At 40.4% G+C, this 72089-nt stretch overlaps 1 protein-coding gene across 1 annotated transcript; it reads right to left on the bottom strand.

The window, feature by feature from the left end:
• Positions 1-22955: 22955 nt before the first annotated feature.
• Positions 22956-62813, bottom strand: LOC107769843 (protein neprosin-like). Its single transcript, XM_075230230.1, has 7 exons — positions 62736-62813; positions 24781-24873; positions 24493-24684; positions 24347-24393; positions 23878-23923; positions 23710-23763; positions 22956-23330 (listed from the first exon to the last, which is right to left on the bottom strand). Exons 1-7 carry the CDS (start codon positions 62811-62813, stop codon positions 22956-22958), a joined length of 885 nt encoding a protein of 294 aa, XP_075086331.1.
• Between the last annotated feature and the right edge of the window lie 9276 nt (positions 62814-72089).

The raw sequence follows: 72089 nt of genomic DNA, 5'->3' as shown, positions 1-72089 counted from the left end.
GGACACGAGCTGCAGTTGCTGATGACATTACCCCCGGAGCAGATGTCGCTAGGGGTAGAGGCAGAGGCTGATGAGGAGAAGCAGTTGAGGAGCCGCCAGTAGTTCCAGTTGGGGGGGGGGGGAAGGTACCAGAGGCGCCTTCTGTTACCCCCGGACTTCAAAAGACCTTAGCACAGTTCTTGAGCATGTTTGGTACATTGGCTCAGGCGGTGTAGATTCTGGTTGCACCAGCTATTTCATAGACCGGGGGAGGAGCTCAGGCTCCCGCCGCCCACACTCCAGAGCAGTGAGTTCATGTTGGTCAGGTTACAGGTATCATGGCGGAATAACCTGTGGTCCCAGTTCAGTCCGTGGTTAGGGCATCAACATCTCAGGAAGAACAACTTAGACTTGAGAGATACGAGAAGTACCACCCTCCGACCTTCAGTGGATTGGTGACAGATGATGCTCAGGGTTTCCTGGAGGAGTGTCACTGCATGCTTCATACTATGGGTATTGTGGAGACGAGCGAGGTTGCTTTTGTTACGTTCCAGATCAGGGGAGCGGCTTATCAGTAGTGGCGGGCGTATGAGTTGGATAGCCAGACCGAGTCACCTTCACTTACATGGGTTCAATTTTCAAAGATGTTCCTGAGAGAGTTTGTACCTCAGTCCCTTTGAGATGCATGGCGCGCGGAGTTTGAGAAGTTGCGGCAGGGCACTATGTCAGTGTCAGAGTATGCCGTTAGATTCAGTAGATTGGCCAGACATGCACCTGCTTTGGTTGCTACAGTTAGAGAGCATGTCCGTAGATTCATTGAGGGGCTCAGGCATGATATTCGGTTCAGAATGGCTCGGGAGTTGGAGTTGGATGTTTCATTTCAGCACGTGGTAGGGATCGCTTGCCGGATAGAGGGCATGTGGGTTTAGGAGAGAAAGGACAGGCGAGGCCAGGATAGAGAGGGAAGGCGAGGTCAAGAGAGAGAGCACAGGGAGGCGAGGAGGCCTCGTAGACCGGAGAGATCTACTGGTCCTTATTTTGGAGGCACGGTATGACATGGTAGAGGTTTTGTGGGTCAGCCAGTTCAGTTTGCAATTCAGGCTTTGCATAGTGTTTCAGGTGCTCGTGGGTCTCAGAGTACCCGTACCGCATAGTTCCTATAGGCACGTCAGCAGAAAGGTTGCTTCGAGTGTGGAGATACCAGCCACAGGGTGAGAGATTGTCCTAGACTCCGGACAAATGTGTCACAGTAGAGTATTCAGGCGAGTAGAGGGCACCCAAGAAGGGAAGGCCCGACCCGTTGATGTGTTTCATATAGTAGGCTTGAGGCCACTATGCCAGATGATGTCATACATGTATGCTTTTGATTTGATACAGATGGGCACCATTCGTATTTTGATTCGGTTCTGCTTATCGGGGCGAGTTCCCCTTTTTGTTGTCCCACCTATGGTGAGTTCATGACCTAGTATTATGTTTATGTGTTTGCCCCTGTTGGGAGATTCTATGAGTGATAGCCGTGTCTATCATTGTTTTAATTCATTATTGAAAGTTATGAGACTAGAAGCGAATTCATGTTGTCTATTATGGCAGGTTTGATGTGATTCCTGAGTAATTTGGTTACGATTTGTGATTTGATACTCTACCGGGGTGAGAGTTCAGTATGTGTTGTGATTTTATTGGCAGAATTGAGTTAGTGGAAGATTTCAATTGGTATGATATGTATTCAGCTTGTGATTCAGAGTTGAGGGTGAGACCCTCGCGATTCCATGTGATTTGATATGTTTGAGCTGGGCAGCTATTGTGATCAGAAATGTTATTATGGGCCTATGTGTGGTGTGTCATGTTGGGTGTTCGTACTTTGTGGGTGTAGGCATGAGTTGTTACATCTGGTTGATACTGATACCGGGTATAGATTTAGAATCGGGTCTTTTGGAGAAGAATGAAAGGTGAGAATTTTGACTCTAAGGCTAATCGGTGTTGGTAGAAAGGGTGGATTATAGTCAAGATGGTATCGTCAGGTTTATGTGGATTGGGGTGACATGGGGTTACCCGCGGGTGTATGTTGTATATGTGCTTTCGGTGATTTGAAGTCTTCGAGACGATTCTTGGAATGTTTGAGGACAAACGTTTGTTTAAGAGGGGATGGATGTAACGACTCGGCCGATTGTTTTGCGAACTTAAGTACCGTTTGGTGGCATAAGTCCCTGAGCAGCTTCGTATTATGTGTATTGACTTGCGTGCATGGTTGAATTCAGTTACCGGATGATTCAGAGTGATTTGGGACACTTAGTCCCTAAAACGGAAGCTTAAACCTTAGGATTTTGAACATTGTTGGAACTGTGTGAAGACGACTCCGGAATGGAGTTTTGTTGGTTCCGTTAGATCCGTTGGGTGATTTTGGAATTAGGGGCGTGTTCGAATTGTGTTTTAGAGGTCTGTAGCTCATTTAGGCTTGAAATTGCGAAAGTCGAATATTTTTGGAGATTTTGACCGGTAGTGGACTTTTTGATATCGGGGTCGGAATCCAATTCTGGAAGTTGGAGTAGGTCCGTAATGTTGAATATGACTTATGTGCAAAATTTGGGGTTAATCAGACGTGGTTTGGTATGTTTCGGTGTCGGTTGTAGAAATTTAAAGTTTCAAGTTCATTAAGTTTGAATCGGAGGGTGATTCGTGTTTGTAGCATTGTTTGATGTGATTTGAGGGCTCGACTAAATCCGTATGGTGATTTAGGACTAGTTGGTATGTTTGGTTGAGGTCCCGGGGGCCTCGGGTGTGTTTCAGATGCTTAACGGATTGAGTTTTGGACTTATGCAATTGCTGAAGCTATCTAAGTTTTGGTGTTTTCTCACCTGCGGTGGGGAGACCGCAAGTGCGGTATCGTAAGTGCGGAGAGGCAAGCGCAGAAGCGGAGAGGAGAAGAGCTGCCTGGGGTCGCTGGTGCGAAGGACGTGCCGCATCTGTTATGCACGCAGAAGCGCTCAACGACCTGTAGGAGCAGAAGAATACCGCAGAAGCGGACATGGGTCCGCAGGTGCGACCCTTTTATAGCAGAAGCAGACGCTGAGTTTTTAAGGGGAATCAACACTTGTTATGGGAACTCCGCAGGTGCGATTCTTGGGCCGCAGGTGCAAAATCGCTGGGCATAAAAAGGGCTAAGTGCGAGGGTTTGATTTCATTCTCCATTTTTGGACCTAGAGAGCTCGGATTAAGGCGAAATTTTGAGGGATTTTCAAAGAAAGCTTGTAGGTAACGATTCTTAACTCTTTTATGGTTATATCTAATTAATCTATATTTGATTCCACCTTTTCATTAAGGATTTGAGTTGGAAATTTGGGTAAACATGGTCGGATTTGAGAAATGCTTGTATGGTTGGGCTCGCGAGTGAATCTGTGTTCGTATTTTGTGACTTTTACCCGATTCCGAGATGTGGGCCCGGGGAGACCTTTTGGGGCGATTTTCTAAATTCTTGTTTTTGCTTTTATTTCATTAATTAGATTAGTTTCTTATAGTTGTATTGATGGTATGTTATTGATTTTGGCTAGATTTGGGCCATACAGAGTCGGATATTTATGGAAAAGGCATCGCTACTGATTGTGTCACGACCCAATTCCATATCAAGCCGTGATGGCATCCAGCACCGTTGTTAAACAAGCCAACAATGAAAAACCTAATGAATTCCCATTTTAACGAATTTTCCCACGTAGTGATCTTTTCTTTAACTTAAAAGATTTAATGAAAACCGATATAAATTATTAAATGAAAACAGCGAGAAACATTTACAACCGTAAGAACAAAACCCAAAAAAAATCACAAGTCTACTAATACGTGCCAAGATCTAGTGTCACAAGTATATGGGCAACTTTGTAGAATTTACAAAAGATATCTATCCTACTCCCTGAAAGGAAATAGATAGAAACAAAATAAAAGAGGGACGCCGGCATGCTGCTGAACGGATCGGAAGGGCAGCTCACCGTGGAATCTCGAACCGAGATCAAGAATGCGCACCGGATGGATATCCAGATGCACCTGCCTCAGATCCTGCATAGTTAAGTGCAGAAGTGTAGTGTGAGTACATAAAATAACACGTAGCCAATAAGTATCCCGCCTAACCTTGAAGAAATAGTGACGAGGGGTCGACTTGACACTTACTAAGGCTAATGATAATGAATTTAAAATTATAACTGAGCATGGATTAAAATAAATATACTAAAACTCAATAGTAAGTGATGGAAAATACCCCTTTTCACAATTATAAATCCTAAATTTATCTTCCATTTAAACATTAGAGCAATATCAGTTATGAATATAAAATCCCAAAATATTCATGCGCAAATAATGTCGAGGACGTACGGCCCGAACCAACATAACGATATTTAAACTGTGCATTGCCGAGCGTCGAATGACATGAACCATAGATGTATCTATTTAATCAGTCGAGGCGCTCCACTAATAGAAAACACTTAAAGAAACACAAGTTTTTCAATACCAGTCAAGTGTTCGATTCATGCCCTCAAATAAGTGAAACTTATCCCTTTGGGATCCTCTTACAATTTGTGGAATTTATGATTTAAGCAATTCAATTGACAAGTAAAGGCGCAATTATTTCAAGTATGTCATGATGGGGGTCCTAGACTACCCGAACTTAGCATAAATAGTAGCCACGCATGGACTCTCGTCACTTCGTACGTATGTAGCCCCCCCACAAATAGTCACGTATATTAGTTAATTCGCCTATGGGGAAATTTCCCTCTTACAATGCTAGAAAGGAGACTTACCTCGTCTCAAAGCCCACTCCCCGATTCAAGGACGTGCTCAATCCTCCAAAATTGGTGCCAAACGACTCGAAACTAATCAAACATTATATAAATTAATCAATTTACGCTCAAAGGTTCATACCCCCATTATTAAAGCAATTACCCAACCCTAAATGCAAGATTCCTAAAATTCACCCCCGGGCCCACGTGCCCGGATTCCGGAAATATTTGAAGAAAGTTGTTACCCATAATCTTAGGAATATAAATATATGATTTTCACTAAGTTCCATAATTATTTTCGTGATAAAATCCTATTTTAATCAAAACCTAGGTTTTTCATCTAAACCCATGATTTCTTCAAATTTTCATGTTAAAACTCCCCATAATCTATGTATTAAACTCACGTTAAGTAGAAATTACTTACCTCACAAGGCTAGGTCGAAATCACCCCCTTAAATGCTCTCTAATCGCCCAAGAGTGAAATAAATGGCCCCAAAAATGCCTAAGTCCCAATTTTAAACTTACTGCCCAGCTGTCCTCTTTCATCGCGAACGTGGAAGGGACCTCGCATTCGCGAATGCAAACTGTTCGAGCCCCTGAGATGACTCATCGCGAACGCGAGTCACCTCAGGCGAACGCGAAAGTCACAGGCTAGACCTTCGCGAATGCGGACTAGCTATCGCAAACGCGTAGCACAGAATTCCCCAGCCCCCAATTCCTTCTACTTGAATGCAAGAGTCCTTCCGCGTTCGCGAAGAAGGAAACCAGAACTGGAATTTTCTGGTTTTTCACACTTAGCTCTGAGGGGTCCGAAACTCACCCGAGCCCCTCGGGACCCCATCCAAATGCACCAACTAAGAATCGCACCCCAAAACCAATTGAATCAAACTTAAGAACTTCAAGTTCTTCAATTTACTTCCAATGCGTCGAAATGTACATAAACTTCTCGGATTGACATCAAATTTTGTGTGCAAGTTTAAATGACATTATGGAACTATTCCTGGTCTCGGAATTCCATTTGGACCTCGATCACACCAAAACCCGCTCTAAACCAAATTTAAAGAACCTTTAAAACCTTCAAGAACCAACTTTCACTATTGGGCGCCGAAACGCTCCCGGATCATCCAAAACTCGATCCGAACATACGCCTAAGTCCGAAATTACCATATGAACCTATTGGAATGTCAAATCCCGATTCCGGGGACGTTTACTTAAAATATTGACCGAAGTCAAACTTGGTCTTTTAAGCCAACCTTAAGGAACTAAGTGTTCCGATTTCAACCCGAACCCTTCCTAATCCTGAACTAACCATTCCCGCAAGTCATAAAACAGTAAAAGCATGTACGAGAAGTCTTATTTATGGGAACGAGGTTCTAAAAAATAAAATGATCGGTCGGGTCGTTACATTCTCCACCTCTTAAACAAACGTTCGTCCTCGAATGGGTTTAGAATCATACCTGAAGTGCTGAATAAGTGTGGATATCTGCTCCGAATGTCCTCCTCAAACTCCAGGTCACCTCCTCTACTAGTTGCCCCCTCCATTGGACCTTTACCATGGAAATCCTCTTGGATCTCAACTGGTGATCCTGACTAGCAACAATGGCAACTGGCTCATCGTCATAACCTAAGCTCTAATATAGCTGAATAGTGATGTAGTCCAACACATGTGACAAGTCGGTGTGATACCTCCGGAGCATAGACACGTGAAAAACCGGATGAACCCCTGATAGGCTGAGAGGTAAGGCAAGCTCATAAAAAACCTCCCCAACCTGCCTCAACACCTCAAATGGGCCTATAAACCTTGTGCTCAACTTGCCCTTCTTCCCGAATCTCATAATACCCTTCATCGGCGAGACTTTCAAGGGAACCTTCTCGCCTACCATAAATGATACATCACGTGCCTTCTGTTTGGACAGTGCTGTGCGAAGTAACTCCTGAATCAAGTTTACCCTTTCCAAGGCATCCTTCACCAAATTAGTACCATATAACTTAGCCTCGCCGGGCTTAAATCACCCGATAGGAAAACGACATCGCAGACCATATAAAGCCTCAAATGGAGCCATCTCGATGCTGGACTGATAACTGTTGTTGTAAGCGAACTCGGCCAAAGGCAATAACTAATCCCACTGTCCCCCAAAGTCAATCACACATGTTCTGAGCATATCCTCCAAGATATGGACTATCCGCTCTGACTGCCCATCGGTCTGTGGATGAAATGCAGTGCTGAGCTCTACACGGGTCCCCAACTCACTATGTACGGCTCTCCAGAAATGCGAAGTGAACTGATGGCCTCTGTCTGATATGATGGAAATAGGCATACGGTGCAACCGAACTATCTCCCGAATATAAATCTGGACCAACCTCTCTGAAGTATATGTAGTTGCAACTGGAATGAAGTGTGCTGACTTGGTCAACCTGTCAACAAGACCCAAACTACATCGAACTTCCGCAAGGTCCGCGGCAACCCAACTACGAAGTCTATAGTAATGCGCTCCCATTTCCACTCTGGTATAGTCATATGCTGGAGTAAGCCTCCTGGCCTCTGGTGCTCATACTTAACCTACTGGCAATTTAGGCACCTAGCTACAGACTCAACTATGTCTTTCTTCATCCGCCGCCACCAATAATGCAGTCTCAGGTCCCGATACATCTTTGTAGCACCTGGATGAATGGAATATCGAGAACTGTGTGCCTCCTCTAGGATCCTCTCCCTCAAGCCATCAACATTAGAAACACATAGACGACCATGGAGTCGCAGGCACCATCCTCGCCAATAGAAACCTCCTTGGCAACACCCTGTAGTACCATCTCCCTAAGAACTACCAAGTGCGGATCATCAAACTGTTGAGCCTTGATCTGCTCCAATAGTGAAGAGTGGGCACCAACCCATGCAAGAACTCGGATGGGCTCTGAAATATCAACCTCACAAGTCTGTTGGCAAAGGACTGAATGTCCAAAGCTAGTGGCCTCTCCTCTGCTGAAATGAATGCCAAGCCACCCATGCTCTCTGCCTTCCTGCTCAAGGCATCCGCGACTACATTCGCCTTGCCTGGATGATAAAGAATAGTGATGTCATAGTACTTCAGTAACTCAAGCCATCTGCGCTACCTCAAATTGAGATCCCTTTGTTTGAACAAGTGTTGCAAACTGCGATGATCAGTGTAAACCTCACAAGACACCCCATAGAGATAATGCCTCCAGATCATAAGAGCATAAACTATCACGACCAACTCCAAATCATGCACAGGATAATTCTTCTCATGGAGCTTCATCTGACGTGAAGCATATGCAATAACTCGCCCCTCCTACATCAATACACAACCCAAGCCAACGCGTGAAGCGTCGCAATACACTGTATACATCCCCAAACCGGAAGGCAACACTAGAACTGGTGCTGTAGTCAAAGCTGTCTTGAGCTTCTGAAAGCTCGCCTCACAATCATCGGTCCAACGGAACGGAGCACCCTTTTGGGTCAATCTAGTCAAAGGTGCTGCAATGGATGAGAAGTCCTCCACAAATCGGCGATAATAACCTGCTAGCCCTAAGAAACTCCTAATCTCAGTTGCCGAAGTGGGACGAGGACAACTCTGAACTGCCTCAATCTTCTTGGGATCCACCTTAATACCCTCGCCTGATACCATATGCCCCAAGAATGCCACAGAATCTAACCAAAACTCACATTTGGAGAACTTAGCATATAACTTCTGTTCCCTCAAGGTCTGAAGCACCACTCTCAAATGCTGCTCATGCTCCTCCATGCTACGTGAGTAAATCAAGATGTCTTCAATGAAGACAATAATAATGGAATCGATATAAGGCCTGAACACCCTGTTCATCAAATCCATAAATGTTGGTAGGGCATTAGTCAGGCCGAAGGACATCACTAGAAACTCATAATGGACATATCTAGTACGGAAGGCAGTCTTCGAAACATCTAAGTCCCGAATCTTCAACTGATGGTATCCCGATCTCAAGTCGATCTTAGAAAACACCCTAGAACCCTGCAACTGATCAAACAGATCATCAATACACGGTAACTGGTACATGTTCTTAATGGTGACTTTGTTCAACTGGCGGTAATCAATGAACATCCGCAAAGTCCCATATTTCTACTTGACAAATAATACTGGTGCACCCCAAGGTGATACACTCGGCCTGACGAACCCCTTTGCTAGAAACTCCTCAAGCTGTTCCTTCAACTCCTTCAATTCTTTCGGAGCCATTCGGTACGGTGGGATAGATATAGGCTGAGTTCCTAGAGCCAAGTCAATACAGAAATCAATATCACAATCTGGTGGCATGCCAAGGAGGTCAGAAGGAAACACATCGCCAAACTCCCGAACTATTGGCACTGAATCAATCGTCAGAGACTCTGTGGTAGTATCCCGAACATAGGCTAGATAAGCCAAGCAAACTTTCTCGACCAGATGTACTAACAGATGAACCCTTCCACTCCAACCTCGGCAACTCTGGCATTGCTAAGGTAATAGTATTGGCATGGCAATCAAGGATGGCGTGATGTGGAGATAGCCAATCCATGCCTAGGATGACCTCAAAATCGGTCATATCAAGCAACAGAAGATCCGCTCTAGTCTCGTACCCACAGAATATAACCACACAGGTCAAATAGATCCGATCCACAACAACAGAATTGCCCACATGAGTGGACACATAAACAGGGGTACCTAAGGACTCACTAGGAATATCCAAAAAATGAGAAAACAGGGATGACACATATGAATAGGTAGATCCTGGATCAAATAGTACCGAGGCATTCCTACCGCAGACAAAAATAATACCTGTGATCATGACATCTGAGGCTACTTCATCTGGTCTGGTCGGAAAAGCATAGAACCGAGTTGGGGCACCGACTGGCTGGCCCCCACCTGCCTGGCCTCTACCTCTAGGACGACCCCTGCCCGCCTGTCCTCTGCCTCAGGGTGGCCAGACCGCTGGTGCTGTAATCATGGGCTACTGGCCCTGCTGTACTGCCTTGCCCCGGAGCCTGGGGAAAAATCTCCGAACATGACTAAGATCCCCAAACTCAAAACAACCTCTCGGTACGGTGATCTGCTACCCTGAAGTCTGACCCTGATGGCTTGAATAGCTGGTGGGCAATAAGAATTCTCCGGCATGGCACTGAAGTAAGCACTAGAAGAACCGTGATTACCGAGGTACACACTAGAAGGACCCTGAATAGCTGGCGGTCGGTAAGAACTCTCGACATAGCGCTGAAATAGGGTCGCACTGGAGCACCCCGTGGAGGCGGCGATACTGGATATGGGGGCCTACTGGGCTGCCCCTCCCAAAATGACCTCTGCCCCCAGCTGGGGCACCTCTGAACTTTCCAAAAAAATGGGACCTCTTGTCCCGCTGCATCTGCTCTCTACCCCTCTGACGGAAACCGTCAATCCTCTGAGCTATCTCTACCACTAGCTGATAAGAAGTCCCCATCTTAACCTCCCGGGCCATAGTGGAATACCTGAGTGCAACCCCGCAACAAACCTCCGCACTCACTCCGCCTCAGTAGGAAGTATCATAAGTGCATGGCGAGACAACTTAGAGAATCTCGCCTGATAATCGGTAACCGACATCTGACCCTGCTGGAGCTGTTCAAACTAAAACCGCACCTCTTCCCTCTGAGAAGGTGCAATATACCTGTCCAAGCATAGGCGTGTAAACTGGTCCCAAGTTATGGGAGGAGAACCTGCGGGCCTGCCAAGAAGATAGGACTGCCACCACCTACGGGCCCTGGCCTCAAACTGGAAAGTAGTGAAATCCACCCCGTGGGACTCCAATATCCTCATGTTATGCAGTCTGTCCCTGCACTAATCAATGAAGTCCTGGGGATCCTCATGTCGCTCACCTCCGAAGAAAGGAGGGTGTAGTCTAGTCCATCTATCCAATAGCTTCTGCGGATCACCGTCCGCAGTTGGTGTAGGCTCAGGTGCAGCTGCGACAACTGGTTTAGGAGCCTGATATACTGCAGCTGCATGCCCAGGAGCCTGAGCAATAGGGGTCTGTGCTCCCCCTCCTGCCTGTGATGTGGCTGGGTCTGCTGGAAGTAAACCAGGCTGGGTCATAGAATCTATGAACCGTAGCATACAGCCCATGACCTCCTGAAAGTCTGGTGCCATCATGACATCGACCGGGGCTGGCTCCGCTGGTGGTGCAACTAGGGAAACTCTGGGGCATTCTCGTCCACCACCTCGGGCCGGTGCCCTCCCTCGGCCTCTGTCTATGCCTCTAGCAACAGGGGGAGCAGCTCCTCCCGGGTCTGGAACATCTGCCGCGCGTGTTCTCACCATCTGTGAGAGAGTAAGAGAAGAAACTTAGTACACCATCAACTGCACGATAGGAAATGAATAAAGAGTAATTTCCTAACACCCTATAGCCTCTTAGAGATAAGTACGGACGTCTCCGTACCGATCCGCATGACCTTAATAGGTCTGCCCATAACTTGTGAGACCTATGTGAAGCTAGTGCTCTGATACCATGTTGTCACAACCCAATTCCATATCAGCCCGTGATGGCATCTAACACAGTTGCTAGACAAGCCAAAAATGAATAACCTAATGATTTCCCATTTTAAAGATTTTTCCTACGTAGTGATCTTTTCTTTTACTTAAAAGATTTAATGAAAACCGATTTAAATTATTAAATGAAAACAATGAGAAACATTAACAACCGCAAGAACAAAACCCAAAAAAATTCACAAGTCTACTAACACGTGCCAAGATCTAGTGTAACAAGTATATGGGCAACTTAGTAGAATTTACAAAAAAATATCTATCCTACTGCCTGAAAGGAAATAGACAGAAACAAAATAAAAGAGGGATTTTGGCATGCTGCTGAACGGCTCGGAAGGGCAGCTCACCCTGGAATCTTGAACCCATATCAAGAATGCACGCCGGATGGATATCCAGATGCACCTGCCTCAGATCCTGCACACTTAAGTGCAGGAGTGTAGTGTGAGTACATAAAATAACATGTACCCAGTAAGTATCCCGCCTAACCTCTAAGAAGTAGTGACGAGGGGTCGACTTGACACTTACTAAGGCTAATGATAATGAATTTAAAATTATAACTGAGCATGGATTACAATAAATATACTAAAACTCAATAGTAAGTGATGGAAAATACCCTTTTTCACAATTATAAATCCTAAATTTATCTTCCATTTAAACATTGGAGCAATATCAGTTATGAATATAAAATCCCAAAATATTCATGCACAAATAATGTCGAGGACGTACGACCCGAACCAACATAATGATATTTAAACTGTGCACTACTGAGGGTCGAACGACGCGAACCATAAATGCATCTATTCCACTCCACTAATAGAAAACACTTAAAGAAACATAAGTTTTTCAATAATAGTTAAGTGTTCGATTCATACCCTCAAATAAGTGAAACTTATCCCTTTGGGATCCTCTTACAATTTTTGGAATTTATGATTTAAGAAATTCAATTGACAAGTAATGGCGCAATTATTTCAAGTATGGCATGATGGGGGTCCTATACTGCCCGGACTTAGCATAAATAGTAGCCACGGACGGACTCTCATAACTTCGTAAGCACGTAGCCCCCCCACAAATAGTCATGTATATTAGTTAATTCGCCTATGAGGACATTTCCCTCTAACAAGGTTAGAAAGAAGACTTACCTCATCTCAAAGCCCACTCCCTGATTCAAGGACGTGCTCAATCCTCCAAATTTGTTGCCAAACGACTCGAAACTAGTCAATTGAATTAATTGCGCCTTTACTTGTCAATTGAATTGCTTAAATCATAAATTCCACAAATTGTAAGAGGATCCCAAAGGGATACGTTTCACTTATTTGAGGGTATGAATCGAACACTTGACTGTTATTGAAAAACGTGTGTTTCTTTAAGTGTTTTATATTAGTGGAGCGGGCCGAGCGTCTCGGCAGATTAAATAGATAAATCTATGGTTCGCGCCGTTCGACCCTCGGCAGTGCACATTTTAAATATCGTTATGTTGGTTTGGGCCGTACGTCCTCGACATTGTTTGCGCATGAATATTTTGGGATTTTATACTCATAACTGATATTGCTCCAATGTTTAAATGGAAGATAAATTTAGGATTTATAATTGTGAAAAAAGGTATTTGCCATCACTTATTGTTGAGTTTAAGTATATTTATTGTAATCCATGCTCAGTTATAATTTTAAATTCATTATCATTAGCCTTAATAAGTGTCAAGTCGACCCCTCGTCACTACTTCTTAGAGGTTAGGCAGGATACTTATTGGGTACATGTTGTTTTATGTACTCACACTACACTCCTGCACTTAAGTGTGCAGGATCTGAGGCAGGTGCATCTGGATATCCATCCGGCGTGCATTCTTGATATGGGTTCAAGATTCCAGGGTGAGCTGCCCTTCCGAGCCGTTCAGCAGCATGCCGAAATCCCTCTTTTATTTTGTTTCTGTCTATTTCCTTTCAGGCAGTAGGATAGAAATTTTTTGTAAATTCTACTAAGTTGCCCATATACTTGTTACACTAGATCTTGGCACGTGTTAGTAGACTTGTGAATTTTTTTGGGTTTTGTTCTTGCGGTTGTTAATGTTTCTCGTTGTTTTCATTTAATAATTTACGCTCAAAAGTTCATACCTTCATTATTAAAGCAATTACCCAACCTTAAATGTCAGATTCCTAAAATTCACCCTCGAGACCACGTGCCCGAATTCCGAAAATGTTCAATGAAAGTTGTTACCCATAACCTTAGGAACATAAATATATGATTTTCACTAAGTTCCATAATCATTTTAGTGGTAAAATCCCATTTTAATCAAAATCTAGGTTTTTCATCTAAACCCATGATTTCTACAAATTTTCATGTTAAAACTACCCATAATCTATGTATTAAACTCACGTTAAGTAGAAATTTCTCACCTCACAAGGCTAGGTCGAAATCCCCCCCTTAAATTCTCTCTAATCGTCCAAGAGTGAAATATATGTCCCGAAAAATGCCTAAGTCCCGATTCTAAACTTACTGCCCTGCTGCCCTCCTTCATTGCGAATGCGGAAGGGACCTTGCATTCGCGAAAGCAAACGGTTCAAGCCCCCTGAGATGACTCATCGCGAATGCGAGTCGCCTCATGCGAACGCGAAAGTCACAGGCCAGACCTTCGCGAACGTGGACTAGATATTGCGAACGCGAAGCATAGAATTCCCCAATTCCCAATTCCTTCTACACGAACGCGAGAGTCCTTCCGCGTTCGCGAAGAACAAATCCAGAACTTGAATTTTCTGGTTTTTCATACTTAGCTTCGAGGGGTCCGAAACTCACCCGAGCCCCTCGGGACCCCATCCAAAGGCACCAACATGTCTGAAACATGATACGGACTTTCTCAACTCTCGAAAAGTGAAAATCAACAACGGAACTAAGAATCACATCATAAAACCAATTGAATCAAACTTAAGAACTTCAAGTTCTTAAATTTACTTCCAATGGGCCGAAACATATTAAACTAATCGGATTGACACTAAATTTTGCGTGCAAGTCCTAAATGACATTATGGAACTGTTCCAGGTCTCAGAATTCCATTTGCGCCTCGATCACACCAAAACCCGCTCCAAACCAAATTTAAAGAACTTTTAAAACCTTCAAGAACCAACTTTCACTATTGGGCACCGAAACGCTCTCGGGTTCCAAAACCCGATCCGAACATACGCCCAAGTCCAAAATTACCATACGAACCTATTGGAACCATCAAATCCCAATTCCGTGGTCGTTTACTCAAAATGTTGACTGAAGTCAAACTTGGCCTTTTAAGCCAACCTTAATGAACCAAGTGTTCTGATTTCAACCCGAACCCTTCCAAATCTCGAACTAACCATTCCTGCAAGTCATAAAATAGTAAAAGCATGTACGAAAGTCTTATTTTGGGGAACGGGGTTCTAGAAAGCAAAACAACCGGTCGGGTCATTACAGATTGATTGAGCTTGGTTCGAGGTAAATATCTTGCCTAACTTCGTGTGAGGGAACTACCCCTTAGGATTTGAGTCTTCTATGCTAATTGTAGTCCATGTACGTGAGGTGATGAGTACGTGCTTGGACTTATTTGTGGAAAATTGGCCTTTTAGGATTCTTAGGCCCTTGTATTCACTGAATAAGCAGTTGTTCTTATTATGATTACATTTCTTAATTACTAGTTTCACCTCTACCTGCTTAATTAGAATTAATTGCTTCATGATTCACTCTTATTGCTTATACGATTCATATGTGCCTTAACTGAAATTGTTACCTTTCTATTTCCATGTTATCCTTTCCCTATCTGCTTATCTTTATTTGAAATTATTACTATCTCTTCTATAATTGTTTATCCCTAATTGAGGTTGTGGTTATCTTTCCGCTGCTTCTTCTTAGCTCAATTTGTTGTATCTCTTTCCTAATTTTCCAATATTAAAAGAAGTTAGATATCCTATATTTTAGTTGACTTGTCCTTATTTGGAATTATTCGACTTGTGTTAGCTCTCTCGTTGTCAAACTGTATATTGTGGACCGTTGTTACATAGTATTTCCTTTCTTGTTAAGCTATTCTTATTATGACTAGCATTCCAGATTGTGGCTACTCCTTGTGAGTTAGTTCCTCAATTTCTTTGAGTTCTGGAATCTCTGAGTTGACTTATTTATCGTACCCTTGTATTATTGTCATTGTTGGTGTTGTAGTTATTGTTGTGATGCACGAGATTTCTGCCGTGCGGTTGTTGTTATGGGGTTGCACGAGGTTTCTGCCATGCTATTGTTACTATTGATATTTGCACATGCGGCGTGACAAAGTGGGATATATATATGTGGGTTGCGCATGTGGCGAGAAAAGGTGGGAACATTATTATGCACGTGTGGCGAGACAAGGCGGGGCATTTACTTTACTATTATACACGTGGCGAGACAAGGTGGGCTATGTCAGGGATTGATTTGTGATGATTTGTGATGGCCTAGGGGCATTCTTGTTGTTGATACTTGTGTAATGGTACACTTACCTGTGTGAGCTTTATCTTGTGGAAAGTTGTGTGAAAACATTCTACGTGTTATCCATTTCTTTTCCTGTACTTACTAGCTGGTATGAACCATGTTAGGAAACTTGCACAACCATACACGTAGCTGAGCACTCTTATCGGTTAAGACATTTTTTTTGATATTGTTGAGTATAGATGAACACCCTTGTTTACTTACCTTCTACATGAGAATGGCTCTATTTGGCACGTGAGTCATCTGTACGGTTATGAAGTGTAATGAGGGCATAGGATACCAAGTGTTAGGGTTCAGGTATTGGGTGTTACACCCCATGTTTTAGTATGTGGAAGTACGCCATAAGTAAATTGATATAAGCTCGAAAATGAGATGTTACATCCCACATTTTCGGACGTTAAAGTTTCGTCGTAAGTTATTCGACGTAAGCTCGGGAATGAGATTATTTTTAAGGTTATAAGTTTTATGCTATTTCAAATAAGTGATAAGTAAATTCGTGAAGGAGATAGGGTAAGTGAATCGAAGAAAGTGAGTTTCGTCGAAGTTTGTCAATTTGGGATAAAATACGGTCCGAGCTAAAATACCCGGTATTTATGGACTAGTACCATACAAGATACCATATGGTCATGATAGTAAGGTGTATAAAGTGTATTAAAAGTGAGTAGTATTTTAAGTAAATTGAGATAATTCTTAGTTATGTGGGTAATTAGTTAATTATTGGATTTGTGGATAAATATTTAAGTAAAACTTGTTGGATAATTATAAGGGGGCAACTATACATGTGGGGGCATGTAAGTGTGGCAACAAATTGCCAACAATCTTATGCCTAAGGAGGTGGTGGCACTACTACATCCATATCTCATTTTGGGTGTAAAGATCTAATTAAGAAGGTATTTCTTAGTTCACAAAGTAAAAAAGGCATAATTCCAATCTTTGAAATTACAAAGATGCGGATGAAAGCTTCAGCAAAAGTCACAACAAGATTATGATCAAATTCATTTTTTAGGCAAGGAATATACAGAAAGGAAAAACAAGGAATATAGGCAAGGAAATTTTTGAAGTTCATATGAGACCTCATGCTACTATAGTGACGACAGTCTTAGATTTGCAAAGAAATTCATATGAAATTGCACCGCTTAATAACAACGGGATTTTGCAACTCTAGGGGAGTACGGTACAATCCTTCTCAAGAATATCATACAGAATTTTCCCTACTCCAAGTATGTTAAGGCTATCCCTTCTTTCTTTTGGCATGATCTATACGACACAAATGAATGAGCAAATGGACAAATTTCATAAATGACTCTATTCATAGAAATACTAGGGGTGTCTATATTCTTGATTCCGCATGTGAATTATTATTATATCTTATAACAACAGTCTCACAACAACATTGTATGCACTCCATAAGAAAGTGGCACCTACCGTGGCTAATGAACGGGAAGAAAAATCAGAAGTGATATTCAAGATCACATGGGTTGTATGGAATTCAATATGTGTTGGCTCTAAGGTAAGCTAAGTATGCACGCAACAAGGAGGCAGGAAGTCCAGGAAAAGTAATTGCTTACATTTAAAGAAAGCTGAGAAGGAACAGAAAGAATTATTCGATTGATAATCTAGAGTTAGTTACGTTATGAACGCACTTAAGAGTTCGGAGTCTTATACATGCAGCATGTATGTTGACAATCATATAGACATAGAAGACTCTGGTATAAGTTAAAGGAAGGAATTGAGCCCAGGGCATAGACAAAGGATTGAGTTGTTAGAAGATTGTATCATGGATATTCCATAACGCCAATGAAAGGATAAAGTAATAACTAATACCAGGACTCGCAGATCGGAAGATAGCTTAAGCCTACATAAAGGCTGATCAGAAGAAAGAGGAAACTAAAGAGTTACATCAACCAAGTAAATCAGGAGTCTGATTATTGGACCCAGAAAATTATAGAAATCGTGATGAGAACATGGCAGGATCACTCTTAATATCAGAGGTACAAGAGAGAAAGTACAACAATCATGTTCTATAACGGACCTACGGTAAAGCCAGTTGGAAAAGTGCCAGCCTCATAAGAAGTCAGTACGAAGCTCGCACCGGATTGTGTATACACCAGAGGTGCAAGTATTGTAATAGAGCTTCAAGTTATGGATGTGAATTACACCTATGTGGAAGGGAGGTCAAGAAAGAGATAGAAGATACGATGCAAGATTTTAAGGTAGTAAGGTAAATGTGAACAACTTACGAAATACCCAAATGCAGAAGGTTGTGAATAATCCATACTTGGATAAAAGGCTAGAAGCGCGGGGATTCAGTATCCAGGAATGATAGCGGCATTGTCAGTAGCATATCTTCCAGCCTATGGTTTCTACGTATCGAGAGGTCTAGTTAAGAGAGTAAAAGAAGAGTTTGAGATGATGTGATGTCTCACTTGATGTTCCAGAATAACATAAGGAAATCTATGGTGCAAGCAAGTTGAAGAAAAGTTGCAAGTAGTGTAAATGAATATGTGTAGGTCGCAAGCTGAACTATGGTAAAGAGATAAGGTTTTAGGAAAATAGGAGTAAGGATAAGAAGGGACGCGTGAGAAGGTGATCAGAATGGATAAGTCCTCAGGATTAAGCCCATGAAAACAAGAGAGCTGATGGTTCCTCTAATTTATTGAAAGCTCAGTATTGCCTGAATGAACTCAAAGGAGTCTCAGACTAGTAGCATTTAGAGGAGATAGAATGCTACCCCGGTAGTAGAATAAAGGTGTAATTAAGATAGATGAAGGATGACGTTTGGGCCTTCGATGTAGTAATGATTTCATGAATTGTACAAGATAAAAATACTCATGTAGGGATAAAAATACATTGGGGTGCTATGAAATACGATTATGGAAGTATAATGTCGTATCACCCCTAGGTGGATCAAGAAAATCACTTCAAATGTTTCACGATGAGACGTGAGCCCTAGCGGCAGAGTTACATAAGAGATCAAGTTATCAATGATAGAGGATAGATCAACATTAAGGTGAATCAACAATGGTTGGACAAAAGTCACAAACTATGAGGTGAGATTAGGCCGCTTTTCTTAAGATGAACTGTAATGAAGAAACATTAAAGGACATAGATTTATACATATAGGATAAGCCACGAGAGCCTGGAGTTTGGTAGCAGACCTCAGTAATGATAAATCAAAGTAAGAGTTATGGAAGTAAAGCCATACGGATGGATAAACAGATCTATGAAATAAGGTATAACAATATTCGTAAGTTCAATAAAGCACCGAGCGAAGAACTTCACGATACCTATAGATGCCCAGAGGGACATCTTGTCAAGCTTTGTATATGTTCACAAAGTGAGGCCTAAAAATTGGCCAAAAGTTGGAGGAAAAAGAGGAGAAGAGTCGCATAGGCACACTTACAAGGTCAAAGTCGTACATGTTACATGATAGAAAGGAACAACAGTTACGAGATTAGAAGGATTCCGACAATAAGTCATGGTATGAGAAAGAGTCCTAAAGAGGTGAATGCCCTAGCCTTAGAATATATTCAAAGAACAGTTGCCTAAATGGCAAAGAGAGTACTAAGGTATTTGCAAGAGCTATGGGTTATGAGAATGATAAGTGCGCCAGTCAACATTCGAAGACGAATGTTCCAAAGGGGGAAATGATGTTACACCCCATGTTTTAGTACGTGGAAGTACGCCATAAGTAAATTGATATAAGCTCAGAAATGAGATGTTACATCCCACATTTTCGGACGTTAAAGTTTCATCGTAAGTTATTCGACGTAAACTCGGGAATGAGATTATTTTTGAGGTTATAAGTATTATGCTATTTCAAAAAAGTAATAGGTAAATTTATGAAGGAGAGAGGGTAAGCGAATCAAAGAAAGTGAGTTTCGTCGAAGTTTGTCAATTTGGGATAAAATACGGTCCGAGCTAAAATATCCGGTATTTATGGACTAGTACCATACAAGGTACCACATGATCATGATAGTAAGGTGTATAAAGTGTATTAAAAGTGAGTAGTATTTTAAGTAAATTGAGATAATTTTTAATTATGTGGGTAATTGGTTAATTATTGAATTTGTGGATAAATATTTAAGTAAAACCTGTTGGATAATTATAAGGGGGCAACTATACACGTGGGGGTATGTAAGTGTGGCAACAAATTGCCAACAATCTTATGCCTAAGGAAGTGGTGGCACTACTACATCCATATCTCATTTTGGGTGTAAAGATCTAATTAAGAAGGCATTTCTTAGTTCACAAAGTAAAAAAGGCATAATTCCAATCTTTGAAATTACAAAGATACGGATGAAAGCTTCAGTAAAAGTCACAACAAGATTATGATCAAATTCATTTTTTTGGCAAGGAATATACAGAAAGGAAAAACAAGGAATATAGGTAAGGAAATGTTTGCAGTTCATATGAGACCTCATGCTACTATAGTGTCGGCAATCTTATATTTGCAAAGAAATTCATACGAAATTGCATTGCATAATAACAATGAGATTTTGTAACTCTAGGGGAGTACGGTACAATCATTTTCAAAAATACCATATGGATTTTTCCCTACTCCAGGTATCTTAAGGCTATCTATTCTTTCTTTTGGCATGATCTATACGATACAAATGAAACGAGAAAATGCACAACTTTCATAAATAACTCTATTCAAAGAAATACTAGGGGTATCTATATTCTTGATTCCCCATGTGATTTATTATTATATCTTTTGTTCATGGGTCTCAGAAAAATACGTATTTGATAATGTTTATCCGAAAGGCATATTGAAACTTTTATGACATTCCGAGAAATCTTATTAATGTAATTCATATGCATTTCATGCATTTATACATGCACATTGACCCATGATCAGATAGCGTTATATATATATATATATATATATATATATATATATATGTATATGTATATGGGATATGGGAAAAGGTTACGACGTTATATACGCACCACCACCTGATCAGCTAGTATACGTTGATGATTTGCCCACAGTGGCCGAGATGATATGATGGGAATGCCCTCAGAGGCTTGATGATGTTATGAACGCATATACCCATGCATGGTATGATATTTATATGCATATGCATGACATTATAATATTAAATGATTCACAGAGATATTCAGATATACATGTCGAGTCTTTTACTCCATGTCTCTCTCATGTCTACTATCTATTATTTACTAATTTTTATTCCTTACATACTCGGTACATTATTTGTACAGGCGTCCCTTTTGACTGAAGACGCTGTGTTTCATGCCCACAGGCCCCGATAGACAGGTCGAGAGTCCTCCTGGTAGGCTATCAGCTCAGCGGAAGATGTTGGTGCGCTCCATTTGCTCCAGAGTTGCTATTGGTCAGTATGATTAGGCATGTATTGATTGGTATGTCGGGGCCCTGTCCCGGGCTTATGACGTTTATGTACTCTTAGAGGCTTGTAGACATATGTCATGTATATGTAAGATTGTATGGCCTTGTCGGCCTATGTTCAGTGTACGAGTGATTATTTTGGCCTTATAAGCCCGTACGTCATATGTATATGTTTGGACTACATGTTGGGTCGACCAAGGTCAAGTATTTTACCCATGTTTTATTCTACTTATCTTACGACAGCCTCTCTGGCTCATTTACCTATGATAGTATGATACGAAAGATATGTTACGCAGGTACTCAGCTGAGTAAGGTACCGGGTGCCTGTTACGGCCCATCGGTTTGGGTCGTGACATTGGGAACCCTTGTGTTGTGAATAGTATGAGGTTCGATACCTCATGGAGTTTATTGACTAAAACCCAGTGTGAAAGCTAACGTATTGTTGAGTTGTTACTTGTTCTTTCTTTATCTGTGATTATCGGACTTAGGTTGTATCTCCGTTTATTCTTTTATGTCATTATTATGGTGTTCCGCCGATAATTGTCGTTTTCCTTCCTTATTGCAATTACCGTATTAATTGCCACTTCACGTAGTCTTTATGTAGATATCATACTCGATTGTTTCTATACGTATACTTGTTCAGGATATTTAGTCCAGTAGCTTTCTTGACTGTTCCTCGTCACTACTCCACTGAGGTTAGTGATGATACTTACTGGGTACCGCCGTTATGTACTCATACTATATTTCTGCACAATTTTGTGCAGATCCAGGTATTTCGAAGTTAGTTAATCATTAGTTAGCTGTGCGGACTGTTACTGTGGAGACTCAAGGTAAACCTGCTGCTGCTTTCGCAGGCTTCAGAGTTACCTTCTAATCTGATATTCATACTGTTACTTTATTTCAAACAGTTGTATTTAGAAAAATTGTAGCAAACTCTCTAGAGCTTATGACTTGTACTACCGATTTTGGGAATTATAAGTTTTATAGAGTTTTCCATTTCAAAAATTGTTAGATGTTGTTTAATTATTGTTGTTATTCAGTAAATGTTAGGCTTACCTAATTCCTAAGATTAGGTGCCATCACGATACCCAACGGAGAAACAATTGGGTCGTGACAGACGTCGTCACGGTTCCGGTGGGAGTTGGGTCGTGACACCCTGCATCACTATTTCTTTAACTAAAACAACGAATATATATTGGTTTTGGCCGATTCTATTTTAATCTTAGAGTTTCCAGACCTAAAGTTACACTTTTCACTTTTAATAGGAGCATATCATTAAAGTTGTTTAGTTGAAATATTTAATAAAAATGCTTGTTTTTAAAAAATCATTTACCCCATATGTATGAGATTTTGTCAATCTATTGTTTTTAAATTTTTCAAGGTTAAAATCATACGTATTCCTACTTTTTGCTATATATCATTCACTTTTCATAAAGAAAATTTATTTTGTTCTTTAGATTGTTAAGCTTTTCCTCTCTATAACTTCCCTTTTTCATGTTAAGTGTCAAGATTGACTTGTATCATAAACGCTTGAATTTATTTGCCATTAATATAATAATACATAACAAAATAAAAAAGGCTTTCTACGTTAAAAAGAAGGTAAAAAAAACAAGAGAACTATCCTGCAAAAGTTGTGAGCGAAGAAAAGAATAAAATACGAAATAATCGCGCAACAAAAATTATGATCAAGTATCAAAAGTAAGAGAATAAATATTGCACCGTTTCCTTATAGTATTGAAAGATATATTGAGATACATTTATGCATTATAATCTCAATAGTAAATTAAATTATAAAGATTGTTAATCCCTTATCAATTCAGTAGTATTTGACAAGACTTATTTAGGTTAGACCTCTGTACTTTCACTAGAGCCCCCATAAAAAACTGAATGCTTAAAACTAGATCCATCATTTGGAGCATCGACAACCTTGTATAGATCAGGATTGGTCATGTAAGGCATTAAGTTGCCAGTTTCTGTTTCTTGGCCATTGTCATCTATTGTCCCAATATTCCTACAATATGCATCGTAACGTGTGTCTCCTATTGGAAAAAAGCTTGAGCCCATTGGAGGTTCAAGTATCCCAGGTAGACTATATACTACTCTGCCCCAATCAATCGTTGATGCAAATTCATTCAATTCATCAAAAATCTGTTTTGGCCAAAAACCAATTTGTGTTTGATTTCGCGTGAGCAAATTCCACCAGTTCCCGTTGACAAGGTCCTTTAATTTTCAAAAAAGATAAAAAAGAAAAAATATTTTAGTGTTATACATTAACAGAGTATCAAATAACTCATGAATTACTGAAATATGTCTAATACTAATTTACCCGCATTATGTATATTTTATCTATCCACGCATCCTTACTTCCATATTGTGTAACAGGAGAGTATACATAATCTAAAGGTATATTTGTGTTTACAATAACAAATCCAGGTTATTATGTATTAAAACATTAATTTTTTCCCGCCTACAAAAGAAAAGCAACATATATTTTGTTACTGAGATGTCGTGAATATAGATTAATGGCAAGATATATAAGACATGCACATCTTATACAAAAGATAAGAATAATATTCCAAAAAAGTTATAAATAACTCACTTGAAAATATGTATATAGCTTACTTCGACCATCTCCATAAAGTGTAGGATCCACCTGCAATAACATTATACAAAAATAATACACAACTAAAGAGATGATAAAAGCATTTGTAAAGATAGAAAAAATATGCTTGTAGGTTGAGAATTAGAAAAACTTGTTGATACTCACCAACACATTAGAGGGATTATAAGTAATATAAGGAAACGATAATGAACTGTTAATAAAAATCAAGATACATACTCTCCATCCAACTTGTATATTTTCTGATCCTTTTTGTATTTTCAACTGACAAGCACTATGTTGCTGGCCTTTCACACGAGGAGTATAAATAGCAGTCACCATACCAGCTCCTCCAAACTTGTTGCTTGGATTATTTTCGGTTTGAACAATAGAAAGTTAAATAACAGAAAACATGAGGTCATAGAACGGCTAAAAACAATCCATCTGTTATCTTGAATTGCCCAACATTTTGTTAAGTTTTGCTTTTCTCTCTCTTTTATCTCTCATTGTCCCCATGATGCATCTAGTAAACTTGGTGTATTTGAGAAGAATGAATATTATCTTGTCCAATGAAGAAATAACCTTGAAATAGTAAATTCAAAGAAACACGACGCAATATTGATTCCTGGATACTTACCTTGTACCCTTTGGAAGGAAAGTTACTTTATTACTCAAGTTGTTTCCCTGCATACAGTAAGAATTTTATCATGAGATAAGTGTTGTTATAAGAAGGTATAATAGTTATCGTCATTAAGTTTAATATAGTTAAATTCATAATCTTACATAGGAAAACGAAGTGCTGAAAGAGACATCCTCTACGGGTGGCATAAGTTTTTGTCTGATAAGGTTATCATTAGTAGTTCTTCTTATGGAAACTGTTCCTTTTGGACAACCGTCTCCTTCTGATCTTCCCAAAGGCCAACCATTTATTGATTCGTCAGAATACTCTTTCATTATAGGCAATGTTGGTTTCATCTGTGTGCATGAAAACCTCAAAAAGTATTAATATTAATATATATTATAATATAATTAGTTTCAATTTGGACTTAAGAGAATAATGTAGAGACAAACCTGAGGGTGAAATGTGTGATTTTGCAACAATGGATGGTCAAATGCAGGTTGTTGGTAGAAATTCACACAATCGTATATATCACCATATTCCGTCTGTAGACCCAATAGTAAATATACTATGTCATTTATAAATTTTGCTTAGGAAGATGACCTGATTTCTAAGTCACATTTATATTCTAAATGCAATTGATTGCTTAGGAGTAGAATTATAACAACCCGGCCTGTCATTTTAAAAGTTGTAGCCTTGTTTCCCCATTTATCGCTCATTCTGTGCTCTATAACTGTTATGTGACTTGCCGAGGTAGTCGATTCAGGTCCGGAGAGATTTTACAATGAATTGGAATACTTAGTTTCAAAGTTTAAAACTTAAGTTGAAAAGGTTGGCTGGATGTCGACCTATGTGTAAACGACCCCGGAATAGAAATTTGATTATTCCAATAGCTCCGTATGGTGATTTTGGACTTAGGAGCGTGTTCAAAATTATATTTGGAAGTCCGTAGTTAATTAAGGCTTGAAATGGCTAAAATAGGAATTTAAGTTTGGAAGTTTGACCGGAGAGTTGACTTTTTGATATTGGGGTCGGAATTCAGTTCCAAAAATTTTCAAGCTCCGTTATATTATTTATGACTTGTGTTCAAAATTTGAGGTCAATCGGAATTGATTTGATAGGTTTCGGTATCGAATATAGAAGTTGGAATTTGTTAGTTTCCGTTAAGCTTGCATTGGGGTGTGATTCGTGTTTCTAGTGTTGTTTGATTTGATTTGAAGTTTTGACTAAGTTCGTATCATATTTTAGGACTTGTTAGTATATTTTGTTGAGGTCCCGGGGCCTCGAGTGAGTTCGGACAGTTAACGGACCGAATATTTGCACTTAGAGTTGCTGAAATCTGGTGTCTGGTTTCCTTCTATGCGACCGCGCGAGAAGGTCCGCAATCACGTAGACTTAATTGGGCAGCTAAAATATTTGTGCTATGTGATCATGTGGGCAAGTCCACGTTCGCGTATGTTTGGCAAGCTGTGCTATGCGAATGCGTGGCTAAGATCGCGTTCGCGAAGAGGAAACGAGGCAGAAGCTGGTCTACGCGCTTAACCCTTCGCGATCGCGTGGACGAGTCCGCGATCGCGTAGGTCTGGAAATGATGTATTTCGCGATTACGTGGAGTTATCCGCGATCGCACAGTGTCAATTTTGGGCAATGGAGATTTGTTCTTCGCGATCGCGTTATTTCATCCGCGATCGCATACGCATAATTTTGGGCAACCTTATTTTGGTCTTCGCGATCGCTTGCCTTTGTCCGCAATCGCATAGAAGAAAAAGCCTGGGCAGAGAGTTTAAGTTCTGAAAATGAGACTTCGTCCCATTTTCCATTTTTTACCAAATTGGAGCTCGAGAAGAGGCGATTTTCGGGAGAATTTCAAGGAAAACAATGGGGTAAGTGTTCTTAACTCAATATTGGTCAAATTACCTGAATCCATGGATGTTTTTTAACATTTAATTGGTGAATTAAGTTGGAAAAGTTTGAAAACCCTCTTGGATAAATTTGAGAATTTGAGGGCCAAATTATTATCGGAATTTAGTAATTTTGGTATGGTTAGACTCGTAGTTGAATGGGCATTCATATTTCGTAACTTTCGCTGGATTCCTAGACGTGGGCCCCATATGTGATTTTTGAGTTAATTTTGAATTTTATTGAAAAATATAGTATTTTCTTACAAAATTGATTCCTCTAATTGTTGTTGACTGTATCGAATTATTTTAGCTAGATTCGAGACATTCAGAGTTGGATAATCGAGGAAAAGTCCTATTAGTGGATTAAATTGAAGCAAGTCGAGGTAAGTGACTTGTCTAACCTTGTGTGGGGAAAATTTTCTTTAGGATTGGTATTGATATGAAAATGTTGATGTGTTGAAAGTCGTGTACACGAGGTGACGAGTGTGTACACGGGCTAAATGTGAAAGATTATATCTTTAAATTGTGTAGAGCATTGTTGCATATTAATTAAATTATTTATTTCTGTTATATTCATCACAATTAATATATTTTCGTATTTTAAATTTGTCTGACCTGTTCCTGCTAAGTGTTTTACCTGTTTAGTTGAAACTCTGCTTCTTTTGTTCCGTGCATTATTTGAAGGTGGGATTTCTTAATTTAAATATTATTAAAAATGAAGTATTTTACATTTAAAAATTTGATGTTAAGTCAAGATGTTAAATTTGTGAAATATTAATTTTGCTGAATAGTTTTTTGAGACTTTGTACTCATTGTGATTGAGTCGTGAGCTCCGTATTGTGGAAATAATGGATATTAAAATATTTGATTTATATTGGCAAATTGAAATATTTGAGCACTTGAGGTGCAGATTGTGATATATTGTGATATTGATACGCATGCGGTGGTATAAGGGCTTGGTGTTGAAAGGCATGCGGTGAGATAAGGGTGGCTTGATACGCGTATCTAGTAGGGGAACTATTAGAAGTCATGCGGTGTGATAAGGGTGGCTAAAACGCGGGATGCTATTTCTGGAAAAAAATATTTTCTTTAAAATTAAATGTGAAGGCTCCCGCGGTGATATAAGGAAATGAGATATTGTGAATTTATTTATTATTGGGACTATGGGGCGGTACCTCGGGAGTGCCCTTGTTGATGTTTCTTTATGGATGCATTGTCTTTGGTTATTTTTGGTATTTTCCTTAAAGTTGTAAATTTCTGTTTTTCTTCCGCGAGGTGTTAATTGCCCTTATTCTGTGTAGTTAAATTGTGACATACTACTTACTTGATTTATCCCCATTGTCATTATTGTTATTATGTTTTTAAAATTTTCTCCCTGTCTTTTATTATTCCAGTAGGGCCTGACCTGACCTCGTCACTACTCTACCGAGATTAGGCTTGGCACTTACTGGGTACCGCTGTGGTGTACTCATACTACACTTCTGCACATCTTTTTGTGCAGATCCAGGTACATCTTATCAGACCAGGCATCAGTGAATTATCCGTACGAGGAGACTTCGACGTATATCTTCCAGCGTCCGCAGACTACGGAGTCCCTTTCTATCTTATTATGTTGTCTTCCTTATTTCCTTTAGACTCTAATGTATAAAGACACTTATAATAAATTCTTAGAAGCTTATGACTTATTTCTACCGAGTTTTTGGAGTTGTGACTATTTGAATCGGGATTTGATTTATTTTATATGTTGAGATTTGAGTTTTAGTTTTGTATTCTGCATAATTGATAGGCTTACTTAGTCTTAGAGACTAGGCACCATCACGTCATCCTACGGAGAGAAATTGGGGTCGTGACAAGTTGGTATCAGAGCTCTAGGTTCATAGGTGTTATGAGTCACAAGCAGGTTTAGTAGAGTCTCGCGGATCAGTACAAAGACGTCTGTACTTATCTTCAGGAAGCTTTGGGACTGTTAGGAAAATATTCACTTCTTTCATTCCTTATCGGGCGACATTGATTTAGCTTGAAACATATATCTCATATTCCTTTGCATCCACTCGTGTATGACATTGCGCAGTCGATATCAGTTGTGTGTCGACGGTTCGTGATGCTGCAGATGGACTACGAGGGAGACAGAGATACTCAAACATTACCTCAATGTGTGGTTCCGACTGAAGATGCGGATGTATTGAGAGATCACCCAGTGGATCATGTGTGTGTGTGTGTGGGGGTTGGGGGGGTGCAACGGACCTTGGCATCTGGTTGATTTATATGAGCTGTGAAGGTAAATATTATGGACCATCGGACGTTGTGACCTATGACTTCGCGCCGAGTGGGGAGTCCACTATCAATGGATGGATTGCAGGGTCATGTGTTATATCAGTTTGGACCTGAAATATACATATGTTGTACTGAAAGGTTCCCCAAAATTTACACATGTTTAAGGCCTGAGATTTTGTAGATGATAAGGTTAGGACTTGTGGTATATCCGCCTCCTTAATAACCTTATACTTTAATACCAAAGGAGTTAGAAAAACAACTTTAAATTTACAGAAGGTCTACGCAGCATGGACGTCACGGTTGCAGATTTGGGGTGCTTCAGAGGAAGTACATTGGTTGACGAGATTCTGGACTATGTGGTTCGTGCCAAGATTTGTCTGTATGGAACTCTACTTTTGTGATCGTTGTGTATAATTAGGGGTAAGGGTTACCCCAAAGAAGAATCAAAGAGTATGTTAAGAAATGAGTCAGCTCAGCAGTGTTGAGTCAGCATAACAGAAGAAGAAATTGGCCTTGGGAGAGATAATTCACCACCGGTATTCGTGGCAAGCCTATGAAGGGTGCAGACCATACAATGCAACACCGCCCACGTGGCGCATAGGGTTTGAACGGTTGCGTCAGGTCACCATGACAGTGTCAGAATATGCCATAAGGTTCAATAAGTTAGCCCATCATAATCCTACTTTGGTTCCTACTGCTAGAGAGCGAGTCCACAAACTCATTAAAGGACTCAATTATGATCGTAAAATTTTGTACGACTCGGGAGCTACAGGCTGATACTTCATTTTCGCTAGTGGTATAAATTGCCAAGATATTAGAATGTGTTCGAGGTGAGGAAAAAAGAAAACTAAGGAGACCAATAGGTCTCGAGGTTCTGGAGGATTCAGTGGATTCTACTCTGGAAGTGTGAATCATTATGGCGGGGGCTCGGGTAGTCGGCCAGCCCAGTCCGCACATCGGATTACTGGGGGTGCTCCAGTAAGATCTTTTAATGCACCACCAATATGAGTTTCCTACAATGGTTATTCCCTTTATCTGGCATAGACTCAGTATGAGCAGCCAAACCTGCAAAGGGGTTGTTATGAATGCGGTGATACTAGGCACATCATGAGAAAATTGTCCCAGACTTGGGAGACATATTTCATCAAAGCACTCAGGTTACGTGCCCCATTGCAATTACTACACCACCTACATGACTAGTTATGGGTAGAGGGCGTCCTAGAGTTGGAGGCCCAACCGTTGATATATTTTTTTTATGGTATGGCTGAGGTCGCTACATTAGATGGTGTCGTTAGAGGTACGACCTCGATTTAATATAAAGGAATAATTTCCTTAACTTGATTCGGTTCTGAGTATCGAGACGAGTCCTCCTATTGTGCTCCACTTATGAGGAGCTTTGTAATTCCTAATTATATGTTTACTCATGTTGGGAGATTTTATGGAGATAACTACGCCTATCATTACGTGTTGGTCACTAATAAGAGCTGTGTGGCTAAAGGTGGCTTTCTGTTACTCATTTCGGTAAGTTTTGATGTAATTTCCGAATAATTAATTACAAATTGTGAATTATATGCCCTACCAGTGTGGGGTTCATTATGTGTTGTAATTTTGTTTAACGGAAATTATTTAAAAGGAGAAAATGGAAAGTTTCGATTGGTACGATGTGCATATTACTTGTGATTCAGAACTGAGGACGAGATCCTCACATTTTAATATAAATTGATATGTTTTAAACCGGGCTATGAGCTGCGGTGGAAGTTATATAAGGACGAGATCATTGTGATGAAAATTCTTATATGAAATTCTCTGTGCATACTTGCCAAATTCGTGTTGTAATTATTGAGTTTTAACCTACGAGGTAGGTGCCCGTCCAGGTGGTGTTAAATGTGACTCATTAATTCGGATAAATATTTATGAGGTCTTCATGCCTCGTATCTCATTATCAATATTGTGAAGGTTTGAAATGAGATTTTTGTTAACATGAAGTTAATTGATGATTCTGTAATTGATTATGAACAACTATTAAGACCAAATTAACCTAGAAGGGTGCTCCGTTCAAGTGGACTGAGGAATGTGAGGAGAGCTTTCAAAAGCTCAAGACAGCTTTGACTACAACCCCAGTATTGGTATTGCCTACAGGTTCAAGGTCTTATAATGTGTATTGTGATGCGTCGCGTATTGTTCTCGGTGCAGTATTGATGCAAGATGGTAGGGTGATTGCCTATGTGTCTAGATAATTAAATGTACATGAGAAGAATTATTCGGTCCACGACCTTGAGTTAACAGCTATTGTTCATGCCTTGAAGATTTGGCGGCAATATTTGTACAGTGTCCATTGTGAGGTTTATACCGACCACCGGATTCTACAACATCTGTTTAAACAGAGGGATCTTAATGTATGACAGCGGAGGTGGTTGGAGTTGCTTAGGGATTATGATATCACCATTCTCTATCATCCTAGAAAGGCCAATGTGGTGGCCGATGCCTTGAGTCGTAAGACGGAGAGTTTGGGTTGCTTAGCATCCTTACCAGTAGTAGAGAGGCCTTTAGACTCGGATGTTCAGGCCTTGGCCAACCAGTTTGTTAGATTGGATATTTTCGAGGTGAGCTGAGTTTTGGCTTGTGTGGTTTCTCACTCTTTTCTGTATGATCGTATCAGGGAGCGTCACTACAATGACCCCCATCTGCTTGTCCTTAAAGACATAGTTCAGCACAGTGATGCCAAAGAAGTCACTATTGGAGATCACAGTGTATTGCGAATGCAGGGCATGCTATGTGTGCCTAATGTAGATGGTTTGCGTGAGTTGATTCTCCAGGAGGCTCACAGTTCACAGTACTCCATTCATCCGGGTGCTACAAAGATGTATCAGGACTTGAGACAACACTATTGGTGGAGGCAGATGAAGAAAGATATAGTGGAATATGTAGCTCGGTGCCTAAATTATTAGCAGGTAAAATATGAGCATCAACGGCCAGGTGGATCACTTCAAAAGTTAGAGATTCCGGAATGGAAATGGGAGCGGATCACTATGGATTTCATTTTTGGGGTCCCATGGACTCAGAGAAAGTTCGATGCAGTTTGGGTGATTATGGATAGGTTGACCAAGTCAGTCCATTTCATTCCTATAGTTACTACTTACTCTTCGGAACAACTGGCTCAGGTCTATATTCGCAAGATTGTCAGACTTCATGGCGTACCAGTATCTATCATCTCTGACCGGGGTATGCAGTTTACATCACAGTTCTGGAGGGCTGTACAGTGAGAGTTGGGTACTCGTGTGGAGTTGAGTACAACCTTTTACCCTCAGAAGGACGGACAGTCCGAGCGCACTATCCAGATATTAGAGGATATGCTTCGTGCTTGTGTGATAGATTTTGGGGGAGCTTGGGATCAGTTCTTGCCACTTGCGGAGTTTGCTTACAATAACAGCTACCAGTCGAGCATTCAAATGTCTCCGTATGAGGCCTTGTATGGTAGGCGGTGCCGGTCTCCAGTGGGTTGGTTCGAGCCGGGCGAAGCTAGACTATTGGGTACGGACTTGGTTCAAGATGCTTTGGAAAAGGTTAAGTTGATTCAGGATCGACTCCGTACAACCCAATCTAGACAAAAGAGTTATGCAGATCGGAAGGTACATGATGTTTCATTCATGGTTGGTGAGCGGGTTTTGCTCCAGGTTTCGCCTTTGGAGGGTGTTATGAGGTTCGGAAAGAAGGGAAAGTTGAGCCCGAGGTATATCGAACGTTTTGCGATTCTTGAAAGAATTGGAGAGGTGGCTTATAGACTTTCACTACCACCTAATCTCTCTGCAGTTCATCCAGTGTTCCATGTTTCCATGCTCCGGAAGTATCACGATGATCCGTCTCATATGTTAGACTTCAGCTCAGTTTAGTTGGACAAGGATCTATCTTATGTTGAGGAACCAATGGCCATTTTGGATAGACAGGTTAGGAAGTTGAGATCAAAGAGCATTACTTCAGTAAAAGTACAGTGTAGGGTTCATCCGGTCGAGGAGGCGATTTGGGAGACCGAGCATGATATGCGCAACTGTTATCCTCATCTTTTCACCACTCCAGGTATAATTCTAAACCCGTTTGAGGACGAACGTTTGTTTAAGAGGGGGAGGAGGTAACGACCCGGCCAGTCATTTTAAAAGTTGTAGCCTCGTTTTCCAATTTACTGCTCATTCTGTGCTCTATAACTGTTATGTGACTTACCGGGGTAGTCAGTTTGTGTAACGACCCGACCGGTCATTTTGAGAATTTAAGTCCTATTCGGCGGCATAAGTCCCTGAGAAGCTTTCTATTATGTGTATTGACATGCGTGCGTGGTTGAATTCAGTTACCGGATGATTTAGAGTAATTTGGGACCCTTAGTTCCTAAAACGGAAGCTTAAACTTTCGGATTTTGACCGTAGTCGGAACTGTGTGAAAACGACTCCGGAATGGAGTTTCGTCGGTTTCGTTAGCTCCATTGGGTGATTTTGGACTTAAGGGCGTGTCCGTATTGTGTTTTGGAGGCCTGTAGCTCATTCAGGCTTGAAATGGCAAAAGTCAAAAATTTTGGAGATTTTGACCGATAGTGGACTTTTTGATATCGGGGTCAGAATCCGATTCCGAAAGTTGGAATAGGTCCATAATGTGGAATATGACTTGTGTGCAAAATTTGAGGTTAATCGGACGTGGTTTGATAGGTTTCGACATCAGTTGTAGAAATTTGAAGTTTCAAGTTCACTAAGTTTGAATTAGAGGGTGATTCGTATTTTTAACGTTGTTTGATGTGATTTGAGGGCTCGAATAAGTCAGTATGGTGATTTAGGACTAGTTGGTATGTTTGGTTGAGGTCCCGGGGGGCCTCGGGTATGTGTCAGATGCTTAACGGGTTGAGATTTGGACTTGTGTAGTTGCTGAAGCGTTCAAGCTTATGGTGTAATCACACCTGTGATGGGGTGGCCGTAGGTGCGGACTCGCACGTACGGAAGTGAACTCGCAGATACGGCCCTGTTCTGGGTAACCAGTGGCCGCAGGTGCGACAAAAGGGGCACAGAAGCAGAGCCGCACCTGCGGAGAAGGGATCGTAGAAGCGGAAGGCGAGCTGAGTGAGGATTCCGCTGAAGCGGACAAGAACCCGCAGGCGCGCACTCGCAGGTGTAGACTTATGCTCGCAGAAGCCGACAAGAGGACTTAAATCATTTTCACACCTGCGACGTTGCAAGACCGACTGGAAGCCCGCAAAAGCGGAAATCGCTGGGCAGAAAAGGGCTAAGTGCGAGGGTTGATTTAATTCTCCAATTTTGGACCTAGAGAGCTCGGATTGAGGCAAAATTTTGAGGGATTTCAGATTAGTCTATAGTTGAATTCATCATTTAATTAAGGAATTTGGTTGAGATTTTGGTATGAGGGAACTTGTGGTTGGTTGGGTGTTCGTATTTTGTGACTTTTACCTGTTTCCGAGACATGGGCCCGAGTCGACTTTTTGGGCTGAATTTTTGATTCCTTGCTAAAGTCGTAGATTTATTATTTAAATTAGTTTCTCATAATTTTATTCATGATGTGTAATTGTGTTTGGCTAGATTTGGGCCATTCAAAGTCGAATAATCGAAGAAATGGCATTCTTACTGATTGATTAAGCTTGGTTCGAGGTAAGTATCTTGCCTAACTTCGTGTGGGGGAAATACCCCTTAGGATTTGAGACTTCTATGCTAATTGTATTTCGTGTACACGAGGTGGCGAGTACGTGCTTGGACTTATTTGTGGAATGTTGGCCTTTTTGCCCCAAACTCGGGCTGAACTAGGACAATTAACTGCACTGGTATGACCTCTGGGACCTGGTCAATATGGACCCGCTGCTCTGGGGTGCGGGCTGCGGGAGTTTGTGCCCCTCCCCAGCCTGAGATATGGCTGATGCCAGTGGGATCAACCCTGCCTGAGCTAGAGTACCAAACATGCTCAAGAACTGGGCGAGAGTCTCTTGAAGTTAAGGGGTAGTAACAGGCGTCTCAGGTGCATGCCCTTCAACTGGAGCTACCGGTGGCTCCTCTGTCGTAGCTCGAGTAAGTGCTCTGGCTACACCACGTGTCCGTCCTCGGCCTCTCGCGGCTCTAGCAGGGGGCGCGGGTGTCTGATCGTCAGATCCAGCTGTGCGTGTCCTCACCATCTGTGAGAGAATAGAAACACAAATATTTAGAATTTCGAAGTAAACAAATTCGCACGATAAGGAATCAAAGAAGTGAAGCTTTTCCTAACAGTTTCATAGCCTCTCGAAGATAAGTACATATATCTCTGTACTGACCCATGAGACTCAACTAAACCTACTTGTGACTCATAACACCTATGAACCTAGATCTCTGATACTAACTTGTCACGACCCCAATTTCCCTCCGTAGGATGACGTGATGACACCTAATCTCTAAGAATAGGTAATCCTAACGTACATGCAGATTTTAACCGAGAAATAATAAAAACTTTCAAATAACTCAACAAGTATCATAAAAAGAACTTTGTAATTCAACAGAACACAACTCCCCAAAATCCGGTGATAACAAGTCATAATCTCTACAAGAAACTATTGATCATCCCTATACAATAGTGTTTATAAAATGGAAAGAAAATGAAGTAGACTAGATAGAGGGTGACTCTGAGGCCAGCGGATGCCGGCAGGTATACCTTGAAGTTTTCGAGTCTAAGCTCGACTCAATGGTGCCTGGGCTTGTAAGAGGTACCTGGATTCGCACAGAAGATGTGCAGAAGCATAGCATGAGTACACCATAAAGGTTCCCATTAAATGCCAAGCCTAACCTCGGTAAAGTAGTGACGAGGTCAGGTCAAGGCCCTACTGGAATAAATAAGAAATCGAGCAGGTATATAATAGTGTAATAATGATAAAGAATGGAAATGAATCAATGAAGAAATACACCAAGAATAGCTACACTGAACTAAGGAAAATAATGCATCACGGAACAAAACAAGGAATGATATGCCAAGGAAACAAAGCAACCATAATACAAGCGAAGTAATTTAAAAGTATCAACAAGAATCACTATCGAGGTACCATCTCGTAGTCTCAAATCACAAAATAAATCATAATCTTTCCATATATCACCGCGGGAGCCTTGCATTTAGTTTTGAAAATCATTTTTCCCGAAATAGCTTCCCGCATTTTAGCGCACCTTATCACACTGCGTGGCTTCAAGTAGTTCCCCTGCTAGCAACACGCGTATCAAGCCCACTTTATATCACCGCATGCGTTTCAACCCCAAATCCTTAGACCACCGTATGCCTATCAATATCACAATGTATCACAAATCGCACCTCACGCTCCCAATATAACAACTTGTCAAAGAAGTCAACAATAATGGTGTTTTCACAATAAATAACTCATGGCTCAACCATAATATGCACAAGAGTCTCAACAATAACAATCGGAAGTGAATAATTCAATAAGAATAGTATTTCACAACTTTACAACTTTGCCTCAATGTGAATCACGACCTTTATAACTCAATACCAACTTCAACAATAAGATATTCCAAGAAATAACAATTTCAAGTAAGGAACTCATCGGTTAAATAATGAATAATGAATAGAGAAAATAATAATTTCAACTAGGCATGTAAAGGTAATTAACAAGTAAGAGGTAAGACAAGTAAAGCATATGAAAGGAATCTACATAGCTAGAATCGATCAATTACCACATTTAGCCCGTGTACACACTCGTCACCTTGCATACACGGCTTCCATATTTCACAATTAACACAAAACAACACCAATCCTAAGGGGTAATTTTTCCACATAAAGTTAGGTAAGACACTTACCTTAAAACACACTAACTCAATCCACTTGTAAGCCTTTTCCTCAATTATCCAACTCTGAACACCTCGAATCTAGCCAAAACAACTCCATACCATAAATATAAACTATAGGAAGCTATTCTGAATAATAAAGTTGCAATCTTTTCGATAACGATTCCAACCAAACAAGAATTACTCAAATCCGACTGCATATCGTCTTTAAAATCCCCAAAATTTAGTCTAAAAAGTTTTCACAATCTTTTCCCAAATTTCCAATTTAAATCACAAATTAAATGATGAAAATAACAATGGATTCATGTAATATAGTCAAATCCGGGTTAGAATCACTTACCCCGATGATTTTCTTGAAAATCCCTGGAAATATCGCCACAAACCAAGCTCTCTAGGACCAAAAGATGAAAATAAAATGAAACCCTCAAATGCAACTTAACTGCCCAGCGATTTCCGCTTCCGCGACCAGGAGGTCCTTTTCTGCGGAACCGATCCAGCGTAAAATGGATCGCACCTGCGCATCCCACTCAAGACCAGCTCCTCCGCTTCTGCGGAAATAAGCCCGCACCTGCACACGTGCGCCTGCGGAGGAAATATCGCACCTGCGACCATGCCCGCTCCAGCGCTTCCCTTCATCGCAGAAGCGACTTCGCTGTTGCAGAGACCTTTATGCTTTTGCGGTCCCAGCGTCCCCTACTCACTTCTGCACCTGCACTCATAAGGTCGCACCTACGACCAATCCCCTCATAGGTGCGAACACACTAGAAGGTCCACAATCTTAGCAATGTTTCAAGTCCCATTTTTTATCCGTTAACCATCCAAAATCCACCCGAGGACCCCGGACCTCAACCAAACATACCAACAAGTCCTAAAGTACGTTACAAACTTAGTTGAGGCCTCAAATCACATCAAATAACTTCAAAAACACGAATCGCACCCCAATTCAAGCCTAATGAAACTAAGGAATTTCCAACTTCTACAATCGATGCCGAAACCATCAAACCAACTCCGATTGACCCCAAATTTGTACACAAATCATAAATAACGCGACAGACCTATTCCAACTTCTGAAATCAAAATCTGACCCCGGTATCAATAAAGTCAACTCCCGGTCAAGCTTCTCAACCTTCCAAACCTTAAATTTTCTAACTTTCGCTAATTCAAGCCAAAACGACTTACGGACCTCCAAATCAACATCCGGACATGCTCCTAAATCTAAAATCACCATACGTAGCTATTGGAACAGTCAAAACTTCATTCCAGAGTCGTTCACACAAAAGTCAAACTACTGTCAACTCTTCCAATTTAAGCCTTCGACTTAGGGACTATGTGTCCCAATTCACTCCGAAACTTACCCGAACCAAAACCAAACACCTCCGGCAAGTCACATAACCATAATACAACATAGATGAGGCAATAAATAGGGGATCAGGCCTAAAATACTCAAAACGACCGGCCGGATCGTTACAAATATTTATCATCCGCGTGCTTTCGTATAAATTATACTTCATATCCGTATACGTGTAATAGATTATAATAGAGTGTATGATTTTATTTCATGTATGATAATTTACACTTACATATATATATGACAAGCATTGATGATTTATTCTCAACTATTCATTACCTCGCTCGAATGCTTGATCGGTGAATAAATAAAAAAATAAATCTTGAAGTTTAAGTGACTAGATGCTCCGGTATAATGAGTGACTAGATGCTCCAAGATGTGTACAATCGACAGAGTTTTGAATGTTTTATTATCGATTACCTTATTAGTACTTTGCTCGGATACTTTATCAGTGGATCAATTGAAAATTCAATTATATTCGATTAAAACTTACTATAACACATTTAAAAATAAAATGTATAGTTCTATAAGATGAATTTAAATTATTGTTATTTATAATCTATATATATTTAACAATATAAATTGTATGTGCGCGCGCGCACACACACATAGAGTCTCGAATGTTTTATTCTCGATTACCTTACTAGTACTTTGCTCGGATATACTTCATCAGTGGATCAATTGAAAATTTAATTATATTCGATTAAAACTTACTATAACACATTTAAAAATAAAATATGTATTATTTTATTAGGCTCGATACTATTAAGAAGTAAAAATATGTATCAAGCAAGGTAGAAATTTTCTTTCATTTATGTTCGTAATATACAAAACGGTAAGCGCGTAAAAGCTCGTGTTATGGCTGAGGTGGTCTACGTGGGTAGGGTTTATTTGACCGTTTGGCCATTACAATAAATCCTAACCATCAAGCTGAGGCTATTCAAGCACAAAGTTTCCTCCCTTGCTAAAAATCTTAACCCGAGGGCGATGGCCCCCAGTATTCAAGGTCGATCTTCGAGAGAGCTTGGACACTGTTGATGCAACCATCGACTCCGATTTGAAATCGGTCTTCAATTCTAAGTTAGCAAGATCCATTGTTGCCTCGTTAAAACCCTTGACGGAAAACCTATTTGGGACAAAAATCAGTTCAAGGGAAAAAGAGTTCAGCGCGAGCTTTCAGACCTAACAGTTACATCCTCCTTTGGTTGTTGCCTGCAAGTGTTAGTCCAATTCGCAATATATAAAAAAAGAAAATGAATGAGGTCGTACCTTAGCAGTAGTATCATTTTAAGTGGGTCACGTTCTAGCTGTTCGGTAGTTGTACACTGTTCCCTGGTTCGAGTTTGTACAAACCTTTACCGGTAATATCGATGACTCGATATGGACCTTCCTAATTCGGTCCCAGCTTCCCTTCGTTCTGGTTTCAGGTATTCACTGTCACCTTTCTTAACACTAAATCCCCAATATTGAAGTGTCGGGGGTTGTCTATTCGATTGTAATATCTTTCTATCCACTGTTTCTAGGCGGCCAACCGGACTAGGGCGTCCTCGCACTTCTCATCCAATAGTTCCAGGCTTGTGTTCATGGCATCACCGTTTGATTCTTCGGTCACATATCGGAACCTGAGACTCGGTTCTCCCATCTCGATCGGTATTATTGCTTCGGCACCGTAGACCAATGAAAACACAGTGGCCCCGGTACTATATCTTGAGGTCGTACGATATGCCCACAAGACCTCAGGAATTTCCTTCCATTTGTTTTGGTATCGGACAACCTTTTCTTAAGCTTTTGGAGTAGATTCCGCATGTCCGTTCCCACTAGGGTGATAGGGTGTTGACAGGACCCTTTTGATTTTAAGGTCTTTAAAAAATTTACTTACCTTGTTGCCGATGAACTGCTTCCCGTTATCACACACGATCTCGACTGGTATCCCAAACCGACATATTATGTGGTCCCAAACAAAATCGATAACTTCTTTTTCTCGGACTTTCTCGAATGCCTGAGCTTTGACCCATTTAGAAAAATAGTCAGTCATAAATAGTATAAATTGAGCCTTATCGTATGCCCACGGCAGGGGACCGACAATGTCCATTCCCCATTTCATGAATGGACAAGGTGACAAGACCGAGTGTAGCAGCTCTCCGGGCTGGTGGATCATCGGTGCATGCCTTTGACAGCCATCACATCTTTGTACAAAGTCCCTTGCATCTTTCTCTATGTCGGTTCAGTAATATTCGGCCCTGATTATTTTCCTAACCAAATGACTCTACCCTCGAATGGTTCCCGCAGGTGCCCTCGTGAACTTCTATCAAGAAATATTCGGTGTCTACCGATCCCAATCATACGGCAAGTGGGCCATCGAGTGTTCTTCTGTACAAAGTGCCTTCTGACAAGCTAAACCTAGCCACCTTCGTGTGCAGAGCCCTTGATTCTTTAGGATCCGATGGAAACTTCCTGGTCTTAAAGTAATCTATATACTTATTTCTCCAGTCCCAAGTCAAACTTGTTGAGTTTATTTTGGCATGCCCTTCCTTCACTACAGATTTCATGTGTTGAACAACCGTTCCTTAGCTGAATTCATCGTCATCAACCGATGGCCCCAAGTTAGCTAGAGCATCGGCTTCGCTATTTTGATCCCAGGGTATGTGTTGTAGGGTCCATTCCTTGAATTGATGTAGTGTTACCTGTACTTCTGTCCAAGTACCTCCGCATTTGTTCTTCTTTTACTTCGAATGTCCCATTGACTTGATTTACCGCAAGGAGGGATTCACATATAGCTTCGACCACTTCGGCCCCCAGGCTTTTATCCAGTTTGAGACCTGCAATCATGACCTCATACTCGGCCTCATTGTTAGTCAATTTTACAGTTCTAATGGACTGCCTAACTACGTTACACGTAGGCTTCAATACGATGCCGAGTCCGTTCCCCTTTGCATTCGAGGCACCGTCAGTAAATAGGGTCCAGATTCCCAAGGAGGTCCCCGAGGTTATCAACAATTCCTTTTCGACTTCGGGTATTAAAGCCAGCGTGAATTCGGCCACGAAGTCTGCCAAAATTTGAGATTTGATGGAGGTATGGGGGTGATATTTGACATCGTACCCGCTAATTTCTATGGCCCATTTGACCAATCGGCCCGAGAGCTCGGGTTTGTGCATTATGTTCCTTAACGGGTAAGAAGTTACAACGCATATGGGGTGGCATTGAAAGTATGGTTTCAACTTCCTGGAGACTCTTAGCAAAGACAACACCAATTTTACTAGGTGAGGACATCTCGTTTCGACCTCGCCTAGAATCCTACTAACATAATAAATGAGAAATTGCGTACCTTCCTCTTCTCGGACTAAGACTCTGCTTACCGCTATCTAGGATACCGGTAAGTACAGTACAACTTCTCGTCTGTCTTCGGTGTATGGAGCAAAGATGGACTCGAAAGGTACCGTTTGAGTTCTTCCAAAGCCTGCTGGCACTCCGAGGTCCATGAAAAGTTATTCTTTTTCCTCAATAACGAGAAGAAACGATGACTCTTATCGGAGGATCTCGATATGAATCAGCCCAGGGAGGCTATGCGCCCGGTTAGCCTCTGAATGGCCTTGACATTATCCACCACGGTGATATCCTCTATAGCTTTGATTTTGTTGGTTGTATTCACTGAATATGCAGTTGTTATGTTATGAATACGTTTCTTAATTACTAGTTTCACCTCTACTTAATTTAATTAGAATTAATTGCTTCATGATCCGCCCTTGATGCTTATTTGAGTCATATGCGCCTTAACTGAAATTGCTATCTCTTCTATTGCCATGTTATCTTTCCCCTAACTGCTTATCTTTATTTGAAGTTATAATTATCTCTTTTGTAATTGTTCATCCTTAATTAAGGCTATGATTATCTTTCTGCTGCTTATCCCTACTTGAATTTGTTGTATCTCTTTCTTAATTGCCAACCTTAAAAGAAGTTAGATATCCTATATTTTAGTTGACTTGTCCTTATTTGGAATTATTCTCCTTGTGTTAGCTCCCTCATTGTCGAATTGTACATTGTGGACCGTTGTTACATAATATTTCATGTCTTGTTGAGCTGCTCTTATTATGACTAGCATTCTCAATTGTGGCCTCTCCTAGTGAAATAATTCCTCTGTTCCTTTGGGTTTTGGAATTTCTGAGTTGATTTATTTGTCGTACCTTTGTATTAGTGTTATTTTTGCTGTTGTACTTGTTGTTCTTGCGTATTTACTTTGGTACTACGAGGCAGTACCTCGGGAGATCCCCTGTTGAGCATTTACTTTTGGGACTACGAGACGGTATCTCGGAAGTGCCCTTTATTGACATCTCTTTGCTATTGGGTTGCACGAGGTTTCTGCCGTGCTATTGTTACTATTGATATTGGCACATGCATCGTGAGAAAGCCGAATATATATATGGGTTGCACATGTGGCGAGACAAGGTGGGAACATTATTATGCATGTGTGGCGAGACAAGGCGGGCATTTACTTTACTATTGCACATATGGCGAGACAAGGTGGGCTATGTCAGGGATTGATTTGTGATGACTTGTGATGGACTGAGGGCATTTTGTTGTTGATATTTGTGTAGTGGTACACTTACCTGTGTGAGCTTTATCTTGTGAAAGTTGTGAGAAAACATTCTACGTGTTGTCCGTTCTTTCCCTTATGCTCACTAGCTGATATGAACTATGTTAGGACACTTGCACAAGCATACACATAGTTAAGCACTCTTATCGGATAAGAGGTTTTCTTGATATTGTTGAGTATAGATGCACACACTTGCTTACTTTCCTTCTATGCGAGAATGGCTCTATTTGGCACGCTAGTCGTCATTGCGGTTATGAGGTTTAATGAGGGCTCAGGATGCCAAGTGTTAGGGTTCAGGTATTGAGACCCGTGAGTTGTGATTTGTCCGAGGTTCGATACCTCATGGAGTTTATTGACTAAAAACCGGTGTGAAAGCTGTCGTATTATTCAGTTGTTACTTGTCCTTTCTTTATCTGTGATTATCAGACTTAGGTTATGTTTCTGTTCATTCTTCTATCTCATTATTATGGTGTTCCACTGATAGTGGTTATTTTCCTTCCTTATTGCAATTACCGTATTAATTGCCACTTCACGTAGTCTTTATAGATATCATACTCTGTTGTTTCTATACTTATACTTGTTCAGGTTATTTAGTCCAGTAGGTGTCTTGACTGTTCCTCATCACTACTCCAGTGTGGTTAGTCTAGATACGTGTTGGGTACCGCCGTGGTGTACTCATTCTACACTTTAATCCAGGTATTTCGAAGTCAGTTGATCATTAGCTAGCTATGCGGACTGTTGTTGTGGAGACTCAAGGTAAACCTGTTGCTGTGTTCGCAGGCTTCGGAGTCACCTTCCTATTTTGTATTCACATTATTTTACCTATTTAGAAATTTGTAGCAAATCTCTGAAAAGCTTATGACTTGTATTACCGAATTTTGGGGATTGTAAACTTTATAGAGGAATCCATTTCAAAAGTTGTTAGATGTTATTTATTATTGTGGTTATTCTGTAAATGTTAGGCTTACCTAGTCCCTAAGACTAGGTGCCATCACGATACCCAATAGAGAGAAAAATTTGGGTCCTGACAAGTTGGTATCAGAGCTCTAGGTTCATAGGTGCTACGAGTCATAAGTGAGTTTAGTAGAGTCTTGCGGATCGGTACGGAGACGTTTGTACTTATCTTCGAATGGCTACAGAACTATTAGGACAATTTAACTTCCTTCATTCCTATCGTGTGAGTTAATTGATCTCGAAGTTTGAACTTTTATCAGTCCATTCTCTCACAGATGGTGAGGACACGAGCTGTAGTTACTGATGATGTTACCCCCGGAGCAGATGTCGCTAGGGGCAGAGGCCGACGAGGAGCACGTGCCGCAGCTAGGGCACCTACCAGAGTAGTAGGTGAGGATACGCCAGTAGTTCCAGTTTGGGAGCAGGTACCGGAGGCGCCTGATGTTACCCCCGGACTTCAGGAGACCTTAGCACAGTTCCTGGGCATGTTTGGTACATTGGCTCAGGCGAGGTTGATTCCGGTTGCACCAGCTACTTCATAGACCGAAGGAGGAGCCCAGACTCCCGCCGCCCACACTCCAGAGTAGCGAGTTCATGTTGGTCAGGTTCCAGGTGTCATGGCGACACAGCCTGTGGTCCCAGTTCAGCCCGTGGTTAGGGCAGCAACATCTGAGGAAGAACTGCTTAGACTCGAGAGGTACAAGAAGTACCACCCTCCTACCTTCAATGGATTGGAGACAAATGATGCCTAAAGTTTTATGGAGGAGTGTCACCGCATTCTCCATACTATAGGTATTATGGAGATGAGAGCGGGTTTGCTTTTACTATGTTCCAGCTCAAGGGAGTGGCTTATCAGTGGTGGCTGGTATACGAGTTAGGTAGCCCGGCCGAGTCAACTTCACTTACATGGGTTCAGTTTTCAGAGATGTTCCTGAGAGAGTTTGTACCTCAGTCCCTTCGAGATGCATGGCACGTGGAGTTTGAGCAGCTGCGCTAGGGCACTATGTCAGTGTTAGAGTATTCCATTAGATTCAGTGATTTGGCCAAACATGCACCTCCTTTGGTTGCTATAGTTAGAGAGCGTGTCTGTAGATTCATTGAGGGGCTCAGGTATGATATTCGGTTTATCATGGCTCGGGAGTTAGAGATGGATGTTTCATTTCAGCAGGTAGTAGGGATCGCTCGCCGAGTAGAGGGCATGTGGGATCAGGAGAGAGGAGGCAGGCAGGGCCATGAGAGAGAGGACATGCGAGGTCAGAAGAGAGAGGACGAGGAGGCGAGGAGGCCTCGTAGACCAGAGAGATCTACCGGTCCTTATTTTGGAGGCAGAGTACGACATGGTAGAGGTTTTGTGGGTCAGCCAGTTCAGTTTTCACTTTAGGCTTTGCATAGTGTTTCAAGTGCTCATGGGTCTCAGAGTACCCGTACCACACAGTTCCCACAGCCACGTCAACAGAGAGGTTGCTTCGAGTGTGGAGATACCAGCCATAGGGTGAGAGATTGTCTTAGACTCCAGACAGGTATGTCACAATAAAGTATTCAGGCGAGTAGAGTGTGCCCAAGAGGGGAAGTCCCGGCTCGTTGATGTGTTTCATATAGTAGGCTTGAGGCCACTGCGCCAGATGATGTCATATAGGTATGATTTTGATTTGTTATAGAGGGGCACCATTCATATTTTGATTCGGTTATGCTTATCGGGGCGAGTTCCCCTATTTGTTGTCCTACCTATGGGTGAGTTCATGACCTAGCATTATATTTATGTGTATGACCCTGTTGGGAGATTCTATGAGTGATAGCCAAGTCTATCATTGTTTTAATTAATTATTGAAAGTTACGAGACTAGAAGTGAATTCCTGTTGTCCATTATGGTAGGTTTGATACGATTCCTGAGTAATTTGGTTATGATTTATTATTTGATACTCTACCGGGGTGAGAGTTCAGTAAGTGTTGTGATTTTATTGGCAGAATTGAGTTAGTGGAAGATTTCAATTGGTATGATGTGTATTCGACTTGAAATTCAGAGTGAGGGCGAGACCCTCGTGATTCCATGTGATTTGATATGTTTGAGCCGAGTTGCGTGCCGTGGTGGAAGTTATATCAAGATGAGATCCTTGTGATTTGTTCATATACCTTATTCTTCCTTTTTAAATTGATTCGTAGTATGGTACTGATAGAGAGTTGTGCCTATCGGGGTTGTTTGATATTTCTCTTGTGTGTTTCTCTTTACATATTCAGTCATTTTCGTTCTGTGCTTCTTGAGTTTTAGCTTGCGGGGTGTGTGCCCGATGGTGTTAGTTGTGACTTGTTGATTCGGGTGTATAGTTAAGAGGCCTTCATGTTTCTTGCATCATTGTCAGTGTTGTGGAGGGTTGAAACAGGGTTCTAACGGATATGAGGCTAATTACCGGTGTTGGTTTTGATTACGGGAAAGTATTGTGATCAGAAATGTTATTATGGGCCTATGTGTGGCGTGACAGGTTGAGTGGTCATACCTTGTGGGTATAGGCAAGAGTTGTTGTAGCTGGTTGAGACTGATACCGGGTATGGATTTAGAATCGGGTCTTTTGGAGAAGAGCGAAAGGTGAGAATTTTGACTCTAAGGTTTATCGGTGTTGGTAGAGATGCTAAATTACAGTTGAGATGGTGTCATTAGGCTTATGTGGGTTGGGGTGATATGGGGTCACCCGCGGGTGTATGTTGGATATGTACTTTCAGTGATTTCAAGAATTTGAGATGATTCTTGGCACGTTCAAGGACGAATGTTTGTTTAAGAGGGGAAGGATGTAATGACCCGGCCGGTCGTTTTGAGTATTTAAGTCCCGTTCGACGGCATAAGGTCGTGAGCAGCTTTGTATTATGTGTATTGACTTGCGTGCGTGTTTGAATTTAGTTACCGTAAAATTCAGAGTGACTTGGAACACTTAGTCCCTAAAACGGAAGCTTAAACCTTAGGATTTTGACCGTAGTTGGAACTGTGTGAAGACGACTCCGGAATGGAGTTTCTTTGGTTTCATTAGCTCCGTTGGGTGATTTTGGACTTAGGGGCATGTCCTGATTATGTTTTGGAGGTCTGTAGCTCATTCGGACTTGAAATGGCGAAAGTCGAAATTTTTGAAGATTTTGACCGATAGTGGACATTTTGATATCGTGGTCGGAATCCGATTTCAGAAGTTGGAGTAGGTCTGTAATATTGAATATGACTTTTGTGCAAATTTTGGGGTCAATCAGACGTGGTTTGATAGGTTTCAGTATCGGTTGTAGAAATTTGAAGTTTCAAGTTCATTAAGTTTGAATTGGAGGATAATTCGTGTTTTTAGTGTTGTTTGATGTGATTTGAGGGCTCGACTAGGTACGTATGATGATTTAGGACTAGTTGGTATGTTTTGTTGAGGTATCGGGAGGCCTCGGGTGTGTTTCGGATGCTTAACGGATTGAAGTTTGGAGTTGTGTAGTTGCTGAAGCTTTCAAGCTTCTGGTGTAATCGCACATGCGGTGGGGCGGCCGCAGGTGCGGACTCGCACGTGCGGAAGGGAGCTCGAAGATGTGGCCCGGGTCTGGGTAACCAGTGGTTGCAGGTGCGACAAAAGGGGGCACAGAAGCGGAGCCGCTCCTGCGGAGAAGGGATCGCAGAAGCGGAAGGTGAGCTGAGTGAGGATTTCGTAGAAGTAGACAAGAATCCGTAGGCGCGCACTCGCAGGTGCGGCCTTATGATGGAAGAAGCAGACCAGAGGACTTAAGTCATTTCCGAACCTGCGATGGAATTTCCGCAGGTGCGGCATCGCAGGTGCGTCTGGAAGCCCGCAAAGGCGGAAATCGCTGGGCAGAAAGGGCTATGTGCAGGGTTGATTTCATTCTCCAATTTTGGACCTAGAGAGCTCGGATTAAGGAAAACTTTCGAGAGATTTTCAGACGAAGCTTATGGGTAACGATTCTGAACTCTTTTGTGGTTATATCTCATTAATCTATAGTTGAATTCATTATTTAATTAAGGAATTTGGTTGAGAAATTTGGGAAATAAGTTGGAATGTTCTTCAAATAAATTTTTGAGTTTTGATTTGGATTTTGATATCGGATTTGGATTATTTTGTGTACGAGTGAACTCATAGTTGATTGGGTGTTCGTATTTTGTGACTTTTACCCAATTCCGAGACGTGGACCCGGGTCGACCTTTTGGGTCGAATTTTTGATTCTTTGCTAAAGTCGTAGATTTATTATTTAAATTAGTTTCTCTTAATTTTATTCATGATGCGTAATTGTGTTTGGCTATATTTGGGCCATTCAGAGTTAGATAATCGAGGAAAGGGCATTCTTATTGATTGATTGAGCTTTGTTCAAGGTAAGTATCTTGCCTAACTTTGTGTGGTGGAACTACCCCTTAGGATTTGAGTCTTCTATGCTAATTGTAGTCCGTGTACGCGAGGTGACGAGTACGTGCTCGAACTTATTTGTGGAAAGTTGTCCTTTTAAGGTTCTTAGGTCCTTGTATTCACTGACTATGCAGTTGTTATGTTATGAATACGTCTCTTAATTACTAGTTTCACCTATACCTACTTTAATTAGAATTAATTTCTTCATGATCCGCCCTTGATGCTTATTTGAGTCATCTGTGCCTTAACTGAAATTGTTATCTCTTCTATTGCCATGTTATCTTTCCCCTAGCTGCTTATCTTTATTTGAAGTAATAATTATCTCTTTTATAATTGTTCATCCTTAATTGAGGCTATGATTATCTTTCTGCTGCTTATCTCTAATTGAATTTGTTGTATCCCTTTCTTAATTGCCAACCTTAAAAGAAGTTAGATATCCTATATTTTAGTTGACTTGTCCTTATTTTGAATTATTCGCCTTGTGTTAACTCCCTCGTTGTCGAACTGTACATTGTGGACCGTTGTTACATAATATTTCCTTTCTTGTTGAGCTGTTCTTATTATGACTAGCATTCTCTATTGTGGCCACTCCTCGTGAATTAATTCCTCCATTCCTTTGAGTTTTGGAATTTTTGAGTTGATTTATTTGTCGTACCCTTGTATTAGTGTTATTTTTGTTGTTGTACTTATTGGTCTTGCGTATTTACTTTAGTACTACAAGGCGGTACCTCAGGAGATCCTCCTGTCTTGCATATTTACTTTTGGGACTACGAGGAGGTACCTCGGGTGATCCCCTGTTAAGCATTTACTTTTGGGACTACGAGACGGTATCTCGGGAGTTCCCTTTGTTGACATCTCTTTGCTATGGGGATTGCACGAGGTTTCTGCCGTGCTATTGTTATTATTGATATTTGCACATGCGGCGTGACAAGGCGGGATACATATATGTGGGTTGCACATGTGGCGAGACAAGGTGGGAACATTATTATGCACGTGTGGCGAGACAAGGCGGGCATTTACTTTACTATTGCACACGTGGCGAGACAAGGTGGGTTGTGTCAGGGGATTGATTTGTGATGGCCTGGGGGCTTGTTGTTGATATTTGTGTAGTGGTACACTTACCTGTGTGAGCTTTATCTTGTGAAAGTTGTGAGAAAACATTCTACGTGTTGTCCGTTCTTTCCCTTATGCTCACTAGCTGATATGAACTATGTTAGGACACTTGCACAAGCATACACATAGTTAAGCACTCTTATCGGATAAGAGGTTTTCTTGATATTGTTGAGTATAGATGCACACACTTGCTTACTTTCCTTCTATGCGAGAATGGCTCTATTTGGCACGCTAGTCGTCATTGCGGTTATGAGGTTTAATGAGGGCTCAGGATGCCAAGTGTTAGGGTTCAGGTATTGAGACCCATGAGTTGTGATTTGTCCGAGGTTCGATACCTCATGGAGTTTATTGACTAAAAACCGGTGTGAAAGCTGTCGTATTATTCAGTTGTTACTTGTCCTTTCTTTATCTGTGATTATCGGACTTAGGTTGTGTTTCTGTTCATTCTTCTATGTCATTATTATGGTGTTTCCGCTGATAGTGGTTATTTTCCTTCCTTATTGCAATTACCGTATTAATTGCCACTTCACGTAGTCTTTATAGATATCATACTCTGTTGTTTCTATACTTATACTTGTTCAGGTTATTTAGTCCAGTAGGTGTCTTGACTGTTCCTCATCACTACTCCAGTGTGGTTAGTCTAGATACGTGTTGGGTACCGCCGTGGTGTACTCATTCTACACTTTAATCCAGGTATTTCGAAGTCAGTTGATCATTAGCTAGCTATGCGGACTGTTGTTGTGGAGACTCAAGGTAAACCTGTTGCTGTGTTCGCAGGCTTCGGAGTCACCTTCCTATTTTGTATTCACATTATTTTACCTATTTCCAAACAGTTGTATTTAGAAATTTGTAGAAAATCTCTGAAAAGCTTATGACTTGTATTACCGAATTTTGGGGATTGTAAACTTTATAGAGGAATCCATTTCAAAAGTTGTTAGATGTTATTTATTATTGTGGTTATTCTGTAAATGTTAGGCTTACCTAGTCCCTAAGACTAGGTGCCATCACGATACCCAATAGAGAGAAAAATTTGGGTCCTGACAAGTTGGTATCAGAGCTCTAGGTTCATAGGTGCTACGAGTCATAAGTGAGTTTAGTAGAGTCTTGCGGATCGGTACGGAGACGTTTGTACTTATCTTCGAATGGCTACAGAACTATTAGGACAATTTAACTTCCTTCATTCCTATCGTGTGAGTTAATTGATCTCGAAGTTTGAACTTTTATCATTCCATTCTCTCACAGATGGTGAGGACACGAGCTGTAGTTACTGATGATGTTACCCCCGGAGCAGATGTCGCTAGGGGCAGAGGCCGACGAGGAGCATGTGCCGCAGCTAGGGCACCTACCAGAGCAGTACTTGTGTAGCCGCCATAGTTCCAGTTGGGGGGAAGGTACCGGAGGCGCCTGATGTTACCCCCGAACTTCAGGAGACCTTAGCACAGTTCCTGAGCATCTTTAATACATTGGCTCAGGCGGGGTTGATTCAGGTTGCACAAGCTATTTCACAGGCCGGGGGAGGAGCTCAGACTCCCGCCGCCCACACTCTAGAGCAACGGGTTCATATTGGTCAGGTTCCAAGTGTCATGGCGACACAGCCTGTCGTCCCAGTTCAGCCCGTGGTTAGGGCAGCAACATCTGAGGAAGAACTGCTTAGACTCGAGAGGTACAAGAAGTACCACCCTCCTACCTTCAATGGATTGGAGACAGATGATAGAAATTTAAGTTTGGAAGTTTGACCGGGGAATTGACTTTTTGATATCGGGGTCGGAATCCAGTTCCGAAAATTTTCGTAGCTCCGTTATGTCATTTATGACTTGTGTGTAAAATTTGAGGTCAATCGTTATTGATTTGTTATGTTTCGGCATAGAATATAGAAGTTTGAATTTGTTAGTTTCCGTTAATCTTGAATTGCTATGTGATTCGTGTTTCTAGCGTTATTTTATGTGATTTGAAGTTTTAACTAAGTTTGTATCATGTTTTAGGGCTTGTTGGTATATTTGGTTGAGGTCCTGAGGCCTCGGGTGAGTTTCAGACGGTTAACGGACCAAATATTTGCACTTAGAGTTGCTGAAATCTGGTGTCTTGTTTCCTTCTATGCGATTGCGTGAGAAGGTCCGCGATCACGTAGACTTAATTGGGCAGCTGGAAAATTTGTGTTATGCGATCGCGTGGGCAAGTCCATGATCACGTAGGTTTGGCAAGCTTTGCTATGCGAACGCGTGGATAAGACCGCGTTCGTGAAAAGGAAACGAGTCAGAAGCTGGTCCACGCGCTTATCCCTTCGCAGTCGCGTGGACGAGTCCACGATCGCCTAGGTCTGGGAATGTTGTGTTTCGCGATCGTGTGGAGTTATCCGTGATCACACAGTGTCAATTTAGGGCAGTGGAGATTTATTCTTTGTGATCGCGTTACTTCATCCGCGATCGCATAAGCTTAATTCTGGGCAACCTTATTTTGTTCTTCGCGATAGCGTGCCTTTGGTAGCGATCGCATAGAAGAAAAAGCCTGGGCAGAGAGTTTAAGTTCTGAAAATGGGACTTCATCCCATTTTCTATTTTTTACCAAATTGGAGCTCAGGAAGAGGCAATGTTTGGGAGACTTTCAAGGAGAACAACGGGGTAAATATTCTTAACTCAATATTGGTCAAAATATCCGAATCCATGGTTGTTTTTTAACATTTAATTGGTGAATTAAGTTGGAAAAGTTTGAAAACCCTCTTGGATAAATTTGAGGATTTGAGGGCGGAATGGTTATCGAAATTTAGTAATTTTGGTATGGTTAGACTCGTGGTTGAATATGCGTTCATATTTAGTAACTTTCGCTGGATTCTGAGACGTGGGCCCTACAGGCGATTTTTGAGTTAATTTCGGATTTTATTGAAAAATATAGTATTTTCTTATGAAATTGATTCCTATTATTTTTGTTGACTGTATCGAATTATTTTGGCTAGATTCGAGTCATTCAGAGTTGGATAATCGAGGAAAAGGCCTACTAGTGAATTAAATTGGAGCAAGTCGAGGTAAGTGATTTGTCTAACCTTGTGTGGGGAAAATTCCCCTTAGGATTGGTATTGATATGAAAATGCTGATGTGTTGAAAGCCGTGTACACGAGGTGACAAGTGTGTACACGGCCTAAATGTGGAAGATTATGTCTTTAAATTGTGTAGATCACTGTTTTATATTAATTAAATTATTTATTTCTGTTATATTCATCACCATTAATATATTTTCGTATTTTAAATTTGCCTGACCTGCTCCTGCTATGTGTTTTACCTGTTTAGTTGAAACTCTGCTTCTTTTGTTCCGTGCATTATTTGAAGGTTGGATTTTTTAATTTTAATATTATTAAAAATGAAGTATTTTACATTTAAAAATGTGATGTTAAGTCAAGAAGTTAAACTTGTGAAATATTATTTTTGCCGAATATTTTTGTGAGACTTTGTACTCATTGTGATTGAGTCGTGAGCTCCATATTATGGAAATAATGGATATTATTCTGCAGAATATTTTGTGAGACTTTGTACTCATTGTGATTTATCCCTGAGCTCCGTATTGTGGTAATAATAGATATTATTCTGCCAAATATTTTGTGAGATTTTGTACTCATTGTGATTGAGCCGTGAGCTCCGTAATGTGGAAATAATGGATATTAATCTGCCAAATATTTTGTGAGACTTTGTACTCATTGTGATTGAGCCGTGAGCTCCGTAATGTGGAAATAATGGATATTATTATGCCGAATATTTTCTGAGACTTTGTACTCATTGTGATTGAGCTGTGAGCTCCCTATTGTGGAATATATTGTTGTTGTTGAATTATTTTGGCAAATTAAAATATTTGAGCACTTGAGGTGCAAATTGTGATATATTGTGATATTGATACGCATGCGGTGGCATAGGGTCTGGGTGTTGAAACGCATGCGGTGAGATAAGGGTGGCTTGATACGCGTGGCTAGTAGGGGAACTACTAGAAGTCATGGGGTGTGATAAGGGTGGCTAAAACGCGGGATGCTACTTCGGAAAAAATATTTTCTTTAAAATTAAATGTGAAGGCTCTCACGGTGATATAAGAAAATGAGATATTGTGAATTTATTTATGATTTGGGACTGAGTGCCCTTGTCGATATTTCTTTATGGATGCATTGCCTTTGGTTATTTTTGGTGTTTTCCTTAAAGTTGTAAATTTCTATTTTCCTTCCGTGAGGTGTTAATTGCCCTTATTTTGTGTAGTTAAATTGTGACTTGAATTATCCCCATTGTCATTATTGTTATTATATTGTTAAACTTTTCTCCCTGTCTTTTATTATTTCAGTAGGGCCTGACCTCGTCACTACTCTACCGAGGTTAGGCTTAGTACTTACTGGGTACCGCTGTGGTGTACTCATACTACGCTTCTGCATATTTTTTTGTGCAGATCCAGGTATATCTTATTAGACCAGGCATCAGTGAATTGTCTGTACAAGGAGACTTTGAGGTATATCTGCCAGCGTCCGCAGATTCCGGAGTCCCCTTCTATCTTATTATGTTGTATTCCTTACTTCTTTTAGACTCTGATGTATAGAGACATTTAGAATAAATTCTTAGAAGCTTGTGACTTATTTCTACTGGTTTTTGGGAGTTGTGACTATTTGAATCGCGGTTTGATTTATTTTATATGTTGAGATTTGAGTTTCAGTTTTGTATTCCGCATAATTGATAGGCTTACCTAGTCTTAGAGATTAGGTGCCATCACGACATCCTACGGAGAGAAATTGGGGTCGTGACAACAGTTATATTTGACGCCTTTAATCATTCTATTACTATTGAACAAAATAACAAATAATAGTAACAAAGGTTTTCTTTATTTACAGCGCATACCAACAAAAAATACCTTGATGGATTTTACAGCTGGCTTGTTTAAAAGCTTTAACTGCTTTTTTAATTCTAAGTCTTCAAGGTAGGATAATTTTGTTCTTCCTTGGACCTCATTGCAGCTCAGAAAAAGAGATATGGCAAGTACTAATATATAACCTATTGCCCGCTGTTGTATCATCATTGTAAAAGCTGAAAAATCACATTATTTGAATCATGGCAATTAAATAAGATAATATTACAACGTCCATAAACCGAGTTATAAAGAAATATATTCATGTACCAGAATATAAGTTACTTTGAATACTTAAAGAAGCAAGGTAAAATTTGATTCCTTGCATACAACTAATAATATATTATTATTTGTTTCTTTGTAATTCCCACGTAGTGGCTATAATCTAAATCATGTATCTTACTTTGTCCCTCTTATGACTATATTCTCATCTTTTCTATTATATCACGAGAATAGAGGGTTGAAGTTCTCCAATTCTTTAACTTTGTGTTTGTGTGCTTATTTATCTCTTGCTAATTAAGTTTTTGAATAGTTATTTCAAAGTAAAAATGGGAAAAACAATGACAAAATAAGACCAAAAAAGATGAAAATAAAGTATCTGATGTGGTATTACAATTTCAATCTATTGATTGAGGTAAACAAGTTTCATATCACTTAATGCACTTCATAAGTCACTACAATCGGGTATGTTTCGTATAAAGGAAAATATTTTTCGGAAAATATTTTTCGATTTTTCCAAGTTTGGTTGGCTTAAATATTTTGGAAAATATTTTACTCATGAACTCATTTTTCTCTAATTGGAGGAAAATGTTTTTCCTACCAAGAGAAGGGAAAATATTTTCCAGAATTCTTTTTCAACCTTCCCCACTCTATTCCCCATCCCCACCAACCCACCCCTAATCCACTCTACCCCCACCCTCGCTCCCACCCCCACCCTAAATAAAAATGTTATTCATAGTACTTTCTTTTTGTAACGGCCCGACCGGTCGTTTTGAGTATCACAACCCCGTTCCCCCATTTGCTGCTCAATTTATGCCTTACAGTTGATTTATGACTTATCTGGTCAGTTGGTTCGGGTCCGGAAGATTTTCATAGTGAAATGAGACACTTAGTCTCATAATTGAAAACTTAAGTTGGAAAAGTTGACCGTATATTCACTTATGTGTAAGCGACATTGGAATTGAATTCTAATGATTCCAATAGCCCCGTATGGTTATTTTGGACTTAGGAGCGTGACTGGAATATTATTTGAATGTCCGTAGTAGAATTAGGCTTGAAATGGCAAAAGTTAAATTTTTATAAAGTTTGACCGGGGAGTTGACTTTTTGATATCGGGGTCAAAATCCGATTCCGGAAATTGAAATAGGTCTGTAATGTCATTTATGACTTGTGTGCAAAATTTAAGGTCAATCAGACTTGATTCGGTAGGTTTCGGCATCGAATGTAGAAGTTGGAAATTTCATAATAGACTAAAGTTTCAAGTGAGTTCGCACAAGACCCAACTTTGAACGAGAATATCTACATATATATATATATATATATGGAGTTATGTATATATGGAGTTTTGTGATGATATACTTATCAAATAAATGATCTTCGAGTCTAGTTTCTAACTCTTCAAACCGTTCGTCATTTGGACATTCTTACAAGAAGTTATGACCAAATTACCAAAGTCTGAAAAAATGCAATTCTGCGATCGCAGAAGTAGTTATGCGACCGCAAAATGGTCGCCGACCTGTCCAGTGAAGCCCGTTTATGGGCATCAATTTTGCGGTGTGTTTTCCGACCCGCATACCCATTTTGTGGTCCATTATGCGACTGTAGACCTGCTTTCGGAGGGTTAATTTTTCTATTTTCATAACCCGACCCTATTTTGATAAATAGGCTTTGGGACTCAATTTGGGGCAAAAATCTGACCTTTTTTTTAGAGAAAGGAGAGTGTTCTAAAGAGAGGAAGAAGCTTAAGTACTTTGTTCATCAAGATCTTGTTCAAGCTTTGAAATCCAACAAGGAAATATCACAAGATCTTCACCCAAGAGGTAAGGTTCTAACCCGTAGTCTTCAATTTCGAGTTTGGGTAAATATGGGTGATTAATAGTATGATTCTTGGGCGTAATAGTATCATTTATACATACCAATAAGGTTTGTGGAAAGATTGTTGAGTTCAAATGGGTAAAGATTGAGTTGAAAATGGTAGAAATCTTCAAAGACTTTAACTTAAGATTTGAGGGTTGAGTTGATGTCGGAATTTGGTGAAATTTATATGGTTGGACTCGTGGTTGGATGAGCGTTCCTATTTTGTAACTTTTATCGGGTTCCGAGACATGGGCTACATGGTAATTTTTTAAGTTAATTTCGGATTTTTATTGGAAGATTAGTATTTTCGTATAAAATTATTACAATAATTGCAATTGACTGAATCGAATTATTTATGGCTAGATTTGAGGCATTTGGAGGACAATTCACGAGGAATAGGCATACTGGAGTAAAGAATTATACAGTTTGAGGTAAGTAACACTTCTAAACTTGGTTCTGAGGGTATGAATCCCCAAATTTGGTATGATATGAATTGTTTGGAGGTGACACACACGATAGGTGACGAACATGTAGACGTGCACCACAGAAATTGTGTCTTGAATAAATCCTGTGAAGTAGTAAAATTAAAGAATCATGTTATTATCTGAACATGTAGCACGTGTTAGAGGAATTAAGCTGAGGCTAGTAATAAAGATCATGTTTAGGCTATGTGTCGATATTTTAGGACCCATGGGGTCGTGATGCTGTTGAATTAATTGTTCTAAAATATACATTTCACACTCAGTAATAATTGTCCATTGTGAGGATATTTATAGGATTGAGCTACGCAACGCAGCAAGCCATTTATCTTTATATATGTTATTAATAAATGGATCGGGATTGCCCGCCTGCAGCAGGCCAGCATGGCTTTATACATTATTATTGTTCTGGATCGGGGTTGCCCGCTTGCAGCATGCCTTATTGGCTTTACTATTTTATGGATCGGGGCTGCCCGCCTACAGCAGGCCTTATAGGCTTGTTATTATACGGATCAGGACTGCCCGCCTACAGTAGGCCATATAGGCTTTATATCACGCTTGGGCTGAAGGAGCCCCTACAGAGTCTGTACACCCCCAGTGAGCGTAGATGATTATATATATTCGGGATGGACTTCCCAGGGCATGGACTTGCCTTACTTACGATGATTATATAAATATTCGGGATGGATTTCCTAGGGCATGGGCTTGCCTTACCTATTTGTATTGTAATGAGTTTACCTGGACATGGATCTTGTCCGTATCAGCTATATTTGGGCATAAAATTATCCCAAGGGACTGGATTGGTCTTATACGGTACTGGGTGACTGACTGCCAGTCGATGTGTATTTATATACGGGTTGAAACACCATGGGCTGGATTGGCCATAAATATTAACGAGTGACCGGATAATTTATGACCAGTATTTACATGGGGCCCTTTTTACTGAGATGTCATATTCCTCATATCATGCAGTATTGATCTATTTCACTTGTACTGAGTTTAACTGTTAAATTTGAAAGCATGCCTATATTTCTGTACCATTATTTATACTGGACTGTACCTGCGGAGTTCATCATTTCTTTCAGCCCAGAGGTTAGTCTTGTTACTTATTGAGTTAGTTGTACTCATACTACACTCTGCACCTCGTGTGCAGATCCAGGGGCTCCCGGATACGACGACTATTAGAATTCGGAGTTCTTTCCGTTGGAGACTATCAAGGTAGCTGCTGGAAAACCGCAGACTTGATTTCCTTCATGTTTAGTTATTGTACTGTTCTATATTTCAGACAGTGAGTTTTACCAGTCAGACATTGTATTCATTTAGATGCTCATGTACTCAGTGACACCGAGTTTTGGGAGTGTTTAGATATGTATTTGTGAATTTTCTTCCACTGAATTTAATCACTTTGTTTTTAAACATAAAAGATATGTGAGTTTATTGAGATTGTCGGCTTGCCTAGTATGGAGATAGGCGCCATCACGATAGGTGGAATTTTGGGTCGTGACACTTTTAATGTTATAGATAGAATTATTTTTTATTTCAATAAATGAGTATTTTTTTTCATGATATAAAAAAGTATTTTTTTATTTTAACAAAAAAAATACTTTCTTTTCATGATGTAGAAAAGTATTTTCTTTCATTTCAAAAAAAGTATTTTCTTTTCATGATGTAGAAAAAGTATTTATTTTTTCATTTCAACAAAATGAGTATTTTCTTTTAATGATTGAAAAGGTATTTTCTTTTATTTCAATAAAATAATTACTTTGTTTTCGTGTTGTAGAAAGAGTACTTTCTTTTTCAACCAAGAAAGAGTATTTTCTTTATAGTTATGGAGTTTTTGTGTGAATTTTTAGAAGAATAATTAAAATTTTGAAGAAAATAGAGTCCTGAAAACGTTGGATTTTTGGGGAGGGGAGTGGGGTTGGGGGTGGGGGGGGGGGCAAGAAAACATGGGGACTTGGGGAAAGGGGATGAGGAGAGTAGCATAAAAAATATTTTCCTAAAAAAATATTTTTTACTCTCTAACGAAACACTTGAAAATATTTTTCGAAAAATTATTTTCACTCACCAACCAAACAAGAAAAAATAAGTGATAAAACTACTCATTTTCCATGGAAAACGTTTTCCATGGAATACATTTTCTTTCAAACCAAACACACCCAAATGTCAACTTCAACTTCAACTCAAGAATAAATAATAAAAGGAATACTCACATACCTGACAATTCTCCAAAAGACAAGAACTGCTTTTCTATACTTTATGTGATCTTTTCCTTCCTTATTTATGTTTATTTGATTATTTTCGATGTTTGGTGTCCTAATCTTTCACTATATAAACCCCTCCCCCAATTTCCTAAACACACCTAACTACTATTATTCTCTCACTCTCACTCATTCTATACTATTCTAAAACTCCTGATTATGGCCGATTGAAAACCAAGGCCACCGGAATCTGCTTTATTGACATTCCAGTGCAAGTATTGCTCGAGGCTCGTTTGAAGCTCCTATGAGCTTTTACGCACTAGGGGTTTGGGTCCTGTTGCTCTCGCTCTTTGCTACAGATACTAGAGTTGTTGTTGGCACTTGGTTTTCTCCTTTATTTGCTTGTTAAATCTGCAAACAAGTAAGTGTTCGGACCCTCGTAATTTTGTTTCTCCCTTGTTAGTCTTCATACTTCTGAACATCTGTGTTATGTGAACTCTTCTAAACCAATATGACACTGTGTCGACCTTTCTTTGAATTTCTTCCACAATCCATCATAAGAACTTGTATATGTTTACATATGTTTATTTAATGAAGTCAATTTGGACGATTTCAAGCTGGTATGCTTATTTGAGATTGGATTTATCTATGCTTGAATTCCGATATTGGCTGTCAAATATTGAATCCTTTCTTATGCCTTACCTTGAACTTTTTGTACTGAAACCCCTTAGGAAATATGTTCCTGCTTAGAATTGCTTTGATGAGTCTCTTCCTGCTAAATTCCTTTATGCATAATCTGCTATTTCTCTGCAAATTGACCCTTTACCATTACATGTGACAATACTATCTATATGTTTAGCCTAATATGCTCCCTTGCCATTGCTAAACTCTAATGTATGACTATTATATATGTTGAACCTGAATTATCTCTGACCATTATGTTTATGTATAGTGAAGTACTTATATCTGTTGCTTGTTATGAGCCCATGCCTTAGATTCTTGTGAGAAACTAATTTATGCCCAGAATTTGTTCAAATGAGTTATTTCCCGTTGAGTCCTTCATGTACAATATGCTACTTTCTTAGAGTCAGTTCATGAAGAATCTACATGCCAATACTATCCTAATTAGGTCTCTCTCCTGTTTGTAAACTCTAATGTTATGTTATCAGTATGTGCTCACTGATTGCTTAAAACTGCTGGGATGAATATATCTAGCGTATTCTTCCTATATGGTAAACTGGATAAGTCCTGATGCTTGTTTGACATGTTACTCTGAAGTTGATATGTTTCACCTACCACGAGTTCATATACTTTCTCTAAGACTTTGAATCTTTATGTTATGACTGATATCTGTCTGACACTCAATATATTACGTTTCTTATGTTCAAACTAAGTGATTACTTTCCCATGTCCACTACTCTGTCTGTTATTTTACTTGGCTGCAAGCTAGCTGGAATCATGTCTAAGGCTCTCATGTTTAAGGCTTTTTGGTATAACTGCTCTTTACTTGTGTTGCTAAATTTCCTTGTTAAGACTCTTAGGTCTAAAGTCTCCTTTAGGTTAATTCCTAACCATGCTTACTTGGAAATTCTGCTTAACTTTGGCTTGCTATCTCTTAACATGTTTTCTGGAGAGAATAATTTGTATCTATCATGTGTATGCTATGCCTGCTGAGAACTTGTGTAATCCTGCTTATGTTCCTTTGATCTGGAAACATCTGTTTCTCTTTTAGCTACAACCCTAAGTGCTAAGTGCGTAATTGACTTACCATATAACTTGTCACTTGAATGGTTAATTTGACGGGTAAGCAAGGAATTGGTTTTTGCCTTATTGTCAGGCCAGTTTGGTGCTGGGATTTGAGGCATATCTATAGCTATCCGGGGTATGAGCATGTTCATACACATGAGACCCCAAGTATGGCCGAAAGCCCAAAATAATCCTTGATTTAATTTGTATCTATGTAGGGCATATAGTTGTCCTAGCTAGGTCTATGGTCATTTATTTGTGTTTGTATTATTCTTATTTGGCCTGTAATAATATGTAATGACAAATAATGGGGAATTAGTGATAGTGGGGGCTGCGATACTTTAATTCTCGTAAGAAAGGGTAGAAAACATGCCTATAGGATCTAAATGCTTCATTCACTACTTGCTTAACATGCTCTATTTCTACGCGTTGTTAGACAACATTCCTATAGGATCTCGTTTGAGTAATCAAGAACTATTTACATTGATACCTCTTGCAATTATGTGGCTCACCCAGAAAGCATGGCTATAGGACTAATGAAACAAACTTGCGTTTCAAACAACTTCATTGCCCGAATCCGTTCATCTAGAAACCATGTCTATAGGACTTCAATGTGTTTAATTAAGATTGCTGCTACTGCTGTCCTCATCATACTGCTGCCTAGATAATATGCCTATAGGAATAAAGTAAAACAAGTTTCCATTCCTAATTACTTTGCTGCCTGGATATTACTGTCTAGATATAATTCCTATAGGGTTTCGCTGTTCATTTAGAAATCATATCTATTGGCTCCAAGACTAATAATTATGCACTTTCAATGACTCCATAGGCCAGTCATAAGTCACCTAGAGATCATTCCTACAGGGTTATAACGAACCATCTTTTAAATCAACACTTTTTATTATCTTATGTCAACTATTGAATCAATAAACCACATAGAAATCATGCCTATAAGTCTTGCGCCATTCAATAGTGCTCCAATTTCAGATATGCCTACCTATAGTCGTTCACTTCATAATCTGTAATGTCTGTAGCATAAACTCATGACTCTTTGCATGCATCTGTGCCTATGTGTGGAGGTCAATTTGAGCCTTTAATTGTTAACTATGTGCAGTCCTAATTGTTTTAATTATGCGCCTAGTTTTATCATTTTTGAACATCCTAAGTGAAGTCTAGAACTACCAAAGTAGTAGGTCCAAAGCCTCCTAGACCATAGGTATGGGACGGGTAAAGCACGCATAGGACGTGATTTAGAATTGAACTAGAACGCTTTAGGTAAACAACTTTAAAATAGTAATTGGGTAGTAGGAGATGATAGTTTGTGCCCGCTGAATAATATGAGCAACCCTTACCTTTAAGGGAGTTGAGAAGTATTATTTATGTTTAATGGGGTGATCCTTTAGGATAAAAAACTTAGGACCTCTCCCCCCCCCCCAATTCGTTATTTTTTGTACGCTTGTTTGAACCTAGGCCATATCTTGTAATCTTCAAGGATTGTATACCTATTTATAATAATAATCTGCTTTCTTTTCTTATGTGCATTTTTTTTGTATTGTAAACTAGACTCCCTATATTACTTTAACTTATATCATCACATAGGATAATTTTAATTCAATAATCTCACATAGTGTAAAATTTATCCTGGACCCACAGTTGTGGACCTTAGATAGTGCCTAACACCTTTTCTTCGAGGTAATCTAAGCCTTTACCCGATCTTTGGTAACACAAACTAGTTAAAACATAGTTATTTGCAAATAGATGCCCTAACGCACCTTAAAATTGTTAGGTGGCGACTCTTCTCTTTTTAATACCCATTTAAAAGAGTTGTCACATGTCAAAACCCGCTTTCGTAAGAAAACAGGGCGCGACATCATGGCGACTCTGCTGGGAACATACTTAGGCTCTTACCATAATGAAATTTTCACTTGTGTGGATTGTTGGATTATTTGACTTCTTTCATGTACTTCCCCACCCTATTTCCCTTATTTTCTTAAAATTACTATATCATATATCTCTCGTCCCTATCTCCCCTATTTGCTTCATTTAATTGCATTCTCAAACATTTTCGTAAGCTATGCTAACTTCTCTCCTTTGTCTTTTATTTTTCCCTTCTTTCTTTTGTTTATCTTTAGCGCATTATTTACTATTCTTACATGCTTTCATCATGTAAAATACCTAGCAACATGTCATTATTTATCACATAAAGTATGCTTTCAACATCATACTCCACTCGTGCCTATTATTAACATACCGACGCTTGATGAGTATTTGCGCTTTCCTAAAATACATTTTTTAAACCGGAAAGGTTTATTAGCGGTAGACTAGTCGATCAACGGTGCAGTCGACGATCCCGTACCTTTCCCTCTCAAGTCGTCCACTTGAGAGTATCAGTCTAGACCCTTCTTGAAACCCCACTCTGATTTGAAATGCACATGCATCATGTTAAACCTAGTATTGATTGAAAGGTCATTAACACGTTAATCCACTTAGATAAACCTTGTCCAAAGTCCAAGGGGATTACTACAATCCCAAAGGACACAATCATGTTATGTGCATACTTGGAGAAAACGTGCCAATATATTGACCGTTATTGCGTAAATAGTCAAATTTGAAGTGGGAAAGGACTAACCTTTATTTGTTTGCAGAAAATAAAGCACAAAATTTCCAGGTTTGCCATGATCAAGAATATCCCACCTCTGCTGATTGATTGGTGGAATGATCTTGCACCATGTGATAGAAACCACATGAGAAGGGTGTTGGGTAACTTGCCATCTTTGCAGAACATTCGACCGAATAAAGAATTAATTGAGGCAGTTACTATGTTCTGGGATGAAAGGAGAGATGTCTTCCGATTTGGCAATATATAAATGACTTCTCTTCTAGAAGAGATAGGGGTTTCGCCAAATTGCCATGGGATAGTCCGGGTTTATTGGTACAAGAAAATCACGCTCCATGCGATTTTTTGAAAATGCTAGGGTCAAGAAGAATGACGAGTTAGTTTTCTTGAAGAAATCCTACATCTCTTTTGAGTTTCTCTATGAGAATTATGGGCACAACAAGTCTTACCACGTTCATCACGCACAATTAGCTATTACCTCTTTGGGATGGGTCCACCACCGAGTTTATGTCTTCATAGTTTGCTTCTTAGGTTTGCTGATTTTTCCAATGCAAGGAGGAAAAATTCACATTCGCATGGCTATGGTCGCCAGGATCATGATAGAAGGTATCGAGGGGTAGAAATACACCATCATCCCTATAATATTAGCTGAGATGTCCCGAGCCTTGGGTCGGTGCAAACATGGTTTTGGACATTTCGAGGTTTGCAATCTTGTACTACAGGTCTGGCTGCTAGAGCATTTTCAGATGGGAGATTACCGCAAGATCTCTTGCATAGACCAATAAATGACTACATAACCAGTCATCATCCAAAGAAGATGACATTTGCTCCAGATAGGTTTGCGAAGCCTAGGAATGCTTAAGGTTGGGTACGTTTCTTCAGTAATCTGATGGGTGAACAAGTGCATTGAATGTTTGAGTGGTTTCCTAGTAGAGAATTCATCATCAGGTCCAAAAAGACCACTCATTTTGTATTCATTGGGTTACGAGGCATTTACCCTTACACTCTTATAAGGGTAATGAGGCAAGCTAGGAAGAAGAAGGTCATACATTGAGTTTCCAATATGGTTCAATATAAAGCAGACTTTATAGGAGATATTATTCCAGTTAAATTTGAGGCCCAACACATGTGGAACGAAAAGATCATTGTAGATGGGGAGACTATTGAACTAGATAGGTACCACGCTGATCATATGTATTACTACCTCTCATGGTTGGAGGACGACATAACCAAGGACGTCAAATCGGGGGTCAATCTGAAAGACAAAATCATAGATGAGGTGGCTGAGGCACATGTAAAGTACAAGAGGCTACGTAAAAGAGTGTTCAAATCTGAAGCCAAGCATCTAGAACAACATAAGGTTGATATGGAGGGGACCAAAGAATGAAGGAGATTGCGAACAAGTCGAAAGAGAGGTTGGAGCACCAAGAGCAAAGGTTGATAGAGCAGGAGGGGAAGATGAGAAAGAGGCTTTGGGATTGTCAAGGTATGGGCTACGATGAAGGAGGAAAGTTGGTGATGACTTACTTTCTGCTCGACATGCGTTACCTAGGAAGTGTGATTGATGGAGTTAAAAGAGCAAAGAATGGAGAAGGTCCTTATGGGGCCAAATAGATTAGAAGACAATGTTCTTTATTGCTTTCTAGTTAGATTTTGTTAGATTTTGATGTAATAAGGCTTCGTGCCATTAGTGACTTCATATTGTTATTTTTATTTAGTAACAATTGATTTGATTTATTTTTGCATTAATGGAATGAGGCAACATTGGCATAAATTTTCTCTAAGTCTATGTCTCGCTTAGGCCTACCCCGGGCTTAATGAAGTCCCCGAATTAGGAAGCGAATTATTGCATGACCTTATGTGTCACCTACTTAAATATTGCTAGCACTCTTTCATTTCTTCTTACTGACTTGGTTACCTTTATTTGATTATTCCCATTCTCAAAGGTTGGTTCGTGCATTCTAGCATTATCAACATACCATACTAGATCCAGAGGTCCTCCACCCCCTCCTCCTCCTAGCGACCCCAAAAGAAAAATCAAAGTCAAAGTCAAAGTCAAGATGGATGATTTGAGCGGTATTCGAAAAGATAATGCTACCATAGCAGAGAAACTTCAAACGGAAGAAGTACGCCAGGACAAAATGAGTTGGTTCTACGGTTGGAGCAAAAAATCTTGGAGCTAGAGCTTGATCAGGTCTGAAACCTCGTAAACCTCTCCCTTACTCTGAATGTCCCCAACATCAACCACCAGAACACCGCCACCCAAAATCAAACACCACCTCAAAAAATACAAACCCAAAATCCACCACCCATAGCTCCACAAAATACTCTCACAACGCATCAATATCACAACCCCGAACCCTCTCAAGACCATATGGTTGAATAGTTAAAGAAGTTGACAGGAAGAGTCCAAAGTGTTGAAGATGAAAAAAGTGTTGAAGGTTTGAATTATGAAGACCTGTTACAAACTTCTTAAGTTTGAGATGCTCGATGGCACCGGTGATCCTAGTGTGCATTTAAGGACCTACTGTGTTAAGCTTGTAGAAGTGGGAAAGAATGAGCAAATCTGCATGAAGCAGTTCATGCAAAGTCTCACCGGGGATGCATTATCCTGGTACATTAGTCAGAATCCAAAGAAATGGGAGAACTGGGTAAGTATGGCCTCTGACTTCATGAATAGATTCAGGTTCAATACTGAAAATGTGCCATACATTTTCTATATCCAGAACCTCAAGAAGAAGCAAACAAAAACCTTCACTGAGTATGCTACTCGCTGGAGATCAGAGGCCCCCAAGGTGAGGCCGCCACTAGAAGAGGAAAAAATTAACAAATTCTTTGTCAGAGTTCAGGATCCACAATACTATGAAAGATTGATGGTTATAGAGAACCATAAGTTCTCCAACATCATCAACATAGGAGAAAGAATAGAAGAGGGAATCAAGAGCGGTATGGTGACTAATTTTGAGGCACCTCAAGCCACCAATAAATCCTTAAAGTCCGGAGGCATTTCAAAGAAGAAGGAAGTGAGTGCCGTGATGATAGCCGGGGGCCCTAAATCTCCCCTTACGTATTAGACACCCCCACCAACATATCAACTCTCACCTCAAAAATACTATTACCCCGCCACTACCTTTCATACCTATAATGCCCAGCCTGCATATTACCATTCATCTCTTTTCGCCCATCAAATCTACCCAAAACCACGACCAAACTTTGACCGTAGAACTCCTAGACAATACACCCCTATTGCCGAACCCATAACCCAACTATATGAGAGACTGAAGGCCACTGGTTATGTCACTCCCATTCCTGCAGCAACTATTGAAAATCCTTCTTAGAGGATCAACCCCAACAAGACTTGTGCCTACCACTCAGGCATAAAGGGATATACTATCAAGGAATGCCGCATATTGAAAGATAAGATCCAGACACTGATTGAAATATAGGTTATACAGCGAATGAGTCTACGCTGAATGTCTGTAATAACCCTTTTCCTCATCAAAGGGGTGAAGGAGTGAATTATGATAGAAACTGATGAAGAATATGACCAGGAAGGTTCCATCGGGCTTATCCAAGAGGGAGACACTCCCAAAACGTCTCATGTTATCCTCTCGCCGATTGTGGTACAGACCAAGGCATCATTCGAGATTGAGGTAGCTACGCCTTTCACTATAATGGTGTCTCCAACACCATCCTAAAAGTCTAATGCTGTTCCATGGGATTATGTAGCGCAGGCAAGGAGAAAAGGAAAAACCAAGATGGTAGAGACGGGTGCTGCAAAATGAATGACCAGAACTGGCAGGGTTTACACGCCGAAAATGCTTGGAGGAACGAGTAAAGAGACCTCACCGAAGCCACCTGCTGTGGAAACAGGTACTGATGATCTTTGGATGAAGGTACATGCGAGGGAGTACTCTGTTGTTGATCACCTAAACAAGACTCCCACCTAAATATGCATCTTGTCACTGTTGCAAAATTTAGAGGCACAAAAGAATGCATTGATGAAGGTGTTAAGTGAAGCTTACGTACCTATTGTTATCACTAATGGAGAGATGGAAAACATGGTGGGGCAGGTGATGGAGAGTCATAAAATTATTTTCCACGAAGATGAGCTGCCTCCAGAAGGGTTGAGTCATAACAAAGCACTACACATCACTTTGCAATATGAAGACAAGTTCATTGCTAGGGTTCTGATGGGGGTTCAAGTCTAAACATATGCCCGCTGACTACTCTAAAAAGATTAGGTATAGGTCTGCGAATGGGAAGTATGAACGTGAAAGTATTTGATGGGTATCAGAGAGCTACTATTGGAGAGATCAACCTGGATATGAAGATGGGCCTAACCTGGTTCGATATTGAGTTCCAGGTGATGGATATATCCGCTACCTATAACCTGTTACTCGTATTACCATAGATACATGCCACTGGGGAAGTTCCTTCTACTCTGCACCAGGCCGTGAAGTTCGAGTTGAACCATCAGGAGGTGATTATCCACGGAGATGGAGGTAACCCCATCTACACCAACCAGACTATGCCAAATATTGAGAATAAAAGGAAATTAGGAGGAGAGACATTCCACTACATTAATCGGATAAACGCAGTCGAGAAAGGGAGATGGTGGAGCAACAATGTACTGAGCATGCTACTCTGGTTAGGATATGAACCGGGCAAAGGTCTTGGTCCTAATCTTCAAGGGATCACAGAACCGATACGACCACAATACCATGGCACAACCTTTGCTCTTGGATATGAATACACCGTGCAAGAATATAATGATTGAATACCACCATGGCGTGACTTCTACTCTACACCAGACATTCCGCCAGACTTATGTGATTTGGGGACCCGAGGAAGATGAGGTTTTGGCCGGCATAAAGAATCTATATCTGGACAAGGAAGATATGGACTGCAGTGCATTCTTGGAGGAAGATGAGGAAGACTTTACCATTCAGATCATAGAAGATGGAGCTGTTCTCAGGAACTAGACTGTTGTACCATCCCGGGCTCGCCGAGCACCTGGGTAGCCTTGGCAGAACTAGCATTATTTCTTTTAAAATCGTTTTGGCATTTAAGCCATTTTCAATGTTTTGTTTTGAAATAATTACTTGAGACATCGAGTCGTACTTGTTTTAATGTTTTTAAGTTTTAATTAATGCATCATTGCTTTTGGATTATTTTATTATTATCTTTCGACATTCTTTTTCAGCATAATTACTACATATCATATTGAACCTATGACTGTGACATTTAACGAGACAACACAACATGAGGAAAGTGATTCAGAAGATTGGAAAAATGATGTAATACCTGAGAAAATTGTCAAAGAAGTAGATAATTTTGAGAACAAATCAAAGTCCAATCTGGAAGAAATAGAGGCAGTTAACTTAAGTGATTCTGAAACAGTCAAAGAAACTCACATTAGCATTCATCTGTCACCATCAGAGAAGGAAGAGTACATCAGATTTCTAAGGGAAAATGAGGATATTTTTGCATGGTCCTATGACGACATGACGGGACTGAGCACATCCATAGTGGCCCACAAGCTACCTATGAACCCTATGTATCTGCCGGTAAAGTAGAAGCTCAGAAACTTCAAGCTAGATATGAGTTTGAAGATAAAAGAGGAGGTTACCAAGCAAATCAAAGCCAAGGTCCTTTAGGTGGTCGAGTACCCAACTTGGCTAGCCAACATTGTCCCGGTACCAAAGAAGGACGAGAAAGTCAAGGTGTGCTTTGACTATCAATATCTAAATAGAGCAAGTCCTAAGGATGATTTCTAGTTATCCAACATACATATACTGATCGATAACTGGACCAAGCATGAACTCCAATCCTTTCTGGATTGTTTCATAGGATATCACCGGATTTGGATGGGCGAAGAGGATGCCGAAAAGATATCCTTCATCATACAATATGGGATATACTGCTATAAAATGATGCTTTTTGGTTTAAAGAACGCTAGGGAAACCTACATGAGGGCCATGACTACTCTTATCCACGATATGATACATCAGGAAATAGAGGTGTACGTGTATGACATCATCATCAAGTTTAAGAGGAGTTCGGATCACATAGCACACCTGACAAAGTTTTTCGACTGACTACAGAAGTACAACCTAAAGTTGAATCCGGCAAAATGTGCTTTCGTTGTCTCTGCCGGGAAATTGCTAGGTTTCATCGTCAGTCACCGTGGCATTGAGTTGGACCCGTCAAAGATCAAAGCTATTCAGGACCTGCCGCCACCAAAAAGCAAGAAGGATGTAATGATGATTCTGGGATGCCTCAATTATATCAGCCACTTTATAGCACAATCAATGATAATATGTGAGTGAATCTTTAAAATGGCGAGGAAAGATGGTGCGACAAGTTGGACTAAAGAGTGTCAAAAGGCTTTTGATAAAATCAAGGAGTACTTGTCCAAGACACGCGTGTTGGTCCCACCAGAGCCCGGGAGACCTTTACTATTGTACCTATCTATGTTGGATGGAGCCTTCTATTGCATCTCGGGCCAACATGACGAAATCGGAAGGAAGGAGCAAGCAATATACTATCTGAGTAAGAAGTTCACACCTTACGAAGCTTGATACTCTCTATTGGAACATACATGTTGTTCCTTAACATGGATATCCTAGAAATTGAGACATTACTTCAGTGCAAACACCACATACCTTATATCAAGGATGGATCCATTAAAATATATCTTTTAGAAGCCCATGCCTACAAGTAAGCTAGCAAAATGGAAAATAATATTGAGTGAGTTCGACATCATCTATGTGACTCTGAAAGAAGTCAAGGGGCAAGCATTAGCCGATCACCTGGCAGAGAACCCCGTAGACAGAGAATACAAACCATTGAAGACATATTTTCTGACGAGGAAGTGTCATTTATAGGGGAAGGCATTGCTGAAGCATATGATGGTTGGAGGATGTTTATCAATGGAGCCGCAAACTTCAAATGAGTGGGCATCAGAGCTATCCTAGTATCAAAAATTGGTCAACATTACCCGGTATCCACCAATCTCAGATTCCCATGCACCAACAATATGGTAGAAAATGAGGCTTGCATCTTGGGACTCAGGTTGGCTGTCGACATGAATATTCTAGAATTACTAGTAATCAGAGATTCATATTTGCTTATACATTAGGTACTCAAAGAATGGGCCACCAAGAATGCCAAGATATTGCCATACCTACACTGCGTACAAGACTTGGTCAAGAGGTTCACAAAGATAGAGTTCAAACATGTTCCGAGAGTTCAGAACGAGTTTGCAGATGTGTTGACTGCCTTGTCTTCCATGATACAACATCCAAACAAGAACTATATTGATCCCATTCTAATAGAAATCCATAAGCAGTCGACTTATTGCGCTCATGTTGAAGAAGATTTCGACGGAAATCCATGGTTTCACGACATCAAGGAGTATTTGGAAAAAGTAGAGTACCTAGAAAATGCTACACACACCCAGAAGCGCACACTTCGAAGATTAGCCATCCATTTATTTCAGAGCAGAGAAGTTCTGTATAGAAGGACTCCTGATTTGGGTTTGCTGCGATGTTTTAATGCCAAAGAGGCATTTTGGTTGCTCGAACAGATACACGGCAGAACTTGCGGACCTCACATGAATGGGTTTGTTCTAGCCAAGAAGACGGACTGCATCAAATATGCATAGGAGTGCCTCCAATGCCAGGTGCATGCTGATATGATACAGGTACCACCTAATGAACTCAATGCAACAAGTTCACCATGGACTTTCTTCGCCTAGGGCATAGATGTCATCGGACCAATTGAACTCGCTGCTTCAAACAGACACAAATTCATCTTGGTGGCGATAGATTACTTTACAAATGGGGTTGAACTCGCTTCCTATAAAGCTATGACTAACAAGGTTGTAACAGATTTTGTTCGGGATCATATTGTTTGCCGATTTGGGGTGCCTGAATCAATCATCACCGATAATGCTGCCAATCTCAATAGTGATCTGATAAGAGCCATGTGTGAAACATTCAAAATCAAGCACCGAAACTCTACCACATATAGGCTAAACATTAATGGAGTCGTACAAGCCGCCAACAAGAATATCAAGAAGATATTAAATAATATGGTGGACAACAACTAGTAGTGGCATGAGAAACTACCATTTGTTCTGCTTGGATACCGCACCACAATTCACACGTTAACTAGGGAAACCCACTATCTAGTGGTCTGCGGTACAAAAGCTGTCATACCCGCCGAGGCGGAGATTCCCTCCCTAAGGATCTTACAGGAAGCCGAGCTCAACGATGCAGAATGGATGCAGAGTCGGTATGAGCAACTGGCTCTCATTGACGGTAAAAGTATGAATGTGGTGTTTCATGGTCAACTCTACCAGAATAGAATGGAGAGGGCTTTCAACAAGAAGGTTAGACCGAGGCAAGTCATACCGGGGCGAATGGTGTTGAAGAGGCTCTTCCTGCATCACGATGAAGGAAAAGGAAAATTCTCACCTAACTTGAAAGGTCCTTACATGGGTCATTGTGTATGGAAAGGAGGAGCACTCATACTTCCAGAGACAGACTGAGAGATATGGCCAAAACTTATCAATTCAGACGCCATCAAGAGATATTATGTTTGAGATTGTATTTGCACTTTCTTTTGATGTAACATAAACTATGTTTGACCAGATCCCTATTTAAGAGGGTAGAAAACGAGGCTTGCCTCTTGGGACTCAGGTTGGCTGCCGACATGAATATTCTAGAATTGATAGTAATCAGAGATTCATTTTTTGCTAATACATCAGGTACTTAGAGAATGGTCCACCAAGAATGCCAAGATATTGCCAAACCAACACTGCATACAAGACTTGATCAAGAGGTTCACAAAGATAGAGTTCAAACATGTTCGGAGAGTTCAAAACGAGTTTGCAGATGCGCTGATTGCCTTGTCTTCCATGATACAACATCCAAACAAGAACTCTATTGATCCTATTCCAATAGAAATCCATAAGCAGCTGGCTTATTACGCTTATGTTGAAGAAGAGTTCGACGGAAATGCATGGTTTCATGATATCAAGGAGTATTTGGAAAACGAAGAGTACCCAGAAAATGCTACACACACCAAGAAGCGCACGCTACGAAGATTGGCCAACCATTCCTTTCAGAACAGAGAAGTTCTGTATAGAAGGACTCCCGATTTGGGTCTGCTTGGATGTTTAAATGCGAAGGAGGCATTTAGGTTGCTCGAAGAGATACACGGCAGAACATGCAGACGTTACATGAATGGGTTTGTTCTAGCCAAGAAGATATTAAGGGCATGGTATTTTCGGATTACTATGGAGACGACCTGTATCAAATATTCATAGAAGTGCCTCCAATGGCAGGTGCATGTTGATATAATACATGTACCACCCAATGAACTCAATGCAACGAGTTCACCATGGCCTTTCTCCTCCTGGG

The sequence above is a fragment of the Nicotiana tabacum genome, chromosome 14 (assembly GCF_000715075.1).
Source record: "Nicotiana tabacum cultivar K326 chromosome 14, ASM71507v2, whole genome shotgun sequence".
Taxonomy (NCBI): domain Eukaryota; kingdom Viridiplantae; phylum Streptophyta; class Magnoliopsida; order Solanales; family Solanaceae; genus Nicotiana; species Nicotiana tabacum.
Note: the sequence above shows the minus strand (reverse complement) of the source record. Positions and strands in the feature narration are given on the sequence as shown.

Excerpts from the sequence above, each read along its gene's own strand:
- LOC107769843 (XM_075230230.1), bottom strand. The coding sequence starts at position 62,813 with ATGGCAAGTTACCCAACACCCTTCTCATGTGGTTTCTATCACATGGTG. Across the intron at positions 23,924-24,346 it reads TTCCTTCCAAAGGGTACAAG|TTCATTATCGTTTCCTTATA; the intron begins GTAAGTATCCAG and ends TTTTATTAACAG. Across the intron at positions 23,331-23,709 it reads AGCTATATACATATTTTCAA|GACCTTGTCAACGGGAACTG; the intron begins GTGAGTTATTTA and ends TGAAAATTAAAG.